This window comes from Thamnophis elegans, chromosome 12, assembly GCF_009769535.1.
Source record: "Thamnophis elegans isolate rThaEle1 chromosome 12, rThaEle1.pri, whole genome shotgun sequence".
NCBI lineage: Eukaryota > Metazoa > Chordata > Lepidosauria > Squamata > Colubridae > Thamnophis > Thamnophis elegans.
This window is the reverse complement of record NC_045552.1, coordinates 18053442-18121461: the sequence shown is the minus strand read 5'-3', so window position 1 is coordinate 18121461 and position 68020 is coordinate 18053442. Positions and strand designations below refer to the sequence as shown.

Here is a 68020-nt window from a genome sequence, read left to right as displayed (position 1 = left end):
GACCAAACTTTAGTATAAGCAAGAGTTAAGGTTAAGACCACACCTAGAGTACTGCATCCAGTTTTGGTCACCACACCATAAAAAAGACATTGAGACTCTAGAAAAAGTGCAGAGAAGAGCAACCAGAATGATTAGGGGACTGGAGGTTAAACATACAATGAACGGTTGCAGGAACTGGGCACGGCTAGTCTAGTGAAGAGAAGGACCAGGAGAGACATGATAGCAGTCTTCCAATATTTGAGGTGCAGCCATAGAGAGGAAGAGGTCAAGCTATTTTCCAAAGCACCTGAAGGCCAGACAAGGAATAATGGATAGAAACTGATCAAGAAAAGAGTCAACCTAGAAAGAAGGTGGAACTTTCGGACAGTGAGAACAATCAACCAATGGAACAGAAGTTGCCTTCAGAAGTTATGGAGCTTCATCACTTGAGATTTTCAAGAAGAGATTGGACTGCCATTTGTCAGAAATGGTGTAGGGTTTCCTGCTTGAGCGGGGGGTTGGACTAGATGACCTACAAGGTCCCTTAAAAAGGTCATATCTTATTACAATGCAAAATTTAAAATGATTATTGAATGAATGCCTTCTTAAATAGGGATGGTATTAGGTATTTGCCCAGTTCCAAAGACAGGGATTGTATCATTTGGATGCAACCATTCAGAATGCTTCTGTACTGTCCCCACCAATTGTCTCTCTCTGCCTCATTTGGGACACTGTGAGAAAATGATCTCCATAAACTATTCGAATGAGCCTAGGCTGCTGTAGGAGAATGTGGTCCCTATGGAATCCTGGAGCAACTCAGGGTTTCATATACTCAGTTTGTCAGACATGTGAAAACTGGAGCAGTCCCAAAGTGGGATGGGGTGGGGGTGGGGAGAATGCCATCTCTTCACCAGTAGATTGATGGTTGTTCAAATGTCACTCCAAAAATATTCACCTTCTCATCCCAGGCTTCATATTACCAGTGATCCTGGTCATTGAACGGGCAAATGTATTCCTGATGTTCAGTTATTTGCAGAAAAAATACATTGCAAGGCTGCTGTTTCGTAATCCCATCAAATGCATGCATCTTATTTACTGCGGCCTGAGTGGCAATGCTCCAAACATTTTAGCAATGTGTATGCTGATTTGTTGGATGGCGCAAAAATAAAAAAGGAGTGGGCAGATTCTTACCTGGGTCTTAGCCAGTTTAGTTTCCTACTCAAAGTATGTCTAGTGCCTACAATCACAAGGATAAAAATAAGTTCCTTCGTCACAGCCGCAATCCCTCTGTCTCTTGCACTCTCTGAGATCATTTAGAACAGTTCTTCAAAAGGTCTCGGTCAAAATCTCTTTTGAACCTGAGAAGGTTCCCTAGAGAAGGCAGGGATTGAATCAAGGGGCAAGCTGATCACATCCAGAACCAAAATGGGTTTTCTAGGCTTTTAATAGCTGGACATGTAAGAGAGGGGATCTGGTAAAGAGCAGCATTAGAGAGAGGCTAGCGAGTAAAGAAAGCTGCCAACGAAGTTTGGCCAGAGTGAAAAAAGAAATGTTGCATAAACTCTATGGAATTTGCTTTTGTTCCAATTACGGATGAGTAAATCTATCCGTTTTGGGTTCTCTTAGGCTTTTCATTTCTGTAAATCTGTCAATTAATTCCTCCTCACTCAGCTTTCCATTCTTGACAAATTTGTTCAAACTTTTGTTGCTTTGGTCAACTTTTGAGAAATGGAGCACTGAACTCTTATTTTTATATACATTGGTGATTGAGCAGCATGGTAGTCTATTAGTGAAGATGCTCACCTCCCACTGGAAAGGTTGAGAGTCCAGTCCTAGGTAACGGCAGGCGTTTCTCTCTTAGGGTGCAAAGAAAAAAAAAACCTATTGTGAACGCCATGTGACATCAGGAAGGGCAGCCAGTCAGTAAATGCTCAGCTCCATCCAGGCACCCTGACTGTACCCCAATTTAAGGGATTATGAGATGGTAAAAAATAGAGTTTTATAATATAATAATGATTAGGAAAAAGTCTGTATATACACCTATAGATTTGTGAAAATACAAAGTGCATATCTACAAACATATTTTTGTCTGCAATGGGGAATTAAGTAATTCTGAAGATCCCCAAATCCTAAACCATAAGGTACATTAAAAGAGAGAAGCAACACTTGAATTATAGATGGAAGCAAACTGATAACCAGTGCAGCTCCTGAAGTGTTAAAAGGTGAACCAGTCTGGATCTGTAACTTCCTGTTGATGCTGCATTCTGGATAAGTAGAAGCTTCTGAGTAATCTTCAAGGGACGCTCCCAACGCTGGTGTGATCTGTTCTGGGTTGCCCGGCCTTGGGTCTTGCTTGAGTCCTGCTTTTCAGCTGCTCTTTCTCACAAGCTTGAAAGATTCAGCAAGTAACATGGAATTGTTGGGTTCTGGTGTTCCCATAACAGATCCATCAGGGTAGAATTAGTTTATGGAAGATAAGATCTTCTATAACGTTAAATCTGTTCAAGGGTGGGCTGCTGCAGGTTTGCATGGGTTCGGGCGACCCTCTTACCTAAGGAACTGCCCAATTCAGCGAACCTGCGAATCAGAGGTGGTTGCTCCCGGTTTGGTCGAACTGGTAGTGGCGGCGGGAACTCCCCCCCGGATGCTTCTTCCCTTGCACAGAAGCGTTGTGTGCATGAGCGCATGCGCAAGCACAAGCGACCGGGAGTGCTGGGATTTGAAATCCACCTCTACCACAAATCCCACTCCTGGCTGGCTCCTCCCACCCCACCTCCCACAGCCCCTCCCAGGAGTCTCCACGCGGCCCGTTTGGGATGCCAGGTAAGTACAGGGCCCAACCAGAGGCTCGGGGAGGGCAAAAAAGGGCTTCCCGGAAGACTGGAAACGGCCCCATTTCTGACCTCTGGAGGGCCTCCGGAGGCCATGGGAATACGTTTTCATCCTCCCAAAGACTCGAGGAAAGCCTTCAGAGCCCGGGGAGGGTGAAAACACCTCCCCCCGCACCATGGTGCAGGAGGCCAACTAGGCCACGCCCACCATGGCCACGCCCACTCAGCAACCGGGCAGAGAACCTGTTGCTAAAATTTTTGAAGCCCACCCCTTGCTCTGTTGGAACCTCAAAGTATTCTCCAGCAGGTTTTTAATATTGTGGCAGCCAGGGCCGGATTTTCCTATAGGCTAACTAGGTTTCAGCCTAGGGCCTCAAGATCAAGAGGGGCCTACATTCAAATTGTTAGCAAAATTAAAATTACACTATTCTAAAAAACAGTGAACACTAAAACACTGAAACCGAAAATAAGGAGAAATTCTACGCATATGACTAATAAACAAACATAAAAATGTATTGGTTAAGATCGTTCCAGCGCCGCGGCAGTTGGGGAGCCCGCCCACGTTCCTGGCACCGGCGGTCAGGCGAGAGGCGCGGCCGCTCCCAGTAGCCGCCCCGTCGACGCGGAGCCCACCAGCGGCCAGGCAGGTGAGGGCGAGGGGGCCGAGCCGGGCAGCTGAGCGCAGCAGGGGAGGCGGCTGGCCTCGCTGCCTTTGCCGCAGAGCAGAGCCGCCCTCCGTCGGGAGGCCAGCTATATATATTGATATATATCACAGTAATGATATATTTTATTGTCTCTCATGTAATTTACAAACTTAAAAATGGGAGGTGAAAGGGCCTCATAAGTGGAATAGCCTAGGGCCTCTTTTCATCTAAATCCGGCCCTGGTGGCAGCATACGAGGTACTCATCACTGACTCAGTCAATGTGTTGTGGAAATAGAGCTAACATGTTGCCTGCAAAGATAAATTCTTCTGACATTGCTGATTATTTCAGTGACAGCAAAACCTTGGGGGAAAGGAGGTAGATAGGAATGGTGACCTCCGAGCAAGCCAGCTACAAAGATCAATGCAAGAATACTATATGTTCTTGGCTGTTTTTTCTCCTTTTAAAAACCCACCAGTTTTCAGCCATCTGGAATTTGTCTTTATCTCTTGATAAGAAAAGCAAATGGAAATTCTCCCTAGCCTTGTACGTCTTGATAAAGGCCCACCATTTCTTTGGTGTGATATCAAATGGAAAAATCAGCAGCTCACCAAGGAAAGGAAACTTGATATTAACAATCAGGGGCTATTTATAACTGGGGTGGCAATGCTTTTCCTACCTTGCTGATAAAGGTAGGAAAGGTATGAAATAGCAGCTAATCTTGCATTATGAAATCTCAACAGCTTTGTTGGCTTTACGCAGAACTCTTCCCTCATCTTGTACATGAAAGAAAAGGCAAGAATAAAAGAAAAATGTAGTTAGAATGTGCAGAGATGAACAAATTTACAATAGAAATAAAGAAAAGGAGGAAACGGAATATTATATGGTATGGAACGAATGGTACAAATGGCCAGAGGACAGGTGTAAAGCTTAAGGAAAGACTACATGAAGAAGACACAGGAGTTAGAAATTAGCAATGGATAGGTGGAGATGAACAAACATGTATAAATGGAATGAAGGATTGTAAATTAAGGACTGTATATAATAGTATCCTATTTATAGACAAAGAGAAATTGAAATAAGGGGGAGAAGTGCATTTATAATGGATGGATGCATACCGAGGTGGAAATGTTGTACAGAAGGAAATTGCAAAAAAAATTGTCTTTTTTTTTTTAAAAAAAACCCAACTGTTTAATAAAAATATTTTTAAAAAAAGAAAAGGAAAATGTAGTCGTGTGAGGACGGACAGATGGTCATGATTGATATATTGACCCTATTGCCTACATTTTTTACCTTACAGGTGATCCTCGACTTATGACTACAGTTGACACTGGAATTTCCATCATACATTAAGTGCGAGGACCAATCAAAAGTATAACAGGCCCCCTTCCCCACAGGCCCCTAAGGCCACAGTGTTTTTCTTGTTGGTTTAAGACCACAGAGACTCTTATTCTAATCGCTTTGAGCTATCAGAGTTGAGATGGGATCTAAACAGGGGTCAAATGTCAGCAATGGGTTCTCTGCCTGGTTGATGGGTGGGGGTGGGCATGGTGGGCATGGCCTAGTCGGCCTCTTGCACCACGGCCGGGGAGGCATTTTTACCTTCCCCAGGCTGCGGAGGCTTTCCTCGAGCCTCTGGGAGGGCAAAAACTGCCTCCCCCAGGCTCCAAAGGCCCTCTGGCAGCATTTCCAGCCTTCCAGAACTTCCCAGAGGCCTGCTTTCCCCCCTCTCTGAGCATCCGCACGGGCCCTGCACTTACCTCTCATCCAAAACAGGCCGCGTGGAGACTCCTGGGAGGGGTGGGGTGGGGTGGGTGGGGCCAGCTAGGTGTGGGATTTGGAGGTTCTCCGAACCAGCCATAACGTTAGCTATGGGTTCTCTCAAACTCGGGGGAACCCGTAGCAGCCCGCAGCCCACCCCTGGATCTAGATACAATTGTGGTGGAATGCATTCAGGATTCCCAGGAGGGAGGGGCTATGTTCCAGAGGAGCAAGAGACAGTGAAGTTTAGACGGGAGGAAGAGGGTCAAGACAACTCCTCCCTTGAAATTCTCAGAGTATATCTGTAATGAGGCAAGTAGTTTGCTTTAGTTTGACAAGATTTCTGCCAATGGGTGAGGAATAGAAAAGGGAAGTGTTTAAAATAAACTCTACATGTCCTCCTTGGTCTTTGACAGCAACCAACCAACCAACCAACTGACCGACCGACCGACCAACAACCAACCAACCAACCAACCAACCAACCAACCAACCAACCAACCAACCAACCAACCAACCAACCAACACAATACACCATTACACAGTAAAATAGATAATATTTTCAAAAAAACTGCCTTAAATCTAAGGCAGTTTGACCAATATAATGTCTCCTTCTAAAGATCAGGTACCTACTGTATGTTTCATGATATGAAGGGAAAGCTCTAGTACTTTGATTAATTTAACGCACACATTTTATGTTGCTTTTGAAATAAGTGATAAACACATCTTCTTTTCCTAAATGAAGAATGCCTGGATTGATCTGACACCCAAAGGATAAATTCTTGACGTTGGACTAACATTCATTTTCTTCTCTGCTCAAGCTTTTGCAAGCTCAGCTTCTCTGGCGCAGGACAAAAGCTGGATCCATCCATTCACCCAAAGCTCTATTGTGCTATGAACAACTGCAAAACCAGTTGGCTTTCCCCGGGGAAAGGTTTTCTTTTGCCCTGACAAAGTCATAGGAAATGCATCATCAGTTAAATATTTATGCCTAAGCAAATCTCAGTGCTGGCTCTCCCATTAGGGCAGCCCCAGGAAGTAGATTGGGGGTGTCGTGAATGGACAGCAAGCGCTTACAAATTTAATTTGTTTTTATTGTATTTTAGCTGATGGTAGTAGGAGCAGGTGTTTGTGCGGTGCCTCATGTGCCAAAACAACTTGAGGATAGTCTTTGAGTCATAGGCAATTTTATGATGACCTCATGGTCACGTCCATGCCATTGTCTGGCAACAATAGGGATGTGATGTTCCATCATCCTCTCCTGAAGTACAGGTAGCCCTCACCGTACGACCACAATGGAGCCCGAAATTTCCATTGCCAAGTGAGACATTGGTTAGGTGAGCTTTGCCCCGTTTTATGACTTTTCTCGCCACATTTGTTAAGTGAATCACTGCAATTCTTAAATTAGTAACCCGGCTGTTAAGTGAATCGGGTTTCCCCATGGACTTTGCTTGTCAGAAGGTTGCAAAAGGGGATCACGTGACCCCAGGACACTGCAACTGTCATAAGTAGCAGTCAGTTGTTAAGCATCCAAATGTAAATCACATGACTACGGGGATGCTGCAACGGTCACAAGTGTGATAAATGGTGATGAGTGCCGCTGTAAGTTTGAATGGTCACTCAGTGAGCCTCTTGCCGGGTTCTCTGTATGGGGAGAACCAGTGGTGAAATTCAGTATTTTTTGCTACCGGTTCTGTGGGCATGGCTTGGTGGGCATGGCAGGGGAAGGATACTGCAAATTCTCCATTCCCACTCCACTCCAGGATCTCCATTCCCACTCCACTCCAGGGGAAGGATACTGCAAAATCTCCATTCCCTCCCCACTCTGGGGCCAGCCAGAGGTGGCATTTGCCGGTTCTCCCCTGGGGAGAACCCCCATCCATCTCAATGCATTCTACTCCCTATAGCAGGGGTGTCAAACTCAAGACCCAGGGGCTGGATCCGCCTGTGGGGCTTATATCTCACCTTTGGGGCCACTCTGGAAACAGCAAAGGACCAGCCCGCAATGCCTCTGCCAGTGAAAACAGAGCTCGGGAAGGCTGGGTGCGTCCCTCCCAAGGTCCATTTTCATTGGCAGAGGGTTGCAGGAGGCCATCCCAGATGAAAACGGAGCTTGAAAGCCCATTTTCATTGGCAGAGCACTCAGGCCACCACAGGCACTCCTGACACGAGTGACTTCGAGCTGCCACACCCACCGTGGCTACACCCACTCCGGTCCTCCAAGGTCAAACACAACCCTGATGAGGCCCTCAATGAAATCGAGTTTTACACCCCTGCCCTACAGCCTTATCTAGAAGAACCAATTTAGCATTCCTGGTGAGATCATTGCTCCCATAACCATCCCACCTGCAGAAATGACACACCTCTTTTCACCAAAGCATACAACATCTGACTTCATCTTGTAGTAGACCTACCTGTGTGTGTTTGCGTGTCTAACTAGGAAAGGAATGTTGAAGCATGATACTATGTGAAGTACTCTAGCCTGAAAGCAACATGAGAAATAGCGTTGGCATCTGTTTAGGGTTGAAGCCATGGAGTCCTGAGGTTTTCCATTCCTTCACACTTCATCAGAGTTCACGCTTGTCATGGGGCCACCTCATTTGTCATACCTTGGAATTTTGTCTTCTTAGCTCTGTTGTTTGGTGAGAGGATGACAGGTGCAACCTGCTCTTCAAACTAACCATTTTGTCAAAGAGGACGTATGCATCTCGGAATCCAATGGAGATCTCAGTTAAAGGGTGACTATCTCTTCAAGCAGCTCCTCAAAGCCAGCCGTGAAGTCAGCTAGAATCGCAAACTAAACAATAAGAGTCAGCCAGGAGTGTGCATTTTATGCAAATAGCAGTAGTGAGAGATTTTGTAAACAATTAAGGGTTGATTTTTTCAGTTGTAGCCCTGACCCGCAATATATCTCCAGACTGTTGACTTCTAAAGAAGAAGAAGAAAAAGAGGAAGAGGAGGAGGAGAAGAAGAAAGAGGAGGAGGAGGAAGAGGAGGAGATGAAGAAGGAGAAGAAGAAGAGGAGAAGATGGAGAAGAAGGAAGAAGAGGAAGAAGAGGAGGAGGAGGAGGAGCAGGAGGAATAGGAAGAGGAGGAGGAGAAGAAGGAGAAGCAGAAGCAGAAGGAGAAGACAACGACAGATTAGGGATAGATTACTGTGGAGAAAATCCTTTCCATTTTTCTTTCTTTCTTTTAATCTATATTATTATATCACTATGATATAACAACATATTATGATAACATATATGTCTGTATTATTTTTATATTATTGTAATTATAATTTTCAATAAAATTACACTACTTGAAAAAAAACACATTCTGCCTTAGGGCTGCCATGTATTCTGAACATCTGTGGTTTCACAATCTGAAAGGGAACCTTATTTTAGATTTATAATACACTGATTATCCAACATAAGGAGAAATGTTTCCCCTTTTGCATTTGAGCATGCAAGAAGGGACAGGAAAGGAGAAAGGAAAGAAAAAGAAGGGAAGATGGGAAGAGAGCAAGGAAGGAAAAATCAGTTCCCATCCATTATTCCTTGTCTGACCTTCAGGTGCTTTGGGAAATAGCTTGCTCCTCCCTCCTCTCTGTGGCAGCCCCTCAAATATTGGAAGGCTGCTATCGTGTCTCCCCTGGTTCTTCTCTTCACTAGCCTAGCCATGTCCAGTTCCTGCAACCGTTCATTGTATGTTTTAGCCTCCATCCCTCTAATCATCTTGGTTGCTCTTTTCTCCACTCTTTCTAGAGTCTCAACATCTTTTTAATAGTGTGATGACCAAAACTGGATGCCGTATTCTAGATGTGGTTTTACTAAGGCTATCATAAAGATATCCCAATCAGTTTGATATAAGGCCGTGAAGGTGAACCTATGGCACATGTGTCAAAGGGGGCACGCAGAGCCCTCTCTAGGGGCACAAATGCTGTTGCCAGTTGCTCTTTGGGTTTCCAGATCCTGCCAGCTGATCTCCAGACGTGCATGAGCCCAGGAAACCCAAAAACCAGCTGGCTGGTGCACATGTGCATGCCGGTCACCTGGTCTTTGGGTTTCTGGCGCTCCGGCATGCACGAAGACAAGGTGGCCGGCACGCACATGCGCACCGGCCAACGGGTCTTTGAGTTTCCTGGGCTCCGGCACACACATGCGTGTACACATGTTCCAGTTTGGGCACTCGGTGCCAAAAAGGTTTGCCATCACTGATATAAGGAGTTGTTAGTTCAGCTATAAATTTAGCAGTTCTGCTCATAACATAGGTAGCCCACTTTTTCTTTCCCCACTGGTGTGGGCATGTATTGTTTAAGAAACAAAAATTATTATTACCATTATCTTTTTTTTTTAATAATAATAATTATAGTCAAATGAAAATGGATATATGATGATGGTGACATGTATGAATATTTGAGTTAAAATGCTCGAGCTAACATGAACTATGTTTCTTGACTGTGGAAGAGATGCGCAAAAGTCTATTTGTAACCAACTGATACACTTTCTATAGCATGTAAAGAAGGATGTTGTATTTGTTTTAAATTAAAAATTAAAAAACTTTAATTAAAAAAAAACATAGGTAGCCCAGGAGAAATCTGCAATTTAGATCCCAGTGCGCTGTTCTTTCAAGTAGGATGTTAAAAATCTAAACCTAACAAGGCCATACATTGACTGCCAAGCAAACCTGAACAATATGTTCAATGACTATACATGCAAGTCTCTCATCACGATATGGCAGATGGTAGAAGTGCCCATATCTGCCCATGATGGACTTACTCTTCCCCAGGAATTTGGGCTACAGCTAAAGCGAGGAGCCCTTCTTCTTAGCAAGCCACGAGAAGGATGCAGTCAAAACTGCAGTGGTGGAAATGTGGTTTCCGTACTCACAGGTTGCAATGCTTTGCCTGGTTTTTTTTTTAGTGCTGGGTTGGGCATGGAGCCAGGAGGATTTTTCTTCTGTTCTGGGAATTTATCATGCGGTAACTAAGACCTTTAATTGTGAAATATTAAACCAGGCAAGTTGGCAATGATTTCTGAAAGCACACAAGATGTTTACCCCCCCCCCAAAAAAAAATAGGCCAACAGGGGGAGTATCTCAGAGGGCATCTCATTATGCGTTACTTTACACTGTGCATGACCCTTCTCTTGAAGCTCGTTGCCCTAAAGAGATGGGTGTCCAATGTTCTTGTCAGAAAAGAACAAGAAGAAATTACAGCTGACCTCTCCTGGATTCAGTTCACCAAATAAACCCAGAGGGTTTAATCATGTCAGCATAAGAGCTGAGTAGGAGACAGGACTTCTTCCCCTGACTATAGGTTGCAAGTTTGGAAAGAGCCTGAGTTACCTGATAGTTTTCTATAAATAAATGGTTCTATTTATTGCAGGATCCAATCTGAACCAGTCACTGAAATCAGAGATTTAGTCTTCCAAGCTTTCAGACTTGTGGTGGAGCCCATCCAGGGGTGGGCTTCAAAAATTTCAGCAATGGGTTCTCTGCCCGGTTGCTGGGTGGGTGCGGCCATGGTGAATGTGACCTAATCAGTCTCCTGCACCACGGTGGAGGGAGGGGGGAGTTTTTTGCCTTCCTCAAGCTCCGGAGGCTTTCCTCGAGCCTCTGGGAGGGCAAAAACTGCCTCTCCCGGGCTCCGGAGGCCTTCTGGGAGGCCTGTTTTTTGCCCATCCCCGAGCCTCCGTGAATTCTTCTGAAAGATTACGGAATGACCTCTCTAACTTTACAATAAGTGCTGTTGAGCAACTGTTGCCCTATCATCCTTTTAGTTAACTGGCCACTGACTGTGCAAACTTTTGACTGTTGGCCACTGGCCATTTCTCATTTTTGGCAATGAGCAAGGAAGAAACTCAGCGATACCGTAAGGCGTAAATTTGTAACTGAAGCGTGACGATGAAACCTTTCTTTGATGGGTCCCAACTCCTAGATTTGCTTGCTGGGAGATTTAGAGAAGAAACCAGAGTCCTAAACATGATGTCAGCGTTCCAAATATTTGGATCTGGATTGATGATGTCTCCTATCATGAATCGTTTATCTAAGACAGTGTTTCTCAACCTTGGCCACTTGAAGATGTCCGGATTCAACTCCCAGAATTCCCCAGCCAGCATTCGCTGGCTGGGCAATTCTGGCAGTTGAAGTCCGGACATCTTCAAGTGGCCAAGGTTGAGAAACACTGATCTAAGAGATCTAACATTTACCCAGCATAGCATGGGATTTCTCATGTTTTAGGACAGTGGTCACCAACTGGTGGTCTGCGAGAAAATTTTGGTAGCCCACAGAAAAAGTATTTGCATTTTTTATATTGCACTAAATCAGGAGTCCTCAAACTATGGCCCCTGGGTGGGATACGTGCAATGAACGCTTGTGTTGCTGTAGAGAGTCTCCCTCTTCTGGGTCTTTTTGTGTGGGTCGGAGTGGGGAAGAAATTCTGACTTGGGGGTCTGCTTCAGCCTTCTGGTGAGGGGTGAAGGCTGCAGGGAAGTGCCGCTGGTGGGGATGAGCCAGAGGACCTTGTTCCAGTGGGACTGTATCAGTGGTGGGATTCAGCCAGTTCGCACCTATTCGGGAGAACCGGTTGGTAACTTTCTAAGTAGTTCAGAGAACCGATTGTTGGAAGAAATCTCATTTTGTTTTTCCCCACTTTACAGAGGTATTCTTGTAAGGAAGGCAGGAAGGAAACATTCTAGTGTTGTTTCTAGCCTAATCTTTATTGACCTGCTTACAGAAACTGCCTCTCCGGTTAACCCTTATTACATTGTAACAGCTAAGGTGAAGCGTCCATCGACCTGAGTGACCTTGAGTTGGCCACGCCCACCCAGTCACATGACCACCGAGCCCCACCTACCCAGATGGTCATTAGGGCAGAGAACCGGTTGTTAAATTATTTGAATCCCACCACTGGGCTGTATCATGGCCTGGAAATGGCTGACCATCTCCAGGGGCCCGTACCTGACCTTGCACTCCCACAGGTTTTCTATCTGCTTGGAAAGCCTATGCTCATAGCCCTCAGTGAGGTGCTTCTGCTGAGCCTCCTTCTTTGTCAGATCCAATTTGAACTGAGCCAGCTGTTTTGCCAACTCTTTCTCATGGTGGCTTCTTAGCTCCAACAATTGCTCGTTGGAGCCCTAAGGAGCCCAGGTGGGCAGGGGAGGAATAGCTGGGGGGGAGGGGCGAATAGAGCCCGGCAAGGTGTCCCTCGACATGAGTGACATCAAGTTGGCCAAGCCCACCCAGTCACATGACCACCTAGCCACGCCCACCCAGTCAGTCATTAGGCAGATCATCTTAGTGGTCCACGGAATTTGAAATTATGAATTTAGCGGTCCCTGAGGTCCAAAAGCATTAGGACCCCTGTTTTAGAAGATTCAATTACCTGCTGTAGATCGGAGGATCCAACTTTGGGAATTTGAAGACTTGTGGGCTTCCACTCCCCAAAATTCACCAACCAAGCATGACTTGATGACTAATTAATTCGAGATTCATAGGAGTCTTAGAAATGTGCGTGGTTTATAGTTAGTAAGATAATGGATTAGTTAGTTGGTTTAAAGGGCATGCTGAACCCCAGTCTTAAATGTCTTCAGATAACCTTTTTTGACTGTCATTTTCTTTACTTTCTTTATCCAGCAGAAAATCCTGCAGGGAACTTGCCAGATTGATAGATCCAGTCTGTTTATTATTATTTTTTACACTAAATGTCAAGCAATGAATCCTAAACAGGGAAGGGAATTAAACTTGTCCATCAAGTTATCATGGCATAGAGACACTATTTTCAAGGACATGTTATGCAATGTAGAGGTACTAAGGCAACATTCCACTAAATACAGGTAGTCCTCGACTTATGATCAAAATTGAGCCTGACATTTCTGTGGCTAAGCAAAACAGTTGTTAAGTGAGTTTTTGCCTCATTTTACGACCTTTCTTGCCACCGTTGCTACGTGAATTCCTGTACCTCTGAGTGGCTTACAATCTACCCCTCAACCTGATTAAATGCACCCATAAATATATATTTCTCAGCAGATTTAATCAGAAAAGGCACATGACTAAATACATTTAATCTCAAAATAAGGATTTGAAATTCTTTTTCTTTTAGTTGATCACTGTTTTACCAGATTCAGAGAAGTCCAACTTCTAAAAGATCTACTCTGATCTGCATATAATTTTGGGCAGCGTAGCCCATCTCAGTTAGTAGCTGAAATCCTCTTAAGCAGGCATAATCACCTTGCCTTAAGTTGGTTAAGTTCAAATCAAATACATTAAGGTACAATTTAGGTAAGGTAAACATGTACATGTTCCTCATGAGTTCAGAACCGGAATCTTATTTCAGATTACCTTTCAAAATTAAACTATATTATCATCCTTTTTTTTTTCAGCTTAAAGGGGAAAGTCCTTTTTTTCCAGCTTCTGGTAATTGCTCTTAATTCAAATACCCAAAATTGAAAAAATGTCAACCGCTCATTTTAGATCTTTATCAAGAAAGAATAGGGATGTGGTGGCTCAGTGGCTAAGGCGCTGAGCTGGTCAATCGGAAAGGTCGGCAGTTTGGCGGTTTGAATCCCTAGCACCGCCTAATGGAGTGAGCTCCCGTTACTTTTCCCAGCTTCTGCCAACCTAGCAGTTTGAAAGGACGTAAAAAATGCAAGTAGAAAAATAGGAACCACCTTTGGTGGGAAGGTAACAGCGTTCCATGCACCTTCAGTGTTTAGTCATGCCAACCACATGACCACGGAGTCATCTTCAGACACCGCTGGCTCTTCGGCTTTGAAATGGAGACGAGCACCGTCCTCTAGAGTCGGGAACTACTAGCACATATGTGTGAGGGGAACTTTTACCCAAAGAAACAATTTGGCCAACAATAGACAACAACAGTTTAAACATGAAGCATCATTTCAAAAGCAATGGGAAATTAAAACGATGGCTTCAATATTTTTAAATGGGGTCCAGAACATGGTATCAACAGAGGATTCCCCAAAGTTTTAAAACTCCAATTCAAAGAGCCAATTGGATTGGAGTTTTAAAACTCCAATTCAATGCTGCTACTACAAGTCTCTTTAAACTTTGTTGAAGCTTGACCTAATCAATATTGTTTGGTTCACCAAAATAACTACCCTCGGTCAGATAACTCTTCGTTCTTCATAATTAGGTCAGTTTCATCTTTAAATGTGGTAAATTGTTAACAAGAAGTTTGGCCCTTAGATTTCAACATATTATGCTTTGCAACCACTGGAAGATCTAAAGATACTTTCTAGTCATTTTGTTTTTGGAATAGTTTAATAGTAATTTAACCTCAGCAAAATAGAGAAGTACAGGTAGTCCTCAACTTACAACAGTTCGCTTAGTGACTGCTCGAAGTTACGACACTGAAAAAATGACTTATGATCATTTTTCACACTTATGACCGTTGCACACCTCCATGGTCATGTGATTTACATTCAGGTGCTTGACAAATGACTCCCATTTATGATGGTTGCAGTGTCCCGGGGTCATGTGATCCCCTTTTGACTAGCAGAGTCAATGAGGAAACCAGATTCACTTAACAACCGCCTGACTAATTTAACTGCAGTGATTCACTTAACAAATGTGGCAAGAAAAGTCGTAAAATGGGCAAAACCTGCTTGACAAATTTCTCACTTAGCAACATACATTTTGGGCTCAATCGTGGTCGTACGTTGAAGACTATCTGCATTTACCGGGGGGAGGGGGAATTCACATTCTTGAAAATTTCAGAATTTTGACATCATTAACATGCAGCTTTAAAAAAAATCCATTTCCTCTACCTGTGCACCCAATGGTAGAAAGGTGAATTCAGCTTTTCTTTTCTAAAGTTGATATTTGAAACCAGGGGTGGATTCCTGCCCGTCCTAACCTCTTCTATAGAAGAAGTTCCACAAATTTACAGTGCCGTTTAGAACCGGTTCCAGCTCCCTCCCCCCGCACGTCCGCACATCATCAAGATGAGGAGCGAGAGGAGGAATTCTGGGAGTTGAAGTCCACAAGTCTTAAAGCTGTCAAGTTTGAACACCCCTAGAAGGTTTTTTCTAAAGGGTTAGGGGAACAAGGGTCTTGTAACTTGACAGCTTTAAGACTTGCGTGCTTCAAATGCCAGAGTTTCTGAGCCAACATTTTGGTTGCTAAGCAAGAGCGTTGCTAAGTGAGTTTCACCGCATTTCACAAGTTGGCCACGCCCACCCAGTCACATGACTGCCAAGCCACTCCCACCCAGTCACATGGCTGGCAAGCCACTCTCACAAAGTAGGCCACACCTACAGAAGACGTTCTAAAATTTTTTGAAACCCACCACTACTGCTTATGTTTTTTTTTAAAAAATGAAACAAATGAAGTATATGTCCAAGTACTACTCTTTTAGGAAGCGACACCACAGCATTCTGGGACTATAAGCATCTTCTGCTCCAAAAATTAATATAGGTAAGTCCTCGCCTTACAATGGTTCATTTAGTGACCATTCAAAGTTACAACGGCACTGAAAAAAGTGACTTATGACTGTTTTCCATACTTATGACCATTGCAGCATCCCCATGGTCACATGATCAAAATTTGGATGCTTGGCAACCGGTTCATATTTATGACCGATGCAGGGTCCCGGGATCATGTGATCCCCTTTTGCGATCTTCGGACAAGCAAAGTCAAGGGGGAAGCCAGAATCACTTAATACCTGTGTTACTCACTTTACAACTCCAGTGATTTAATACTTAACAGTGGTGGCGAAAATGTTGAAAGATGGGGCACTTAACCACATAAATATGGTTGGAAGAGTTGGAAGGGACCTTGGAGGTGTTCTAGTCCAACCCCCCTGTCTAGGCAGGAAACCCTATACCGTTTCAGACAAATGGCTATCCAACATCTTCTTAAAGACTTCCAGTGTTGGGGCATTCACAACTTCTGGAGGCAAGCTGTTCCACTGATCAATTGTTCTAACTATCAGGAAATTTCTCCTCGGTTCTAAGTTGCTTCTCTCCTTGATTAGTTTCCACCCATTGCTTCTTGTACTACCCTCAGGTGCCTTAGAGAATAGTTTGACTCCCTCTTCTTTGTGGCGACCCCTGAGATATTGGAACACTGCTATCATGTCTCCCCTAGTCCTTCTTTCTATTAAACTAGACATACCCAGTTCCTGCAACCGTTGTTCATATGCTTTAGCCTCCAGTCCCCTAATCATTTTTGCTGCTCTTCTCTGCACTCTTTCTAGAGTCTCCACATCTTTTCTACATCGTGGCGACCAAAACTGGGTGCAGTTTTCCAAGTGTGGCCTTACCAAGGCATTATAAAGTGGCATTAACACTTCACGTGATTTTGATTCTATCCCTCTGTTTATGTAGCCTAGAACTGTGTTGACATAAATTATGGGCTTGGTTGTGGTCATAAGTCGAGGACTAACCTGTAGATCAGACCAGAACAATTTTGTTTCATTGAAACTAAGTCATGTTTTTCCTCTATTGTCATGCTAGAAACACTAATTGGGTAACCGCTTCTGGAGGTCTCTGGAGGATGTAATCAAGATGAAGGCCTCGAGTTATGCATTTCTGCTCTATGACACATGATTATGACATTATGGTAAGACTTGAGTAGCTGCCATCAATTTAGATTGTTAGCCCGTGAGCAGGGATTTTCTTCTTTGGCTTAATTACTGTAAGCCCCTCTGGGATCCAGAGCAGAAATGTAGAATAAACAAACATCGTTTTTGCGGGGACCACACAGGGTGTAGCTGCAGATGAACGAAGTACTCGACAGTTACTAAGGAGGAAAAGCCTCCTTGCAGAAATTGTAATTATATCCTTTGCAAACTTCTAGGCTAGTCATTCGTGAGATTTTGTTCCCCCAGCATGAACCATCGGCCATTGTTGATATGGAAAAACTGGCTCAGCTTGTATTCCAATGACTAAAAGGAAAAAAAAAATCAACTTGGGAAGGGGATGGCAAAATGCATGTTAACATTCTGTTAATGAATTTAGTTAGCCTTCATTAGCAGACTGGTAGTTATATGAATCACCCTCAGCCTGGCAGAGTGAATGTCTAATTGCACCTTTGTAGGGCGATGCGGTAAAGGAAGTAAGGGGATGTTGCTAACTCCACTGCCTTGTATTTTGGGGGAAGAAGAGATAGGCGCGCGCGTCCTTCCAAGGACTCCTCCCTTGCATTAAGAAGCCAAATGTAGGGCATGCAGTAAACACCCCGTGCGGAATGCATTGAAGCTGCTTTGCCTTCGCTTTGAAGGCAGGGTGACACTGTTCTCACTGAAACTCCCTTTTGATAAATGGTGAAGATAAGGAAGGTAAACATGTACTGGTGGCAGTATGGGGGCAAGGATCAGTGCCTGAGAAGGGAACAGGGGATGAATGGACAGGGGTATTTCAGAGGTACCATGGAAGGGGTGTGTGTGTGTGTGTGTGTGTGTGTGTGTGTGTGGATTCCTGGGGGATAGCAATAGCACTTAGACTTATATACCGCTTCACAGTGCTTTTACAGTAATCTCTAAGCGGTTTACAGAGTCAGCATATTTCCCCCCAAAAATCTGGGTCTTCATTTTACCGATCTCAGAAGGATGGAAGGCTGAGTCAATCTTGAGGCAGTTATTTATCTATCTATCTATCTATCTATCTATCTATCTATCTATCTATCTATCTATCTATCTATCTATCTATCTATCTATCTATCTATCTATCTATTAGACTTATATACCGCTTCATAGGGCTTTCAGTCCTCTCTAAGCGGTTTACAGATTTTTTAGCAAATTGAGTCAGCAACTTGCCCCCACAGTCTGGGTCCTCCAGGCTGTGGGCAGAGTTTGCCTCCAACACTGCATTCTAACCACTGCACCACCAGGACCAAGGAAAGGAGGGGGGAAATAGCAATAGCACTTAGACTTATATACCAAGGTCAAACACAACCCTGATGCGGCCTTCAATGAAATTGAGTTTGACATCTGTGGTAGAGGATACAGACCTGAACACCACTCTGTTTTATGGACTCCTCATTTACTTTCGTCCCCTATATAGATCACAGATGATCATAGCCAGAGATAGCCAACCTTGGCAACTTTAAGACTTGTGGACTTCAGCATAGGTGACTGGGGAATTCTGGGAGTTGAAGTCCACAAGTCGTAAAGTTGCCAAGGTTGGAGACCCCTGCCATGGCTCTCCACAAATCCATTTGTGTCTTCCAGAATCATTCCATTCTACTGCTTTTTTATTTGGAGGAAAAGTTCAGAGGCAAAAGTGGTGCCTTAAATCTCATCAAAGCTTCAAACATCTTTCTCTCTTCTCTCTCACACACAACCCCAGTTAAAAATTTCATGAAATTGGACTGGGGTGCCTCATAGGTCAGTTTCGTCTTTTCAAACAACAGAATTTCTAAGTCCCCTTCTCGCTCCAGATATTTTTATGTGTTTTAGTGTTTGCAGAGTTGCATTTAACCCCTTTGGGATCTAAACTATGCCACTCTTTTTAGTGATATGTTGATTAGCAGGAAACATTTATTTCAATGTCTTAATAGCATTAGAACCTGGGTATCTATCACAGTGATGGTGAACCTTTTAGACACTGAGTGCCCAAACTGTGTGCATGTCCAAACTGAAAGGTGCACATGTGCAGGCATGCACAAACATGCACAGGCATGGGTGGATGCCCGGCAGAGAGCTGGCTGGCAGGAAGTGGGGCATCCCAATACCGGCAGCATGGAAAGAGATAAGATCTTTTTCTTTCATGAGCTTCTGTTTCGTTGTTTACAGGGAAACAGAAGCTCAAGAAAAAAACGCCATGGAGATCTGACCTGGGGCGACAGTGCATGCCAGCAGAGAGGGCTATGCGTGCCACCTCTGGCATGTGTGCTATAGGTTTGCCATCACAGATCTATCATATTAAAATAAATCACATCCAAGACATCAGAGGCATAGGCCAGGGGTCGGCAAACTTAAACACTCAGAGCCATTTGGACCCGTTTCCCACAGAAATGAAAACACCGGGAGCCACAAAGGTCCTAACCGGATGCCCCCTGTTCAGTTCTGGAGCTGACCGGAAGTTCAGTTTCCCCACCATAGAGTCTCCTCCAAGCACGGCATACTTTTTCCTCTACCTGTCCTAACCGAAAGCCCTATCAATTGTGGAGACAACTGGAAAACCCTCCCCTTGCCATAGTGTCTTCTCCTGGCGCACTGTGCATCTGTCCCCCCCCCGGAAGCTCCTCTCAAAATTGTGGCAGAGCCACAGCAGAGCCGCAGCAGAGGGAGGAAAGAGCCACATGCGGCTCCAGAGGTGCAGTTTGCTGACCCCTGCCATAGGCTATACAGTCGTACAACATTGTTTGATCTTGTTGCACCTAAATCTAACCATCACATTTTCAGTTTTACTTTTTCTTTAAAACTCCTCTTGTGAAGCAAGCAATTGACTAGTATTAATATGATAATCAAGCCTTTTCAGAAAATGGGGAAAAAATGAGTTTTTTATCTATTTCTCAGCTGGAAGTATTGGACCTAGAAAGCCTGTCTGCTTTACAAGAAACCACATTTTCATCTCACAAAGTCTGAGAGAAACCTGCCATCCTGTCTAAATGTTAAATTCTCCAAATGAGTTTTGTGTGGCTTTAAACAAATCTAATCGGAACCAGCAGCTGAACAACACCTTATGACAAGGACAACACAGTTGAGTTGTGCATTTGAGTTGCTTGTCACTGGACTTTGTTCAATAGATGGAAAGGCAGCAGAGGAAAACAGCTACTTTTCTTCATCGTCCAAGAAACAGTGTCAGATCAAGAGATATTACCCCAAATAATTCTTTTTTTTTTTTACTTTTTATTCTCATGGGATGTTTTTCCTTGAAGCCCTTACTCTAGGTTCCCAACTTTCCATACCATATTGTCAAAGAACAGGGGTTCCACCAGCATGGGGTAAAGGGGCCCAATAAAAATGTCTTTGTTTTCAGACATTCCCTTTTTATCGTTCTCATCTCAGCTAATTTTAACAATTAAAAACATGCAAAACTATTCTTATCAATATCTTTAGAACTATAAATAAAAGTCCAGTTTTCTTCTAGACCTCCACCTCTCTCCCCAAAATATCACCATATAATAAAAATTAACTAGTCGAATATTATTTAATTTTGGCTCCAAACCTCCAAAGCGTCTGCATTCCTGAAAGTACAGTACTGTATGGATTCTTTCTTAGGGGGCTTTGACATCTGGTTCTAGTTGATAAAACGTAGGCTCCATGGGAAGGGGAGGTGGGGAGAGAGAAGACCCCCAAAAATATATTCCTCCACGCCGAAAACTGTTCAATCTGTCTGGCTCACTGTTTAATTATTCCATAGACAACTAATCCCCCATAACAATAGCTTGTTGAGTTGTTTCCAGTGCTATTCTCTTCTGTATTCCATCTTACTCAATACTATTGGCTCAGCTGCTCTGACATTGCTGGGGGTGGAAATCATGGTGATACTTGGAAATACTCTGATGTCACTCAGGAGATATTCTTCGTTACTTTAGAGAAGACTAATTGAACAGGACAGGGAAACCTGAGGATTGGTGGGAAATAACTTGGGACTCACATGAAAGGGGAGCATGATCAGAACTGATGGGAGGAAAGGCTGCCTATTCTTTCACACAGAAAGCTACACAACTTTTCTTCTGGCCAAATGAGACTTAGATCTCTGTGCTCCCAAGCCTCTTCTTTCACACAGTCAATAGAGAGGCACATAAAATAGGCCTCCTATTATGGTCCTCTGGTTTTTGTTGGGTTGGTGTTGAGATCAGTTCAGGTCTGTTCCTCCTCTGTTTGCAGCAGTAGAAATGACACTGCAGATATTAACTGCACTGTACGACTCTCCCATCTGTGGCATTGCTCAGGACCCACTAGGTGTTTCCAGGTAAAACTCGAGATACATTATCCGTATCAATGTTCGCTGGATGTAAACATTATCTTCAGGGGACAGTGGAGGAATGATGTGGCCAGAAAGTGACATATGGTGTTTGTTGCTCATTCGGTGACATTGGCATGGCTTGGAGAACAGGCTAGATCAGGGCAAATAAATAGATTTGCACATCTTTATTATTCCAGGAAAAAGCACATCCTAAAAACGTATTAAAGGTTTGCACTGCAGCATAAACAACCAGGTCCAAGTCCAAATTCAGAGGTAAGAGGGACCTCTAATTTATTATATTGTTTGGTGAACTTTAAGCATCCAACCTTTCAACAGTCCTGCCCTAGTTAACTGGGAGCCAGACACGGTCACAAATTCACTAGCAAATTCACGTGACCCGACAAAAGGGCGAACGTCAAAACCGCGCCCAACTAAACCGTGTAGCTAAAACCGCGACGTCATCAACACGGCGATAACAGTGCAGAGACAACAGCGCGGAGACAGAAGGGCGCTTTACAATAGCGCGGAGACAGAAAGTCGATTTAACTTAAGGTAAGGGTTAGGTTTAGGGTTAGGTTTAGGTTAAGGGTTAGGTTTAGGGTTATGTTTAGGTTTAGGGTTAGGTTTAGGGTTAAGTTAAGGGTTAGGTTTAGGGTTAGGGTTAGGGTTAGGTTTAAGGTTAGGTTTAGGATTACGTTTAGCATTAGGAATTAGGTTTAGGTTTAGTTTTACAGCGCGCTTCTGTCCCGGTGCTGTTGTCGGTGCGATTCAGCGCCCATTCATCGGAGCACTTTAGAACACGTGGTTTTATCACTGCGGTTTAGTTGGGCACGGTTTTGTCATTTGCCCTTTTATCGGTGAACCCAAATTCACTCTTTCTATACAACCCTAATTCCCTTAGGAGAGACGTTGATCCATAGCTAAGATATTAACTATTTTCAAGATCAGGTGCTGGAAAGAATGAAACCCAAGTCCAACTTGGACTCTGGAAAGCAGCCACTAGATACCAAGTGATTAGGTTCAACTTTTGAGTGTGCTTTTTGATCTTATAGGAAGGTGTTCCATTAATCAATTTTCATTCATGGGGCTTATTAACACATTTCACTCCTTGCAGGCAGCTAGAAGGCACCTTTCAAGTTTTTTTTTCTGCGACCTGTAAATTAGGTGAGGCTACAATACTGAAGAGATTTGGAAGAAAACACAATGACACAACCTCAAATATACCATCCCAATAAATTTGAAAATAAGGTAAATGGTTAAGCAGCTCTTGGAAGGTGAGGGGAAACTATTGATGAGCAAGTTTTTGGGTTGTTATTTATCTAAGAATTTCCAAAGGTAGGAAAACATGCATATAGGATGCAGTCAAATAAGATAATTCAGCTTTAGTGGTAAAAAATAGTTTTCTGCTCATAGTGTTGTTCCTTCTCTGCTCTGTCCAGCAGAAAAAAAATGACTTCAGATCAGATATCATGTAGTTCAGTGATGGCAAACCTTTTAGAGACAGAGTGCCCAAACTGTGCATGTGCGCATGGCCAAACTGAAAGGTGCATATGTGCAGGCATGCATGGGCATGGGTGGGGCATCCCAACACCCAGAACACAGCAAGAGGTAAGATCTTTTTCTTTCGCAAGCTTCTGTTTCGTCGTTTGCAGGGAAACAGCAGCTCACAAAAGAAACGCCATGGAGATCTGACCTGGGGCGACAGCGCATGTGCCAGCAGAGAGGGCTCTGCGTGCCACCTCTGCCACAGGTGCCATAGGTTCGCCATCACAGATGTAGGTCTTACCTTAAGAAGAATAATATTCCTTTTGAGGCAATTGGTTTCCTTCAGATATATACAATTTGCAAAGTAATTAAAGAGTTTTTATTTTTACACCTTATCAACCAAGGCTTAGCAAGCACATGGACGATCAAAACTGCTATCCAACATTCAACACAGCTTCACACCAACATGCGAACTGAGAGGGAAGCTGTTTTGAATAGCGTCATACTAAGTTATGTTCCTCAATATTTATTGGCAGAAAGAACCTGTCCCATCACAAATGAGCCCATGCACAGGATTTAGCAATGGTTCCTTCCTTCTTCTGAGGTTTTTTTTTTTTAAAATTACACTTTAATTTAAATGCCTCACCCGTAAACAAGTCATAATCCAGTAACTTGGATGTGAAGAGCAATTTTGCATAAATGACGGAAGACAAATATGGGCTGGTTGACAAAGTTATAGAACCATAAAATTGGAAGGAGCAAGCATCCAAATTAAACTCTCAGCCACCAAGCCTCTTTGCCTGAACATATATTTTGCTCAAATTTGGCTCAGTATATTGGGCAGCCCTATTCCACCCATTGTGATTTATCCTGTGACTGTAGTTAAGTAAATCATGGCTCATTGGTGTACAAACTAGGTCATATTCTAGGTAAGATCATGACAAATAGGCTTCATGCCAGCACTATAGCACTGTAAGCAATTCATCAAATTTCCCAAAGCCATATCAAAGCCAAGAAAATAGAAATAATAACTATCGTATTTAATTTGCTCAGTGGCTGTCCCACCTATAATCTTCTAAATACACCTTTGCTATATTTTGACAATACTTTTTAAATTTATGGCTATGGTTATTATTAAACCAGTATTGGACTGTATGTAGAGTGTTCTTCCAATTTGTTAAGACTCAGATTAAAAATTCTCCCAACAATATGCTGAGCATGTATACACATTTAATACATCTGATGCTTACCAGACTGGACGTAAGGTTTTTATATTGACCATAGCCTTCATCATTTTGATATCGGCTTTTCTGTTCAATTAAAAATGACAGACCAACTTTTGAGAAAATAGATTTTTATTAGGTTTTTTTTTAAAGAGATCAAACACTCAAAACATTGAAAGCCCCCTTTCAGATCACAACTAGTGTTTTCTACAAGCATCCTTTTGTTTAGGAGTGATCTGCTCCAACAATAGAAAAAGCCAACCACATCAGGTGGTTTGTGCTGCTCTGGTCAGTTTCAGAGACAACCGCCAATTACAGGATTAGGACCAGGGTTTGTGCTATTGGAATGGCATAAGAGGTAAAAACTTGGCAAGACCCCCCACCCCAACCTACATCATATTATATTTAAAGGCCAAATTAATTTCACAATGGAAGGATGTATTGAGTAGTGTTCTGAACATAGCTAGTAAAGCTAAGAATGAAGACTATGGAAAGAGGCTAGAGAGATAAAATCAGAACCAGACTAGATCACCTGATGTCTTTCAGTAGCTTTAGATATTAACTTTCATTTACTTGCCTAGACAATAGCAAATGGTTTTTGGAATAGCAGTTTAAAGTATCTGGAAGATACACAGAGCCCGGCTATCCCCCCATGCAAGCATCCATTGTCACTAATTGGGCAATTCACAAGCCACGTTAAGATAATTCCTTATATACATAGGATACTTGGAAGTATAGCGTTCCAAACCTCAATGCAACACTCTCCATTTACTCCAGAAAGAAGAGCATAGTAAGCAGGTAACAGAGGCCTGGTAGTGAAGGCAAGGCATAAATCCCATGTGCCTAGGAGTCTCTTCTTTGCTCTCTCCACCTAGAACTGTTTTGAAAAGTGATTTAAATATATGCTGAAATACTATTGCATTAGGAAGATGTGAATCATTTTGTATCTTGCAGAAATGATGTGACTTCTGTGTAGCAATGTTCCCTATCCATTTTTTTTGGCACCCTAGAGTGGTAGCCCTCTGCCTCAGATCATACCATATATGAACTGGGACAAGTATCATCCAATCATCAGCAGAAGATGCAATCAGCAAAGTTACAGGGCAGAAGACTGCAGTGAAACTTCAGTATGGCGTTCCCTACTTTATTCCACCTACTCTGCAAAAGCCAATTATGCCCTTAGGAGGAGAAAGGATAGCCATTTGAAAGCCACCTTTATTCCTGGAGCCTTTTAATTTGGGTGGCCTAAAACAGCCTTTCCTTGTAGTCCAGTTTATCTAGAATGTACAGGTTGGGGAAGGCTAATTTGGATCCATTTTGTTTGAGGCCGAAGAGAGAATTGAGGATTAGAAACTAAAACTATGGTACCTTTGTTTGATTAAGTAAAGTAAATCCAACAGAGTTCAATACATTGTATTTATTTATGGTGACAGATTCTAAAGAATCCAAAGTTCGTATGTCAGGCTTATTGCATGACAGATTTGATAGCTGCAGAACACATTCAAACACAAGTCTAGAAGTGCCATTCATAGTGTCAAACTCTTCAGGATATTCTCATGCACACAAGGAAAACAGCAGTATCACAGCAGATATATCTGGTGCAGCCTCTACTTATATTTCACCACATATCCCCATACAGCAAAAAGTGCTTTAAAAAAAGCATCCAGGAAGCCCTTGATTACATGGGAGAACTTTTTTTCTCCAAACACAGCATTTATCTGTTTTTTTTTGCAGAGACAATTTTTACTATTTAAATTTTCACCCATCATTTTAGCTAAAAACATTGCTGTCAGCCAGCTGTGCGGTTCTAGTGCAAACCCATTTCTCTCCTTGTAAATGTGAATTATCAAATGGTTGTCAAAGGAGACAATCTGGAAAAGCAAAGCCTTCCTTTAAGTGGCAGAGGAAACCTAGGGCAGCCCTCTTAATCATCAGGCATTGCAGCCATGTTCATGGAAGTCTTCACCGGTATAGAGATGAGATCATCTAAAGCCACCTATATATACAAGAACTCTATTTACACAGCACTGAATTTATCAGAATTGTTAAGTTTCTCTTAGCTTGTACAACTTGTAGAAATATCAAAGTGGGTGAAGTTGTGGTAGGTATTGGTCAATAAGTCAACAGAAGTTAAAAACTGCCTTACCATCTCAACTCATTGTCTCTCAGGAAGAGGCAGAGTGTTTAGCTAGACAAAATCCAAGTATATTTTATTTTTGATTTTCCTTTCTTTTAGTCTGCTCCAACAAGGTACAGTTTTGATTGCAAAGAAAACAGATTAGCAAATAAGTCAACCTTCAAAGATACACCATGGAGCATTTTGTGTATCCCTTACAGAGCAGGTATGTCCAACAGACAAAGTATCTGCTGCCCCAGCTTCCTAAAAGGTATAAACTAATCTGAACTGATATGTTGTAAAATTTCTATGCAATCCAAAAAAATATACAGGAAGAATTATTGTGCTGGATAAATAATTATTTCAAAGCCTAATTTGACAAGACATCAACAATTTCCTGTGTACAGTTGTCTACAGCTCTCTCGTCTCGTTACTTATTCTACTGTAGCAAGCGCAAGACATGAGGAATTTTCTCTACATCAAAATTTTATAAGCAAAAACAAGGCAATGGACCTGTGCAAATCAGATCCGATCCAAATGTATTTTTTTTCTAAATCAGATTTGAATTTTCAGTTCAAACATGTGAATTGTGTTAATCCAATTTGTAAGTTCAATTCAAACAAAAGTCATCTAAATTGCATCACTTCATCTGATTCAACGCATCAAGCCTAGTCTTCAATTTGATGACTTGATTCAATACATCACTGATACCTTGTCAAATTAAGACTATAAAGTTTTGCACAGCCATAACAAGCAGTGTTAAAATGTTTCCTTAGTCTAACATGGAATCAAGTAGATAGTCACAGACACCCAACAGGAAGAGAAGCACAATTCTCAAGATACTGTAGTGGGCTATCAGACACAAAGTTGAGGGCTTCTGGGCCAAGGTCTAATTGGTTCTTTTTGTTAACCAGGACAAAGGCTATGCATGTACCTTTTTATGTTTTTGGTCCAGCTCATTTTTACTCTAATACCATTGACAGTCCTAGAGGCTATAAAAGCCTGGGAATAACTGCTCCTTGCATGAAAAAGATATATTGATCCACACAGCAAAATACTGATCTACAGGCTTTCCTTTAAGAGGAATTAAAATATTAGGGTTTTGGCACTGCACATTAAATTGAATAATAATTTAGGGTAGTTCCCATTTCCTCTGGTAGCCTTGGCAATGAGGGCACATAATCCATCACATTAAAAATTCTCTATCATTATAAATTGAACCCCCATTTAGTTCCCCATCCCAGCTCTGCTCCAACTGTTAATCAGTGCTGCTGGTCCATCAAACAGCAAGCCATGTTACAGTGGCTGCTGTGGAAAGCCTCTGCCTACCTCAGTTCCCTTGACATAAATTAATGTGTGATCCTAAAACCAAAAATTCCTCGCAAACATCCATAACTAAGCTGTCAATATAGATTTCTGCCACTACAAAAAAAATTACAGTGTTTCTTTTTTTTTTTTTTTGGGTTGCAGGCACTTGTATAAGATTTCTTTGGTCCCTTAAAAGGAATTAACGCTTTGAAATATGTTCAGAAAAAAATAGAGTCTGCACAGCCCATAATGCTTCTTGCACTAAGAAAGAAAGAAAAAAATCAGCTTGCATTTAAGGTAGTGCAGCTCTACTTTTAACCTAATCCTTTCCACCCACCTTATACATTAACTCAAGCATTTTCTTCCTGTAAACATTTCTGGTAATTAGACATATCACTGCACAATTTCCCACAATTAAGTAGACTTATAGTTCCAATGTAAGAGCAAGATACTCAGCGCAAGAGACCTATTTTTTCTTTTCTTTTCTTCTGAACACACAGCCTCTGCTCCTTGCGAAGACAAAGACTGGAGCTTTTTTCAGCATTCAGCTGCAAGGGAGCCACGTTGGGTAGGAGTGACTGCAAGGCAGAAGAGGTTGCATGTGGGTTACGTAATAGTTGACGTTTATTTCCCCCATGTATGGTGCTGGCTGATAATAACAAGTCACATTTGTGACAGTTGGAATTATGTTCCGCTCAGCCAGGACCCGGAGGGCCAACATGGCAATGAGGTTCAGCGTCTGTCGTCTTTCATGTCCCATCAGGCACACCGTACTCTCATTTACCACTCTGTGTAAAGTCATCAGGCAATCGTACCTTTTGCTTTCCATTCCTACAAAGTGGCTTTGGAGGTAAGACTCCAGCTTTCGTTGCTGTTCCCCGATGTCAGGAAAGTCTATAAAAAACCTTGAACACATGTACCTCTGCAAGGCTTTCATGTCAACTTCTGATTTTGCTTGAAATCCCCTCACCAGGAGGTTGCAGTACTTCAGAAGCCCACCTCCTCTGATTTCCTCTGGATTCCTAGTAGCTATAATTCGGTTCCTCAGGTGATCAATCGCCTCCTCAAAGTCCCCATACATACTCTCCCCAGTGACAGTAGGGTGGAAGTTTGCAGACATTGGATTCTCTGAGCACTCTCCAAAGAGCAATAGTGAGTCTAATATGATCTGGAAAGAATCAACGCTGAATTCGAACTGCCGCCGGAGAGAGTCTACAAATTTGAGTTCCACATTCTTCCCACTGTTGTTTGACAGTGATATAAGGCTCCAGCGGTCAGTTTCATTGCACACTTTCACCAACTTCTGCACATAGGCCTCTTTCAGAGTCATGGGAGTGATCTTATCTTTGTTTACCCCTTCTGGGAGGAAATCCAGGAGACAATCCATCACTACATCTTTTACCAGCTGGAAAATATCCTCGCTTTTCAGATCAACACCAAAAATGAGATCCAGATCTTTATACCCCAGACCGCTGTCCTGGTGCAACACGTGGCTAGCTGCTGAGCCATTCAACCTCACATTGTGGACAGTGATGCCCTGCTTTTCTAGACGACTACGAACCACCTGCAAAGCAAGGAGAGGCAAATTGGTACGAGTTGACAGCAACTAATGGTGTGGAAAGCAGTTCAAATGGGAAATGTAACAAACCACAAGCTAGGAAATTTGAAATATGGGAATATGTTTTTAGTGTCTTTAGGGACAATACAGAAAATCAAGCCAAAAAGCACAGTGTAATAGCCAAATGTGAGACATTCCTATGAGCCCAGCTGAATACTATGTCTGGAAATGATCAAATCTACTGTTGTATCACTGTTCCCACACTTGTCTTATGGGATAAATAGCAGCTCAGGTGAAGAATTTTTAAATAGGAATAGTATAGGAGAAAGGGATTAACAACTAGCTTTACCAATAATCTGTAGACCACCTTTGTACTAAATGTTTGGCATGACACCTAGATTAATCTTAAGTAGATTTCAGGTTTTGGTCCTGATTTCATTATGCATAGTTACAGATGAACAGTTCTTCCATATACCTTGTTGTTCTTCCATCTTAAGGAGGCATCTGCCCTGACAGGTTCAAAATAAATAATTGGTCTGTCTCTTATCATCTTTACTTTCAAAGTCAGGAATTCTCCTACAACTTTCTTTTAGCGCAAATGATAAGATATAAATTTGAGGTTGTAGTTTGAAATGTGAAATAAGTTTAATATTAGTTTAAAAACTGGTGAGTGATATTCCATATTGTCAAGATTTAAGGACAAAGAAAATGTGCTCCACTAGGGACCTACAACCATACAGCTTTAAACACCTTGTGAAAAATTTAAGTTCAACTATCATGCAGCTGCAAATTTGTTCACATTTTAATGCAACTTAGGTTGTAAGTACAAACGAAGTTATTATATAGGGTTGAGATTAACATCCACACAAACACCCACACACCAGTCTTTTAGTTCTCTTCCAAAATCAATTTCCATCACTTCAGTAGACATATACAAAAGATATATGAGATATTCAGATGGCTGTACTGTACTGATACACATAAGTGTTACCTTAGTAATCAGGACTAAGTCAGGCCACAATGTCGGAAGCAGGCTTCAGAGAGAGACAATTATAATGAAAGCATGTGTTATACCCAGTTAGGAAAAAATGTTAAGATACAGAATTTCAAACCACCAATACCAGAGCACGAGCATTTTATTTTACTAAAACTAGTCATTAGCTTTCTAGTAAAGTTGGAGGTTTTAATGGTGTTCAAAAAAGTGGATAAATATCAAGCTACCGGTACTATTTTTATTCTTATATATCTATCTGTGCAATCTGAAGAAAAACCAGATTATACAGCAACTATACACATTTAAGGGGAAAAGATGGTTTAAATGTCCTTTAGGAGGTTTTTTTCCTGTTTTACAACTAGCACATAATTGCAAGCTGGATAATTTAATTAATATTAGAAGAATAAAGCTTACAGAAGACGGCTGTTTATCAAGAATACTGGTCCATTTGTATAGCTACAGTGTATCATTAGCCATCTTGCAGAATAGGCACATTAAATATTCCTTACCTCTTTTGTTTTAGAGACAAGACACATCAGGCATTAGAACAGTAACTGCCTTTTTAGGTTACGTGCTCAAGACTGGTGAAATTATTTAGCACTGGCTAATATTTTCTGGTCAGAGTCAATCGTTTCTGTTTACAGTACAATGAACTGCTATGTGACATTTAGAATAGCCCTCATTTCCTTTTAAGAACACTTGTCCTTTTGCATGTTACAACAGCATTGTTCTGCAAAGTTGTGAGGTTTTTTGTAATAGGACTTGAAGCAAGGCATATTTCATCCAATTAATTGGAGAGATATTATGGGATGCGTTGGGAGGTTATCAATATTTAATATTTCTAATATTGCTGAAGTGATCAAGTTTATTTGTGCATAAATACCTGTGAACTACTCTAGCTAAATCAGAATGCAGATCCTGGCTAATTTGTCAGTGTCCTTGTGTAGTATAATTGAATAACTAAAACAGAATTAAACCAAGTCTATATGTTTTTGTAAAAACAACCTATTACTTTTACATATATTGTTTTATTAAACAACTCACTGAAAAAAGAAGAATGTGCTTCTCTGTCAGAATATTTCAATCTCACTGGTTAATGGGGATAACTTCCAAAAGTTATCTGATCAAGAATTTTTTTTTGAACTGCATTGCAGAATTTTATTTCAGTTGTACAGGGTGACCAAGCAGGTTATATACGTATGTCAGGAGGGCACAGAGTTCTTAATATTTGCATCCAGGGACTGAAGGAGGGGAAAAAGTGAATTATATCCTTCCTTTTTTATTGGTTTTAAAAAGCTACTTTGAGTACCATTGTTGCTATAGTCATTTGTTGTGAAAGCTATAACTTTACATACTGTACTAGTGTATATTCTTTTCAAGGCATCACATTTAAAATGGCAAAACTCCTAACCAGCATATATACAAAGACTGCACCATACTTTATTTGGACAGTGCTGTTTATGCTTGAGAGAGAAAATTAGAATCTATTAGCTGAAAACCTCAGTCCAATCTGTCACTGTTCAACATCTTACCTTCTAAAACCTCTTCATCAGCATCAATGCTATCTCCAACTGCTGTCCTACACCCTACAAAATTCAATTAATCACCAGCCAAACCCATATCCCACATGCTACCGCTTGTCCTCTGAAATACCTTCATGCCAAATCAGCATTTTTCCATGCTTTGCCAGCCAAGCCTTTTATACTGGCTGTTACATGTTCCATATCACACCCACCCTATAGTCATCGCTATATTCAACTATTTGAGCCCTGTACACACTTCTATATTATTCATAATTTACTGCCAATGGTATAATTTAGGAAAAAAAATAGCAGAGGCTGCTTAAACATCAGGTGCCGTTAGCTAGCCTTTACCCATCAAATATATTGCTCCATAATCCAAAGATAGTTCACCAGGTAATTTAACATGGAATGGCAGAAATGGGGCACCACCCAGTGCATGAGTAAGATTGACTACTCTGTTTAGCTAGTTAAATACAGCACTAAATGTGTGCAGGAATATGCCAGTCTTATTAATTTTTGCTTTAAGAAATTTTATAGCTGCACATTTCGGGAAATTACAATACAAATTTAAGTAATCTGTAAGGGAGCTGTAAATTAAAAATCTAGAAACAGAATGCTGTATTCTAAAAAATATGGAATGTTCTTTTTTCTTCCATATCATGTCAAACCTCCTCCTGGACAGAATGTCATATTAAAAAGGGATTCAGCCTGCTTTGGTGGTATCAAGAAGTTTCTGTCTCTAGATTGACATTTTTAAAAACATCTCTTAATTAGCTTGGCTTCTGTGTTCAGAGGATAAAGCGATAGGTATACTAGAATTGCCTGGCAGCCATCGTGACTCTCCTTTTCAGAATTTCAAGTTCTGCGGTGCCTATTTATTTATTCATCAGATTTCCACACTGCCCATTTCACCTAAGTGACTGGGCGGTTTACAATAAAAGGCAATGTCTAATTAATGACTGAAGCAAGTATAAAACTACTACAAAAACATTAACATGAATGTCTTTATATATTGCATTCCTAACTCATTTTCTCTCCAGAAGCTCAAGGCAACGCACATAGCTCTTCCTTGTGCAATTTTCCCCAAAACTACAACTAAGTAGGATTGACTGGACTAAGATACAGTGACTACTCTTGATATCAGCTAATAACTTCCCATGTTTAAGGATGGATTTAAATCTAGATATGCACAAATTTTACAGTTGGAGCATGTGATACAAAAGATAGAACCGGAAAATCTTTGTAAAAGAACGGCTCTAATTTAGAATTCTGAAATATAATTAGTACAAAATGGGTAATTTTCATATAATACATTATGTGAGTACAAACATGCACTCCCCATGGAAACACTTCAACTCCTGGCAATTACTGTAGTGAAAGGCAGCAAGTTTTGTTCAATCCTTTAAAAAAAATAGAACCCAATGTGCCTTGTTACATCTGAGTCATTGCAGAGGAATGAAGCCACCTCCCATATAAAATGAATATGCAAGCAGCTTTTTGGCACAACATTAGTGCCTACTAAGCACAGTGTTGCTACTTTATAGACAAACAAATCCTTAGTAATTTGTGGCAGTGATGACACACTGAGCCAAGCAGGCTATTTAAGGGCAAATGGACTGTACTGGAAGCAGTTGGGCCAGCTTCTCACTGGGCAGAGATTACAAGCATCAAGTATAAATTTGTGCATCCATGAAGGTCTACTTCCAATAAACTATACAAAGAGTATTCCAAAGTAATGTATATGTTAATGAACAGGGATTTGTATGATATCACTGTTATGTAATCTCTAGGTAAAGAAGTATCATCTGCAAGACCATGTAGTGTAATGGTTACAATGCTGGAATAAAATCAAAGAATCTTCAATTCATGCAACCACAAAGTTTGTTAAAATAAAATTTGGACCAGCTATTCATAGCTATATCTATATATGAATGAAATGACAGGCATTAAAGTGATGTCCAAATTATATATCTCTCAAGCCAAAGCAAAGCACAATGCTCAATCAATGATCCAAGGGTGATGAGGCTCACTTCCTGCCAAGACAGGATACACTTGAAGCAAATACTAAGGCTATAAATGGTTGGGTGTTCTAAAGTCAATGTAAAGGTTCAACTGAACTGTGATCAAGCAAACAATAATCTGCTCCAGGCTGTTCTCATCTCAGAGTACATTATACATTCCCAGTTCTAATAAGCATATTAAAATCCATCCTATCCTCAGCAATGATATTTACAATTTTACATTTCCAGAAAAGTCCAAGCTGGTGAATGAAATGGAGAACACATTGCTTTGAACTATTATGACTGTAACGTTTTTTCATTAACCCAGGAGTGACTGAAAAGGAACAAAAAGAAGCTGACATATGCTAGAGATGTTAAAAAAGGTGACAACTGACGTACAAATGGCTGCCATGTAATTTCCCTTTTATATTGACAGTTATATCAGTATAATTGTGAACAATACCTTCATTAAAGGTAGTCCTTGATTTACAACCAATTGTTTAGTAACTATTTGAAGTTACAATGACACTGAAAAAAATGACATAAATAGTCCTCACACTTACAACTGCTGCAGCGCCCCCAGTCAAGCAATCAAACACTGGGTGCTTGCCAACCTGCATGCATTTTCAACAGCTGCAGCATCCTGGGGGTCATGTGAATGTCATTTGCAACCTTCTCAGCCGTCTTCTGGCAAGAAGTCAATGGGAGAAGTGAGATTCACTTACTGACCATGTGATTCACTTAACAACTGCAATGATTAATTAATAATTGTGATGAAAAAGTCATAAGATCAGGAGCAACTTACTTAATAAGCACGTTGCTTAAAAATGGAAATCTGGTCCCAAAATGAGTACTATCTCATCAATCTCCCAAACCAGCTTTATGCTGTTCCGATCTTTTATAATATTTCTCATCTGCAAGTTAAGCAGCCCTCAGAAATGTAAATATAAATCTATGATATGATATTCAGCAAGGGGCTTTGGGAAAATAAGCATTAAACTAGGCTAAATTATCTGACATGATGATATTTATTCTTTAACTTACAAACACAATTGAGCCCAAAATTTTTGTTGCTAAGCAAGACAGTTGTTAAATGAATTGTGCCAATTTTACAATATTTTTGCCATAATTATTAAGTGAATTTGCAGTTAAGTGAATCAAATGGTCATTAAGCAAATCCAGCTTCCCCCATTGTCACCTTGCTTGTCAGGAAGCTAGTTGGAAGATCGCAAATAATGATCACATGAGATTAGGAAGATGCAACAATCAGAAATACATGCTGGTTGCAAAGCACCCGAATTTTGATTATGTGACCAGAGGGATGCAGCAATAGCTGTGTGAAAAAATTTCATGTCACTTTTTTTCAGTGCTGTTGTAACTTCAAATGGTTGTAAATCAAGGACTACCTGTACAGTACTATGATAGTCCATCAAAGTGGACCATACAGTAGGTTCAGTAGATGAGTCTTTCCCTTCTAGGAATTGTTAAAATTTTGAAAGGAAGTCTGCACATTTGCAGAATGCTCAGACTGGGGAAGGCTGCTACAGCATATTTTCTTATCTACCATTAATATCTCTGGATGTATATCATTATCCAGGTTTTTCTTACTTCCTCATCCTAGACATTCTTTTTCAGTTTTACAGGCATCACAGATTTACTGGCCAAACATTCCCTACTAAAGAAACAACATTTAGAAAGAAATTCCCTATATAAAATTTATCTAGTGTGTAATCATATATGCCAGCCATTAATGACCAGAGCAGCTTTCATTATTTCTTTTCATTTTATACTAAAACAGACTAACTTTTGCATCTAACTAGAGAATCCTAAACTCTAATGGCATTCAGCCAAGGTCAAAAGACCAGACACCACCTTCATCAGCAGATTTATTTTCTGCTAGCAGATTCCAAGCTCTAAATAAGCAGATTGCAGAATACCAAGTGAGAGGCCAACCACAATGCAAGTTAGTCAGGTCAGAATGCAACATACAACTTTAAATAGCTTCATCAAATGTATTAATTATGAACTCCCAAGAATGAGCTAATTTGTTTTCCATAGTATTTTACATTTGTGCCTCCCTGCCCAAAAGCTTGAATAGCCTCACAATATTTTTCGGGTGCAAAAATTGCACTGAGGTCTCAAATGAGATTTCTTACAAATTAAGATGGAAAGCTACAGCATAGCTCTACCTATGAGGAAAAGGAGAAAGATGAGCAAGAGCAGTACGGAAGAGGAAGAATGTAGTTAATATTCTGGGAATTGATTCTTGTAACTGGTTATATCTCTTATATAGCATGTTGCAAAAGGGTCAACATGTTCTCATTGTTAGAGACTTGTTTTACTCAGGTCCCACAAAAATCCAAATATTTGCCTTTCAGCATTTTTTCTCCTTTTGAAAACACAGCTGGTAGGGATTCCATCTTCCAATGCATCTGCAGCATTAGCTTTCACACATGAATTAGCACAGTATTGAGCTCTTTGGAATGAAAGGTGACCTGAAAATAGCTGACTACAAGAAAAGCAAGGCACACTTCTCTCCAAGGTCTGTGAAGCCCCTCCAAAAAGGTTAGAAGCTTTTGAACAGCTGATCTGTAGTGACAACTTAGAAAAGCTTAGGCTACCCTTTCCTTGGGCACAATTGATGGGCAGGATTTTAACTTTGATTGATTGCATTCCTGCTTTTATGTAATCCACAAGAAAGCCCTGTACTACTTTTAAGAGCAGGCATTCGTCTCTTTTTCATTCTTTTTTCCATGAGTAAAGAGTTTGCCAACATAGCATAAACAGACTGGTTTTTTTTAAAAAAAACTTGGGATTATTGCAGCCAAATGTGAGAACGCACTGTTCTCTTTCACTTTTGCTGAAAGGGAGAGAAAAGCTCTGTAGAATTATAGTGGGGAATCTAGTACAATCCTCACCTATGTCTAGCTGACTGTTGGAAAACAATGGCTCAGGCATGCTACAGAGTGGCTTCATTCACACATTCTAAAAAAAGAAATCATAGTTGACAAGCAGTAGTTATACAATATAAACCAAAAGAAATCACAAAATGGGGCTTAATAAAAATGGCAAGACTCACAAAACATGCTGAGATATGGTTTGATTTTGGTTTAGGCACTGTTGCTTGTTACTAATGAATTACCATGTCTATGAACTCCAGCAGTGTGAAAGGCAATACTCATTACTTCAAAACACCAATACATTAAAGAAATGTACTACACAACTCTATACAAAACTAAACCAGTGTTTACAGCAAGACTAGCTATAATAAAGATAAAAGCATATTATGCCTTATTAGAATACCATATTAGGCCATAATAAAACATGCCTTTCTTGGGAAAAAAATATGATTGTTAACAGTCATCACCAATTTGACAGCACATAATCCAACCAATCTTTTTGGGACAACATATGTGAACATAGCAACTTTAGTTCATTAACTATGGGTTATGGTTTAGAACTGTGTACAAACTCAGCCACTTACAAGCTTCAACATGAATACTCCTTTATGGAAATAAGTCTTTTTCTAAAAGAGAGATGCCCTTGGCAGAAACTAAAAACTTACACCATCTAGATTCCTCTCACTAAAGACCAATCAGTAATCATTATTAAAGCAGAGCTCTGTCCCAAGATGTAGTATGCCTCTTAGTTCCATACCTTTGACATTCTATTAGTTATCATTGACCCAAAAGTTTTATGTAGTTTAGAATTGGCATATAACCAGTGGGGGAACTGCAACCTACCAACCACAGCTTCCAGCAGCCCTAAACATAGCCAATGCAAAGGAATAAACTGACTTACTTAGCATCATATGTTTCCCTTGTAGCTTTTTCCCAAATTCAATTCTGAGAGACTGAAAATTCCTAGGCATTAATAGAATTGGAGCAAAAGTTGGCAACTTACATCTTCAAAATGTTCTGAGTGTAAGTTCTCACCAACACAGTTAATGCCAAGAAACTGTGAAACTTCAAAGCATGCATAGCCTTATATTGTCAACAAGGTTAAGAACAAGTTCCACCTGTCTTTAACATGAATTTGTATGTAAGTCAGAACTCATACTTACAAATGGGCTGCCTATTACTAAAAATGGTGGACAGCATTCTCCTTCCTAGAGATGATAAACTGAAGATGTGCTATGTTTTTATGAACCACTGAAAACAGTTTGTATATTAAAAACAGGCAACTTCAGTGGTTTGTCAGCTTAAGGAAAGAGAATACCATCTGCCATTTTTAGTAATAGGAAACCCATTCGTAAGTATGGGTTATCTGCAAGTCAGTTGTTTTTAATCCAGGGATTGTCTGTATACCTAAGTTAACTCTAACCATTTATGAAAGGCTTGGAACCAAGGAACTAAAGGGTCTATTCTCCAAAATGTTCAGTCCTTTATGTATAACCCACTTATACAAGTTCACAAACCCAATGCTTCATCTAAGAAATCTCATTGCATCTGGACACCAATTATTGGAACCTGCATATATTTAACTACACCCATTTAAATGCTGTACAGCTCTGTTTAGGTCAGGACTGTCTTCTAAATAGGGCACATAAAGATACCAGTGATTTCAACCCCTCAAAGTGAATGGAAACTGACTGTATTAAATCATTTCTATGCACTCTATGTATACTATATAATAGAAATGACTTCACCCTCTCCCAAACTAATTGCATTCATATATCTTTCTTCTTAAACGTCTTTATCAGGAGTTGCAGTCCTACTACTTCAGTAAATTCTTCACAAATCAACTGCTTGAGCAGGAGGTTGGACTAGATGATCCACAAGGTGCCTTCTAACTGTTAATCTGTTAAACACACCATTTTGCTCCAAATGTCTGATGTCTTGGGTAATCTATGTGCGATTAGCTACCTGGCAGCTAATTTATCTTGATGTCACTGTTGTGAACCAACCATAAGTCTTGTAGCATCTTAAAAGTCTACAAATAGTATGGCATAAACTGTTCTGAACTACAGGCTACTTCACATATTAAAAAACCATGATCTAAGAATATAACATAGAACTCTTTTTTGACACAGAGGACCTAAATTATTGCCCAACCCACGATAAATCTCAAAGATACCTTCCTCTAAATCCCATTTTGTTTGGGATTACAACCTTTTCCGCTTCATAATACAGCCACTACACAGCCATCCAGTGGGCAGTTTACTTTCATATTTATATTTCATACAGCTTTACCTTCCTAGGCAAAATAATGTTTAAATGAATGAATAGTTTAACTTTTAGCTGCATCTCAAGAACTTGAAAACTGCAGTTTAGGGGGATGTATCACACTGGTCTAACATAATTGAAAGCCTTTTATTGGATCATCTCATATTATTGCTAAACACAACAGTTATTATGGTTATCATTTTCTGCATTTTCACAATATAGTAAGCCAAAAATTAATCCAAGAGTTTGGATGCACAAAATTTATTGGCCAGAAATAAACTAGATCTTTGACCTGGATACACATATGAATAGTTACTGAGCATTAAACTATAGTCTGCCATCTACAGATGATCTAGTTAACCTACAACTGAGCTATTCGTTCAACAAAAAAGTGCACCCAAATTTACCCACAGAAGATTAAAGTTCATAGGAATGAGGATGTAGAGTTAATGCCAACTTAATTAATATAACTTTATAGGAAGTTTTATCAAGACCATTTAAAAAAAAAGACTGACCTTCTAAGCATGTACACTGTATCAAATTCTATGGGGGTGGGGTAGGGTAGACTGTGGCTAAATGTTCCTTTAAGTGCTCTGTAGCTACCCTGGTGGGCTTTTTTTACTATATTTTTAATCTTTCACTGCAGAGTTATCGGAATAAAATTTAAAAATACTATTAGAATGAAAAAATCTGGCACTGAATATTTTTTTAAAAAATACTATTAAAATAAAAGAATCTGGTACTGAATAAACTAAAATAAAAAAAGCTGGCACAGAGTGGGAAACATTTTTTTTTTAAAAAATGGCCAAAATTGTGACAGCAATTAACCCGTCATCTCATCTTGACACTATATAACTCTGGAGTTCTACCTGGGTTGATATCCTAAAACAGCTAAATAATTCCAAATAAATTCAAGGACAAATGGATTCAGCTGATGAGACTGCAGCTCTCACGGGAAGCTTCCAGGAGATGCCATCCCCTCTTCCTTATAAAGGGACTTAACCTCTAAGGTGTTTTTTTGTTTTAAATCAATTTAACAGTGTCCTATTCGACCCCTCCACCCCCACTTCCCCATAGGTAAGAGGGAAGCTTCCAGGAGATGCCATGCCCTCTTCCTTATAATGGACCTTACCTTCAAGTTTTTTTTTTTAAATCAATTTAACACAGTCCTATTCGATTTGACTCCCTGTGCTTCTCTCTGTCCTCCCTCCCCCCCACAATAGGCGAGAGGGAAGCCTCTAGGAGATGCTATCCCCTCTTCCTTATAAAGGGACCTCCAAGATGTTTTTTTTAATTTTAAATCAATTTAACAGCGTCCTATTCGATTTCACTCTCCATGCTTCTCTTCTCCCCACCTCCCTCGCTGCCGACCATAGGCGAGAGGGAAGCTACGCTGCTTTTAAACCCACATAAACCTCTAAGCTTGAGCAATTCCCACCCTGAACTTCACCGTCCAGGCCTTCCGCACAGCCTTGAAGAACTGGCTCACCCGTCAGGCCTGGGGATAAGGACCATTACCCCGCCCGAATGTTGTATGCATGTTGCTTATTATTTTATTATGTGTTGTCGTCTTAGTGCTGTATTCCCCCCTCCCTGGTTTTCTGTGAGCCGCCCTGAGTCCCCTCAGGGAAAAGGGCGGCCTACAAATAAAATCAATTCAATTCAATTCAATTCAACTTAAGCATCCTCCCAATAAAGGGGGCGGCTCCTCCGCTAAAAATACGCGCAGTGACTTTTCCAGCGGCAGATCCTGCCGTGCGGCGGGCGGCCCTTTAATTCCCGAGGAAGCCCGAATACCGACTATTAATTTTAGGAAGAGCCCTGGTATGTACGATGCGCATTCCGAACTACTGAGGCGTTTTTCCGCCGGCCTGGCCTTCTTCCACTCACCCCCACCCGCTTCCCCAGGCGATCCCACATCCCGGCCCCGAAGGATACGGAAGGTGTCCCGCCCCACCCCGTGTCAGTCAGTCATCCCGAAAAGCAGGCTGCGTTCCTGAGGTAAATCATCATCCCATCCGGCGGGATCTCCAAACGGCTCCCCCGCCTGCCTCGGGCTTCGACTCTCCACGCACCTGCACGATTCTGCGGGGCCGCACCGACAAGGTGGGGAAGTTGCCGCGGCCGTGGATGGGGACGGCTTCTTCCAGGATGTGGTCCAGCCGCTGCACCTGCTCCCAGCTGAGGACGCTGAAGCGCCCGTCCCCGTCAGCCGGCGTGGTCGGCGGCGCTTTCCCCGAGCTGGCGGTGGCCGTGCCAGCCGTCCCGGTCCCCGTGGCGCGCATTGTGAGGGGCTCTTCCCAAGGGAGACAAGAAAAGGGAGGGTGGGTGGCTGTGGAGGGAAGTAGAGAAGCGCCGGAGAAAGGCGGAGACACAAACCGAAATCAAACACAAAACGGGGTTGGAACGGCTGAGGAAACCGCTTCACCCCACCAAAAAAAACACAGAGGAAAATTCCAGAAGGTGAAGAAAGGCGGGAAAAAAAACACCCGAGGAAAGAAATCGTTCTGAGGGAAACCGGAGGGGGCGGGGAAAGGGAAGGCGTAACCTCGGCGCGTGCAAGAGCCAAGTTCCCTTCCTTCCACCCGTCCCCTCCTGTCTCTGCGCCTGCAACGCTTGAGCACTGCGGGGAGCGCAGCCCCAGCATTGCTTTATATACTACGGTGGCGGGGCGACGCGATTGGCTCGGGTTGGCGAACCAATCTTGGACGAGCTTTAGAAGTTCGGGGGGATGGCCATTGGGTGCGAGAGGAGGGCGTGGCGCGGAGTTGGGGACGGCGACCCACCCCCTGGGTTATTAGACTGGGGGTGGGCGGGGAAAGAGGAGGAGTTGGAGATGGAATGAAGGGAAGATGATGGGAGAAGGCGTTGGGCAGCTCAGACGTCAAAGGGAGTCCTGGCCGCGATTGGCTATCAGGGATTTGGAGCCTTGTGAAAGGCAGCCTTGTCTAAAAGGCAAGGAGATTTTGATCGATTCTTGTCCGTTGTGCTGGAGCTGATGAGGCATGAGATGTCCGTGTAATATATTTCATATGCAATGCTTTATTGGTATGTAAAAGAAGGGAGTGGACCAAAGCACGGAACAATACTGGACATACGTTTAAAGGAACTCCTGTCTTCATTTTTTTCAGAATTCAATCAGGTATTGAAAACGTAATATGGGAAACAAGCCATGAATTTAAATCAGATTGGTTTTGGGGCAGATTGGATGAGATAAAGTCTGTTGGTGAGACCTGGATAATTTCCCTGAAAATTTATGCAGCTTATTATTGTAAATAGAAAGAAAAAAAAACTGATTATGTAAATTAAAGTTGTATGGATATACTGCAGATGCAATATGAAATGTGAGGGAATACTGCAGCCCCCTGTTACATCTAATATTGTGCTGGTGAAGCTGTTAGAGAAACATTAAAAATGTAATCGTGATTTCTTAAATCAATTCTGATGAATTGAAACAATATTAATCATTCCATATCCTTTTCTTGTACCTACCAGACACAATCTGAGCTAAAGGTAAACATAGTTGATCTGATTAATCTCAGTAGATTTAATGCCTAATCTTCGGAAGACCAAGCAGCTGGGCTAGATCTGAAGATTTACTGTATTTAAAACTGGGTGAGGTTTCACTCACCCATTCAGAGCTGCAGATAATATGGAGGTCCACCTGAGCTTACTTGATTGGGAGGCAGATCAAGGCTACATCTTGCATCTCTTTCCAGATTAAGAGGTCTGGTCATAATCACTCACATCTTGGTTATTTTTCATTTTGATTCTGCAGTGTGCTGTACATGGAAGGGCCCTTGAAGATCATCCAGATGCTGCAACTAGTCCAGTGGCATTGAGTAGTAACGGGCATCTATGTAATACCACTATTCCATAAGCTCTACTGGCTCCATATAGACTTCCAGATGCAAGTCAAAGTATTTATCATTTATAATGCTTGCATGGCACAGACCTGTTTTATTTGGAAAACTGCCTATCTCTGGTTACTTTAGTCCATTCCATTAAATTGTACAGGGTGAGCATGCTCCAGTCCCTCAAGCAATATTATCTAATGAGACTCGATGTGCCTTTTCTGTTGCTACACCTGTACTTTGGAACAAGTCCACCCCACCCCACCCCACTGGAGTTTTGGGTGATCCCGACCCTATTAGGCTTTCGTGGAATCATGAAGACCTGGCATTTCTTCCAGGTACTGGGCCAGGACAATAATTATGCCCATTCTACTGGGAAAATAAGAGCTTGTTATATCCAGGCTTGGATATGTGTACCTTATAGGATATAACTTTGGCCTGTTATATTAGCTTTTTAATTTTTTGGGAGTGTTCTTGATGTTTATTGATACATGCTGCTGAGATATATAAATTATGAGTAGGAGGGCCTACTAAAATTCTCAAGTATAAAACTAAATGATTTTTTTAAAAAAAATATTGAAACCAAGTACTCGATGAGTAAATACTTTGAGACCATTGAAACGATGAGTTCAATTGGGCCGTTACAACTGCCGTTGTACATACAATTTAAAGCTTTTGAATCATGCATTGATTGGGCGTGCTATACAACATATAACATTAAGGTATAGGTGGTTTAGTCATTATTTATCAAATAAGTCACAACTTAGAATTCACACAACATTCGAAGCCACGAGTAGTAGTTAGTAATGCCGCAAGGATTGGTTTCATGCAGCATGCTGTGTCAAACCAAACAATCGACATTGTGAATTTTGGGTAATGCATAAAAATATGTCTGTATACCTGATTTTTCTGAGAAGAGCCATTGCTCTTTCATATCTCTTTAGGTTCACTCGTTTAGAATTATAGTTGAATGTGCTACATTGGCATGAACTCAACCTAATTGGCAATGGCATGATGCATTTCTCCATCTATCTTTTGACTTCCCTGTAGTGCTTCTATTTTTGTAATGCATTTGCCAAGGCTCTTTGTGCCTCTTTTTGTTCTGCTCTACTTTTACATGAATAGTTCTTCCTTGAATTCAATGGTTTTGTGGCAATCAGCCTGCTGCTCTGAACAGAGTTGTTGAAATCCTGTTGAACCGTTGTTGTTTGCTGAACTGCCAACATTAAGTGCTTGTAATTCTCCAGTTAGTACTAGTGTCCCGACAACCTGGAAGCTCCAAGTTCATGTTTCAGAAAAACACTCAAAAGCTGGACAACATGCAGTCACCGCCTCATTTGTAAAGTTTCTAGAGCATTCTCACACTGTACTGCCAAGATTTGGTGACAAAACTGCCAATTTTCCTTTGTATGATTTTTTTCCTGGTTTTACAGTAAACCAGGAAACCCTCCAAAAACACAAAGTACAAGCATTACAATCTGCAAAGATCTGAAAAGCCCAGAACTGTCTGAAAACATTACTCCCCCTCTTTGAGTTTATCACATCAGGCCTCAGTAGCCCTTGGGGGAAAAATGACATTTGCTTTTTTCTACCTAACTCATCGTATAGTTTAGTACAGTGGTGTCCAACCTTGGCAACTTTAAGACTTGTGGACTTCAACTCCCAGAATTCCTCAGCCAGCTTTGCTACAGTTTTGCTGGGAGTTGAAGTCCACAAGTCTTAAAAGTTGCCAAGGTTGGAGACCCCTGGTTTAGTATGTTGTGTGAACCAGTCCTTCTGAGGCACAGCCAGACCACTTGGCTTGTCCATGTACATGCTTAGTGTAGCAACCAGGGGTGAGTTCCTGCCAGTTCTAACCTCTTCTATAGAAGAGGTTCCACAAATCTACTGTGCCGTTTAGAACTGGTTCCAGCTCCCTCCCCCCGCCCGTCCGCACATCATCAAGATGAAGGAGGAATTCTGGGAGTTGAAGTCCACAAGTCTTAAAACTGTCAAGTTTGAACACCCCTGGGGTTTTTTTCTAAAGGGTTAGGGGTGCAAGGGTCTTTTAACTTGACAGCTTTAAGACTTGCACGCTTCAATGCCAGAGTTCCTGAGCCAACATGACTGGAGGAGGAATTCTGGGAGTTGAAGTCCACAAGTCTTAAAGTTGTCAAGTTTGAACACCTCTGGGTTTTTTTTTCTAAAGGGTTAGGGGTGCAAGGGTCTTGTAACTTGACAGCTTTAAGACTTGCGTGCTTCAAATGCCAGAGTTTCTGAGCCAACATTTTGGTTGCTAAACAAGAGCGTTGTTAAGTGAGTTTCTCCACATTTTATAAGTTGGCCACGCCCACCCAGTCACATGGCTGGCAAGCCACTCCTGCCTGATCACATGGCCGGCAAGCTACTCCCACAAAGCAGGCCACACCTACAGAAGAGGTTCTAAAAATTTTTGAAACCCACCACTGGTAGCAACCATATAAGTGATAATGAACATAAGAGCTAAGAGTGATGTTCTAGTGTTGCCTTCAAAGACAATACGGATCTTATTTTTGGTACTCTACATCCTATATGTCAAACAACTAAAGTATTATTATACAAGTATAATACAATATAGTACAAGTATTATATAAACAACTATACCATAAGGGGTCCTTGCTACTCTCTGAGTTTGGTTTCCTTTCCTTCTGATAGTTCATTACCCAAACTAGGTAACATCAGGGCTAGTACCTAGTTTGAGTAATGAAACATCTGCAAGAAAACCACCAACTCTCATTACATTATATTCTGCCCTACCTTTGTCCATTAATATGCAAATATTGTTACCTAGTTTGGATAATGAAGAATCTGCAAAAAAAATCCACCAAGCTCAGAGGGCACCAAGTACCCCTCATTTCAACCCTGAACTACAAATAATCTCCTTTATTGGTACTATATGTTGTAGATTTGGACAGTGAGGAGAATGGGGAGAAACCTGGGCCAGTCTTGGAGTCTAGGGAAGGCTCTGGTGAGGCCTCTGTATTGGATGCAGGGAGGAGGCCAGAGCCGTATGCCAATTATAAGCTGCCTTCAGAGTCAGACATCACTGAGGCAGACAAACAGCTGGAGCCTGTTCTCAGTGCGCGCATGCACAGAGCTGCCAGTTGAACGGAACAGCTAAAGAACAGGGTTCAACTTGGGAGTAAGGTCACAGGTGGACGATGAATGCCCCCTCCCAGAGGAAATAAAATAGGAACAAAAGGGGAGTGGAGCTTGCAGGAGATAATTAGTTTGCTTAATTGGTTTGTGACTTTCTGAGACTCCTTGCCAAGTTTTGCAGATATCTGCCTGGCAGCTCTCCAAGCCAGATAAGGTCTGTGACTGTAAATCCTCCCTTGAAAGACTTTACTATAGGAATGAGCAGAATTCACAGTAAATTAATAAAAAGGTTTTTGTGGGGACAAGGAGTTTGCTTCATGCTCTTGGGAAGCCTAGGTCAGAATACTGTATTTATCGTTTGGAATATAAATGTGAATTTAAGGTCTTTATAGACAACAAAAGAACAATCTTGGGAAACCAGTTGTTGTATTTTTCTTTTGGCAACTAAGGTGGCACAGGGACTGGGGAGTGATGTAGTGATTGCACTGGCAGAAATGGGACCTATTTGTCCCTGTTTGGACATTCAGCTGTGGGCCTAGAACAGTAAGGAGCACACTTAAAAGCATTAAATGCCTTCTTTTTATTGAAAATGAGCATTGCCAATGTCAATGCCAAGATTTGAGGGGACATGAACCCTTATATAGAAAATGTTCTCTAGTGTGGGAAGCACACTGATAAAAAGAGAGGGCATCTTGACATTTATTCTAACAGCAGAGAGCTGAGAAGGTTTGCTTTACAAGTGTCTGTAAGTCGGATTGAAGTGAAATAATGATGTAGTAAGAGAAACTGGGTTGAAAATGTGGCTTCTTCATCAGGCCCAGGATAAGTTATGATCTATCTCCCTTGGAAAACCAAGGTGATTTTTGTAATGGGCTTTGCTGTTTCTCTAATGCGGATTATATTATTTTTGATTTTTATTTTGGTGCCTTGTATATTTTAGGGACGCGGTGGCTCAGGGGCTAAGATGCTGAGCTTGAGGATCAGAAAGGTCAGCAGCTCAGCGATTCAATCCCTAGCGCCTCATAACGGAGTGAGCTCCCGTTACTTGTCCCAGCTTCTGACAACCTAGCAGTTTGAAAGCATGTAAAAAATGCAAATAGAAAAACAGGGACCATCTTTGGTGGGAAGGTAATAGGGTTCTGTATGCCTTCCGCATTTAGTCATGCAGCCGGCCACACGACCACGGAAACGTCTTCGGACAGCGCTGGATCTTCGGCTTTGAAACGGAGATGAGCACTGCCCCCTAGAGTCAGGAATGACTAGGACTCATGTGCGAGGGGAACCTTTACCTTTACCTATATTTAAGGAATTATAAAACTGCTTAGTTGCAGATTGTGACTAAAGCAGCCTGTAAGTTTGACTAACCAGTTTATTTTGGATGTTCCATTCTGTCTTGTTCCATTTCCTTTCCTCCATCCGAGAACTGACATTTTGTGGACATGGCACATCCTCAGTTTTGTTTTCTGGAGTCAGCCCTCATCATTTTTTATCCTAAAGAACTTTTGTATGTACGTGAACTGCATGATTCTCTAAACCACTCCTGCCTTGAACACAGCTGGTGCTATTCTTATTTTTCCATTGTTGTTAAGTGTGAAGCTTCCTAAATGTATATGGATTTCTTCAATTTCAATTTTTTTTTTTAAAAAGATGAGTTTTCAATTCAAGATGGGTTTTAAAGATAAAAAAGAAAAGAAATTTTAAGGAGGAATCTGTTCAATGTTTCATTTTCTTTTTCCCCTTTTCTATCCTCCAATGTGTTTGGGAAAAGGAATCACTGATCTGGAAGGGTCTTTTGATTGGGAGAAGATGAACCAGTTCTAGGCACAAACACACATTCAGGGTGGATAGCAGTGTTGTACCTCTTGTCCTTATTCACAACTAGCTGATAACCCGATGTTGCCTGGGTATTTATTTATAGGGGGGAAATATCCGGACCACACATAATTTCTAATATTGGATTTTCCCCCTTACTAGAGGGAGCCCCCTTGTGGAGTACTGTGATGTCGTTACCATGGCAACTCCACTGTGCTGCATAGTAGAAGCCATTTTACGGCAGTACAATAGAAGCCATTTTAAGGCACAACAGGCTGTGTCTTAAAAGAACACACACCCTGAGGGGTTTTCGGAGTGTCTTACTCCCACAGTGGTTTTTCTAGAGAGTTAAGTCATCTGTACACCAGAGAGAGAGAGATAAGTTTTTATATATAGAGATACTGGAAAATATTTGAATAAAAGGATCCTCCAAATGAAATTCTTTGGAAATATGCAAAATGGCAACTAAAAATGAGGAGGGGGGAATTGACCATGATATATATGTGTCAGGAGCTGTGCTACCTAGATAAATTTGAGATTCCTTCTAATCCTTTTATTCTAAGGGGGCAACTTATTTGTTTTTCATAATAATTACTTTGAGAATACAAGTAGTCCTCAATTTACAATAATTCACTCATTTGTTTGTTTGTTTGGTGTAAGAAGCGACTTACAACCGGTCCTCACACTTACAACCGTCAGAGCATACCCAGAGTCACAGAATCAAAACTTGGGCACCCCAGCAACCATCCCGAAGTCACATGATCACCATTTGCAACCTTCCCAGCTGACTTCAGACAAGCAAAGACTGTGGGGGAAGCCAGGTTTGCTTGATGACTGCAATGATTCACTTAAGAACTGCAATGATTCATTTAACAACAGTGAGAAAAAAATCATAAAATCAGGTGTAACTCTCTTAACAAGGGCCTTGCTTCGCAATGTAAATTCTAGCCCCAATTATGGATGCAATTCGAGGAATATTAGCAGTACTTACATAATGTGATTCCGAAGTATGCTGCTCTCCAATTGCTCATCAGATCACTCATGTCTACTAGTACAATTAATGGAAGATGATCAACACAGGTCCTACCTTGGATTTTCCATGTTGACTGAAGTTTGGTGGATGGAAGCAAGAGACTACACCTTTTTGTTGTGAAAGTGGAGACTGAGAGGAATTTTCAGAGAATAGGTAGCACAGTTTGACTAATTAACTGTTGACTTATAACAGTGATTAGGAAATCTAACTCCCTAAAGCAGGGATGTCAAACTTGATTTCATTGAGGACAGCATCAGGGTTGTGTTTGACCATGGGGGGTGGGGGTGGAGTGGGCGTGGCCAGCTTGACATTACTCAGCATTACTGCCAGCAAAAACGGGCTTCCAAGCTCCGTTTTTGACTTTGATGGCCTCCTGCAAACTTCTGCCAGAGAAAATGGAGCCTGGGAGGGCAGCCCTCCCGAGCTCTGTTTTCATTGGTAGAGGCACCACAGGCCAGTCCTTCACTGTTTCCAGGGTGGCCCCGCGGGCCTGATCTAAGCACCCCCCCCCCAAGGACTGGATCCGGCTCCCAGGCCTTGAGTTTGATACCCCTGCCCTGAAGCTTCAGTTAAATCGGCCAGTGATGAAGGATCTCAGAACATTCCTTGGATGTCCCATCTTTGATATTAGTGAGTTACTTTTTTTATTGTCAATGCACATGGTATAATGAAATTAAATGTCGCCTTCAGTGTACATTATAACTATAAAAATAAAAACACAAACATACATCTTTTGCATTCTATATAATTGAAATTGAAAACCCGATATTGCACTATACCATAGAATTCAATATGGTTACTGCCCTGGGATAGAAGCTGTTTTTCAGCCTACTTGTCCTTGTTTTTATTATCCTGTACCGTCTGCCAGATGGTAACAGTTCAAAAAAAAAAAAGGGTGCCAGGATGAGATGGATCTTTAAGAATGTTTTGAACTTTCTTAAGGCAGGAGAGCTATAAAGCTCTCTATAGCTGTAAAATGCCTTTGATATTGAAGACAGTGGGAGACATGTGGGTGCATTTAGCTTATCTGACAACTCTCTGTTGTTTTTATTAAACTCTTTTTGTGCAGATTACCAGTTCTCGAGCAATTCCTAGGTGTGCCAATGAAGTTGCAGCCCAAGTGTGAGATTCCAGAATCCCTTAACCGCAGTGTGAGGAAAAAAAAACTAACCTAGGCTTGAGAACAATTGAACAAAAAGATTGAAGAACAAAGAAATGTCCGCCGTAGTTAATTACTTAGCATTGGAGGGGTGTGAATAAGATATGCTGTGGAGAGGTTTGCTAATTCTGCAGAAAAACCTGTGTAGGCAGGTTTTTATAGTGGTGTGTTTGTAAAAGAACATAGCAAAACTTTGACCGTAATAGCTAGCAACCCAGGAAGTTCCTTTTTTAAACCTGTGGTTTCCAGGGATGTCATAATGATATGTTGCATTTTAGTGGAGTGATTTAAATACATTGTGCTGGCTGTTTACCACAGCTGCCTGCTGCGTAATGTCGAAGCCCTTCACACTGGTTTACATTTCTTTCTCTATATTTCTTCCTATTTTAGAATAGCTCCATATCTTACTTCGCAAAGAACAGCTCTGTCTTTGAAAAGATGCCCAGTCCGTATCCCTGTTAAAGAAGAATATCCCTCAGGGAGAACAGCATTGCCTTTGGTAGTATACTCACAATGAATGCCTGGATGACAAGCAGCGTAGCTCCATATTTTTCCTGGCACAGATTTCCCCCTTAGGGTGAGAGCATCTTTCTAATTTTAAATCGGGATCTGTCTGTATAAATCATCAGCCACCAATTTTACCCAATTTTCTCTTCCTCCTTTTATCCTCTTCTTTGCCCCCTAATATGCACACGGATAGTTCTCAATGTACTGTGGCGGCCCACCAGCTGCCTGTGGAACTGGCAGCCGATTTGGACAATGAAGAGGTTGGGGAGGAACATGGGCCAGTCCTGGAGTCTGGGAAAGGCTCTGATGAGGGCTCTGTGTTGGAGGCAGAGATGGGACCAGGGCCGTCTGACAGTTATCAGCTGCCTTCAGAGTCAGACATCAGTGAGGCAGACAAACAGCTGGAGCCTGTTCCCAGTGTGGGCATTGGTATTCATACACAATAATCGCAATATAAAACCAATATGGTAAAGATAAAAACTTCCCTTGATTTGAGAGGCGCTCCTGGGGTTTAAACTAGAGGTGGTATTCTACCGGTTTGGACTGGTTCACCTGAATTGGTAGCGGAAATCGGAGGTGGCCCTGCCCCCGCCCCGGCTCCATTTAGGCCCTTTTTTTCACCAAAAACGCATGTGCAGAAGGCTGTGCGCATGTGCGGAGATGGTGCGTGCAAGCAAAGCACGCGCACATGCTCATATTTGCGAACTGGTAGGGAAGGTAAGTGAATACCACTCCTGGTTTAGACAGAGTTAAGCCATAATGTAATTTAGTTTTGGCTCCCTGTGTTTTGTGAACTTTGCCTTTATGGTATTTTTTAGTACATTTTAAGTTTTGTCTAACAAACTAGAGGAGAAACACCCATGGCTTAGTACAAACCCAAGCTTTTCTGTAATATGCTCCTCATTTCTCCCAAATGGAAAAGGAAAGGCAAAATTACAAAGCATTGTTTCTTTGGGATGTGAGGCTAATTTTGGCTGATTTGTGACTTTGCTGCTCTGGCTTTATAATTAAATATAGAAGCAAGACACTTTGGAAAGCAGCTTTTGTCAACTCAAGTGCAACTACAAATTGTGGGTTAGATCTCCCAGAGGTAACAGCTGTATTTTAAGCTTCAGCCAATTTGCGTCCTTCATTCAAAATCTGCCTACCATAAAAACATCCCTTCCTGGACTGAGTTCGCATAATATACCTTATCGGGTGAGTTTATAAATCTGATAGTCCATTTACATCATATGATACTCTTATTTCAACCTGGGTTAGTACGTTTGCATTTATTTTAACTAAATTTGCTTTCTATAACCCGCATTTTGTCTCCTAAACCAGATTAAGATTAAGCAACAATGATCTAGTGGCAATCTATCTGGTTTTAAATGTTTGTTATCAGGTTCACCGACAAATGCGTGCCCGACAAATGCGCGCTGACAAAACTGCTGCGACAAAAAGGCGATGTTGAAAGCGCGCCCACTAAAGCACGTCAACAAATGCGCACCGACAAAAGCGCACCGACAAAAGCGCGCCATCGAAAACAATGTGAAAACAACTGTAACAACGTTAACAACCCTAACCCTAACCTAAAAACCCTAATCGTGCTTTTGTGGGAGCGCTTTAGTGGGCGCGCTTTTAACGTCGTTTTGTCACGGCAGTTTTGTCAGCGCGCATTTGTCGGGCACGTATTTGTCGGGTCACGTGTTATCACGCCTTTCATATTTGTATACATAGTTCTGTTTATTCCATGTTCCTTAACTACCTGAGTTACACATTTTACAAGTGCATTTGCTCTGCATGCTAAGCGTGGTTAGTTTTAATCTTTGTGGGGTTGGTTTTGTGACTTGGCAGGTAGTGGAATGGATCCAGGCAATTTGGTTAGATTGTAGGTCTGTGGCAAAATGACTAGGCCTGCTATGCCCGCCAAGCCATGCCCACCAAGCCACGCCCACCAAGCCACACCACGCCCAGCACGCAACACCCACAGAACCGGTAGTAAAAAAAATTGAAGCAAAAAGTATTAGATGAATTTAGCCTGTGAAAGGTTTAGCCATTCAGGAACTACTCTGATTATCTTCTGATCTTTCATTTCCTCCTGAGCTGCTTCTCTGTTAAAGAGTGGACTGAGCAAACAGAAAACAAAAACGAACAAACAGATAGGTGTGTTCAAACCAGGGGTGAAATCTAGCAGGTTCTGGAGAACTGGTAGCGGAAATTTTGAGTAGTTCAGAGAACCAGCAAATGCCACCTCTGGCTGGCCCCAGAGTGAGGTGGGAATGGAGATTTTGCAGTATCCTTCCCCTGCTATGCCCGCCAAGCCACGCCCACCAAGCCACACTACGCCCAGCACGCCACTCCCACAGAACCGGTAGTAAAAAAAATTGAATTTCACCACCGGTTCAAACCAAACCCTGGATTGTGGTTTACTATCGGGCCATGACCTGCTTGGAGCCAGACCGTGCACATGGTGGATGCATATGTGCATGTGCGCAAAGCTCCCCTCATGCGAGTGGTGGTTGTCTTGCATTTCCATGTGAAATTTCCCTCACACTAATGGCAGCCGCTTGCCCTCATGCACGAAGCCCCCCTCACTCAAGCGGTGGCCAGTTTGCGTGTGAAGCTTCCCTCGCGCAACCAGCAGTGGCTTTTGCTCACATACAAACCTCCCTTTGCACGAGCAGCGCATTCATGCACCCACTGCTCACACAATTGGAGCTGTGTAATGTCGTGCGGACCCCGCCTATCACTCACAAAGAACTACCCCGTGTCCACCCCTGCCGGGCCACCAAGCCAGAAAGGTTGGGGACCACTGATTTACATATACTGTCTCTACAGTGCTCCCTGATAGATTGTTCAATTAAGAGTTACTTATGTACCCTGTTTGCTCCTTTTGTCTTTTAAAAAATGCATGAAAATCAGAGGTGGAATTCAGCCAGTTCTAACAGATTCTGGAGAACCGGTAGTGGAAATTTTGAGTAGTTTGAAGAACCAGCAAATAGGCTGGCCCCGCCCCCATTGCCTCCCAGCCGATCTTCCTTTGTTGCCCTGAACAGGAGAATGGAGCTGGAAAGCAGGTTAGTGGGGTGGGGAGGGAATGGGGATTTTGCAGTAACCTTCCCCCAGGAGTGGGGAAGGAATGGGTATGTTGCAGTATCCTTCCCCTGGCGTGTCCACAAAACCACACCCACAAAACCACACCACACCCACAAGGCCATGCCAACAGAACCAGTAGTAAAAATTTTTGAATCCCATCACTGATGAGGATAATCAGTTGCAGTGATCTGATTCTTCCTCTTCAGCTCTTGACTTCTGGAACACATCCTCAACAGTCATTTCCACAGCATAGCAGCAACGTTGTAGAAGAAGAGAGGCAGAGGTGGGGAGGGCAGAGTTAAGCATGTCATCAGCTTAGAATCATTAGGTTCCTGCAAATGGTCCATGCCCAAGCCCTCTTGAATTCCTTATCTGGTGCCAAGTTAGAGTTGAGCTTTAGATGAGTAGGTTCTTGTGTATAGACTTGAATAAATCATCTGTACTGCAATCTAATGGATGGTCCTGGTTCTTTATGCCTGACAGATAACAATAGCATTTAGACTTATAAGCTGTTTCATAGTCCTTTAGTCCAGTTTACAAAGTCAGCATATTGCCCCCAACAAGTTGGGCCCTCATTTTACTGACCTCGGAAGGATGGAAGGCTGAGTTCAACCTTGAGTCTGGTGAGATTTGAACTACCCAATTGCAGTCAGTCAGCAGAAGTACTGCATCCTAACCACTACGTCACCACAGCTCTTGGGGCAAGTCACAGCAGGATTCATAATTCCTCCATTGTGCTTGCAAGAGTATTCTCCTCTCTCAAAGGTTTCCTCAAAGTGGAGCTATAAGCAGGATCCAGCAGCATAAGGAGAGTGGAGATTATGACACATGTGTGTATGATTAGCTTGAACTCATGTGGCTGTTTAAATCACTAGAAATCTGGTGACATCAAAGAAACCTTCTGGGGACATGTGACATCTGGAAGCATGCAGTAGGATTTCCAGCTATGAGGCTACTCAAAGAGAAGCCAATTAAGAGATACCCTAATCACATACTATAATTAACTGAAAAAGGGAAGATCAGAATAAGGTAGAAGCCACAAAGTAGGAGACGCGCCGGAGAAAAAGTGCCAGTCACCTTAAGCAGCCCATCTCAATCTTGCCAGACACATTCTGCTCTCTCTTATATTCCCACATTCTAAGACAATGCCCATCATCCCCAGCCAATACAGACATTCATCCTGTCAGTGAGAACAATTAATCTGTGGAAAGGCTTTCCTTCCTAAGTTGTGGGTGCTCCATCACTGGAGGTTTTTAAGAAGAGATTGGGCAGCCATTTGTCCATAATGGTTTAGGATCTCCTCCTTGGGCAAGGGGTTGGACTAGAAGATCTCCATGGCCCCTTCCATCTCCGTCATTTTGTATTCTGTAATACTTTGTTTATTCACGTTGAAAATCTTAGCATAAAATAGGGATGGACAACTTGTAGCCATAAGGTCCTATCCAGATCTTCATTCTTTTTTTGAGAGGTCTGTTGAGTTCAACTTTGCTGTTGACTTTGGCAAGGTGATTCTTAATGCTGGATGGTACAGCTTCCTGCCATTTTGAGACTGGAAACAATGAAAGCTATAGAGTTAGCAACAGGGGTGGGAGGAATTCCCTACAAAATGCACACACTCTGAATAAAAAGGAAAATTCCAGCCCCATCAACTTATATAAGGTGCTCCTGGGCAGTAACTTTTTCTTTTTGGTTTAAAACAAAAGAATAAGGCATAAGATAGGTTCATATAACAGATTAAGCCAAAATGCCATTATGGTTTGAAAAACAGAATGCTTGGTTTTAAGCAAACCCAGCCAAAACGGTGTTTTATGTAATAAACTGGGGTTAGGCAAATTGGTGCGTTTGTGTATTGTGTGAACAGTGAAGTCTTGCTCTTAAATTTATTTTATTGCATTTGTACACTCCAACTACATCCAACATGCAATATGTCATTAATTCTGCTCCCAGCCATGTTATCCTCACCCCAACCATCTGAGGGTGATCACAGTGTTGGTTTGCAGCTTGTCAATAACCTTTGTGACTATGCGTGATTTATAATCCCTACCTCCCAATCCAGTTCCCACACACTAATCCAACTCTATTGAACCTGGCGACCTCCAGATATTTTGGACAATTCTTTGTCAGCTTCATGCTGGGAATTAAAGTCTCAAGAATGGAGTGGTCACCAGATTCCTTGCGCTTTCACTGGCTCAGTGGATTTCCTCATAAAACCCATATCTTCTCTTCATTTAGTGCTTTTGAGAGAAGGATGAGCAGGATACACTGACCATATCAATGTCAACATCAGACTTGCACAAGGAGCTTCCTGTTACATGGAACCCTTAATTAGCTTCATCAAGATACGCACGCCATTTATACAGCCAGTGTTTGAAAGCGGACTACAACAATACCCGGCTACTCACTGCCTTCTGCAATAAAATTTGTATGTGTGGCAACGCAAAGGAGGGACGTTTCCAGCCTTGCAGAATATGCAGTCAAAAAAATCCCCAGATGTGCACATGCTGCAGTTTTAGCCACATTAAGGAATAGGTGTTTGGGGTGTAGCACAGCTTTGGTTCTTATATAGCTGAAGTAAGCAAGCACTGAGTTGAACAAGTGATAGGTACAGGTAGTCCTTGATTTACGACCACAATGAAGCCCCAAAATTTCTGTTGCTAATCAAGACATTTGTTGTGTGAGTTGTCTCCTTTTATGACCTTTTAAAAAACGTTTTATTTATTTTATTTATAATACTTTTCATCTCCATCAAACAGTGTGTGAACTGGGTACAATTATTTGAGAATTCATAGTCCACATATTTGTTGTTATATTCAGTAACATTGCTAATATAACTATATATCAAGATAATCAGTGGTGGGTTTCAAAAATTGTTCGAACCTACTATGTGGGTGTGGCCTCCTTTGTGGGAGTGGCTTGCTGCCCATGTGACCGGATGGGCATGGCTTGCCGCCCATGTGACCAGATATGAAGATGCTGACGACGCTTGTCAGAACCACCTTAAATTACCTCACACACAGCACTGGCCTGCATAAGAATATGATGTAAACTTGTTTTTTAAAAGGCATCTTTGGTTTGCGTTAAAACAACTTCAACACACGCAATGTTCTGATTGCACCACAAACACAGTAGTCATCCTTACCTTTCACAGAGGCACTGAGTTTTATAAATATGAGCATGATAGTGTAGAATAATCATATCCAAGGACCAGTGGTGGGTTTCAAAAATTTTTGGAACCTCTTCTGTAGGTGTGGCCTGCTTTCCGGGTCCACTGGTGGAACCTCTTCTAACCGGTTCGGTAGATTTGACGAACCGGTTCTACTGAATAGGTGCGAACTGGTAGGAACCCACCTCTGAAGATAATTACAATAATACATCATATCATGATAAACTTTTCTCCAGAGTAACATTTTCTCTTCTGGTACCTCCTCCTTCCTAACTTCTGTTTCTATTCTCTAGCCACTGATAAAATGCATCCCACATCACAAAATATTCAGTTTCTTCTCTATCCTTGATAATAAGTGTTAATCTGTCCATTTCTGCCATTCCATTATTTTCTGAATCACCCTCTTGAGTGATGGGATCTCCTCACTCTTCCACTATTGCGCAAATACAATCCTAGCAGCGGTCAGTACATGTAGAATCAAATATATAGTCTTTTTGTCGTATTTTTCTGGTAGGATGCCCAACAGAAATGTCTCTGGTCTCAGTTCAATATGCTACTTTGTCATTTTTTCCAACCAGGTATGTATTTTCAACCAGTATTTTTTAGTTTTGGGACATGTCCACCACATATGGTAATATGAACTCGGTGTCTGGTTACATTTCCAACACATTTGGCTGATCTATCTTTGTACATTCTAGCCAACCTTACCGGTGCAAAGTACCATCTATAAAACATTTTGCACAAGTTTAAATTAGCATTAAATTAGAAAGTGATCAGGTAAAGGAGACAATGATTGCTTGGGCTAAGAATGTTGGACACACAATAGGATTAGATAAATGGCAGACATTATGGGATAGGAATGTAAAAATGACAATATCGACTTTTATGACCTTTTTTCGCGACAGCGGTTAAATGAATCACGGTGGTTAAGTGAATCGTGCGATCATGAAGCCAATCTGCCATTGTCAGAAGCTGGCTGGGGAAGGTTACAAAAGGTGATCACATGATCCCAGGTCTCTGCAACTGTCATAAATACCTGCCAGTTGCCAAGCATTGAATTTTGATCATGTGACCTTGGGAATGCTTCAATGGTGATTACTGTAAAAAAAACAGTTATAAGTTTTCATTGCTGTTGCAACTTTGAATGGTCACTAAACAAATGGTTATAAGCAGAGGTGGTATTCAGCCGGTTCGGACCGGTTTGAGTGAACCGGTAGAGGAGCTCGTGGGTGGGCCTGCCCTCCCCCCTGTGTTATGTCGTTCTATTTAGTCATGTTTCTGAGTCGGGCACATGCGCGGACTGCCCATGCGGGTGGGGCGAACCAGTGGTAAGAATAAGTGAAACCCACCGCTGGTTATAAGTCATGGAGTATCTGTACCAGGGGTGGGTTTCGACCGGTTCGCACCGGTCCCTGCGATCCGGTTGGTCGCCGAACCCGGAAGTAAGTAACTTCCGGGAACAGCGAAGCCCCCCCCCCGCGCCCGCGCGCGCCCGCACACCCGCGCCCGCTCCTTACCCGGTTTTTTTGAATTTTGCGCTTTCCACGCATGCGCAGAACGCCTGCGCGATCCTCCAGGAGCAGCTGGAGCATCGCGCAGACGCTAGTATGCACACGCACGGCGCGTGCGTGCGCGAGGACGCCGCCGGCCTCGTTCCAACCGATCCGGTTGGAACGGGGCGAGAAACCCACCCCTGATCTGTACCACTAAAGCTAGATGAAATGTTTAATACTTCGCTGGTCACTGTTCTATCTAGGCATAGTGTGATTAGATTATACGATCAAAATTAAGCAATAAAAATGCTGAATATGACAACATGATTTCAGACTGCTTGGGGAACAAGATTGGGAGGGCTATTGCTCCCTTTCCCACCGATCTGAAAATAATTATTGTGCCCCTTCTTCTGATATCAAACCCTCAATAGATGGTCTACCACTCTCCAGGTGGTTGGGAGGCTGAATTGTGGATTCCCAACCTCCCAGATATTGTTCTCTCTAGATTAATGCGTTGTGCAAATATTTTTAAAAAGAGTGAACAAACTGGCACATATCCAGTGGTAGATTTGGGTAATATGAGTAGTTGTGTTTGCTCCATAGACCCAAGGAATTCCTATCCAAAGGCGACTCCAGCGATTTAAATAATCACAAGGATTTATACTTACCATCATTCATTACATGGAAATATTAAATGCCTTTTCATACTTCTTGGTTTCTCTAGAAACTCCCACTTCCTGGGCCATTTATTTCAAAAGGTAGGAAACAATAAAAGAAAGCAAATCATTTCAAGAATTGAAGTAAACATTTGGCTCCCAGGTTCACTGTCCTAAAAGGGGCTTGAAGCAGAAGACCTAAAGGTCCTGAGAATGGGGCCCTTTCTTTGAGGAATATTTGGACTACATTAAACATAGTCTGGAGATGAGAAGATCAGTGGGAGAGAGGGGTAGGGTTGTATGGTTTATTAAGAAAGCCACAGTTGGCAGAGCTCCTACATTTTAAACCATGGTTTACAACGGCTGAGTTCATAGAACCAAGCCAAAGAAATATTATGATATAATGCATGGGCGAATCCCACCTATTCATATGACTCTGAAATCATATCTTATATCCAAACCAGGCTTTTTAAAATTCATTGAGTCAGAAGGGATGGGTGCTCTCTTCTGTAAACTATGGTGACTTGATTCATATCACTGACTCAGCTGAGCTAAATAAAGCATGTTATGACTGGCTTCACACAAAACAAAGAAGCCATCATTTGAATAAATCCTACTGGCTGGGTTTGTATAGGATCTCAGTCACATAGGTACATACCATAAGCTAAGCTTGTGCATGCGCGCACACCATGCATCAAGCGCGCACACGAACGCACGCAGCGCGCTCATGAACAAATTTGCAGTAGTGCCTGCTGGAATCCACCCCTGTATCCAGTGATATGATGGAACCTTGGAAAGAATGAAGACAGTTAATTTACGAAGGGGCTGAAAGTCAGCTGTGACCAGACAGACTAAAGACCCCCAGTAGGAAAGGGCAGTAAATTGAATGGAGAATTAAGGTGTACAACCAATTCCTTGGGGAGTGTTTGGGTCTTGCATAAGATGTAGGTTGTTACCAGCTTCAGAAAGAAAGCCTGTTCTGTAGAAACCAAGCCAGTGATTAATATTTATTGAAGGCCATTATTTAAATGTATCAATGACAGCAGCAGCAGCATCAAGACACGCCAACATCAATTCATCAGAATTATTAATTGCAAGGCAGCCAGTGTGGTGCAACAGTTAAGGGACTAGCCTAGGAACCAGGAGACTGTGAGTTCTAGTCCTGCCTCAGGTACGGAAAGTGGCTGGATGACTTTGAGCCCATCACATCCCCAACCTGGGCTGTTTTATGGCATATGGACTTTTAATTCCCAGATTTCCCCAGCCAGCATGCTAGAAATGTAAAACGGCCAAGGTTGAGAAGCAATTGCTTCCAACCAATTGACCCCAATTGATCGTTTGATTTTGATTTAAGGAGAATAGGTAAACAAGCCATTATGTCTTATTCAGTAACCTCTCGTTGTGAGAAATGGTCTAATAAAATATATAAATCTAGCCATTTTGTGCATGTTTAATATAAAGCAACTAAAGCTGGGTTCAGTAGGACTTATTTCTGGATAACCATATGTAATGTTTAGCTTTATAATTTATTGTTTTTTTAGTACAAGGCAAGTAAAAAACCCCCCACTATATTATCACAATTTTGAGACCTGACACGATGGTGATGAACCGGGAGAAATAAAGTTTAGGCTTTCAATGAACTGACTTTTAATTAAGTCTACACTATATATTCTGAATTAATATATTTAATGCATCCAAATATTGATAGTGTTTAAAGAATGAAATAGAAATTTAGATTAATTGCATCTGTCTGGAATTCAGAAGAAACTCACTGTTTATACATTGTCAAGAATTCAGGTTGTTGTAGTGAAGTTTAGGATCACAATCATGCAACACTTTAGGATGGGGATACTTCTGAAAGTAAAGGTAGTACAGCTAGACCTCAACTTACAACCATTCTTTTAGTGACCAAAGCTACAACTGCATTGGAAAAAAAGATTTATGACCATTTTTCACGCTTACGACCATTACAGCATGCCTCGTGGTCATGTGATTGAAATATGTCTTTATGATGGCAGTGCGTATAGTCAAAGCTCTGGTTTTCCCAGTTGCAATGGATGGCTGTGAAAGTTGGACCATAAGAAAGGCTGAGTGCCAAAGAATGGAGGCCTTTGAACTCTGGTGCTGGAGAAGACTCCTGTGAGTCCCTTGGACTACAAGGCGATCAAACGGGTCAGTCCTAGAGGAGATCAACCCTGACTGCTCTTTAGAAGGCCAGATCCTGAAGATGAAACTCAAATACTTTGGCCACCTAATGAGAAGAAAGGACTCACTGGAGAAGAGCCTCATGCTGGGAAAAATGGAGGGCAAAAGAAGAAGGGGAGGACAGAGAATGAGGTGGCTGGATGGAGTCACCGAAGCAGTTGGCGTGAGATTAAATGGACTCCAGAGGATGGTAGAGGACAAGAAGGCCTGGAGGAACATTGTCCATGAAGTTGTGATGGGGCGTTGTACACGACTTCGCAACTAACAACTTTTATGATGGCTGCAGTGTCCCTCGGTTCTGTGATCACCTTTTGCGACCTTCTGAAAAACAAAGTCAATGGGGTAGCCAGATTCACTCTTACAACCATGTTGCTAACTTAACAACTGCAGGGATTCACTTAACAACATTGGCCAGAAAGGTTATAAAACAAAAATAACTTAACAATTGTCTCGCTTAACAGCAAAAATTTGGGGCTCAATTGCGGTCATAAGCTGAGGAGTATGTTTACTTGTTTATAACTCCTTAATGTTTGTGTCTTTTCCAGAGATTGTGCCCTTTGGAGCTGCTTTAAACAGTGGCAGACCACTGTTTTATTCAAAGCTTCCATGGTCTCTGAAGTACTTTGAGATTGAATCTAAAGTGATGCAGCTTCTAAAGTATTTATGAATCTAATCCCGACAGTTTCCCACGGGTTCCTACATCTTATTCTGCCTTTCCTATCTCCAACCTCAGTTGGTCACTTTGCCCTTCACGTGATGGACTGTGGCAGTCCATGTGATTTGGTTAATGGGCATCTGTCACCTCACCATCAAAAATTGCATAAGTCACCACAGGTGATTGGATTAAGTGGCAGTGAGAGCAAAAAAACCAAGGGCAGTGAGGGTGAAAAAAAGAGAGAAAGTATTAGAGAAAGAATCAGATCAGTGCAAACGTCTTCATCAGGAAGGTTGAAAACTAAAAAAAAGCTATTTGATATTCATAATGCAAAGAATGTGATCCTACCTCAACATGAGTCATGTATATAAAGAATAGATATAACTTGCTTAAATGTTTATGGAACGAACTAAAATAAGTTATATGATATCCATTCTTATATCCATATATATATATTATATGAATATATCCTTTCTTATAGCCGTATATGTTTGGTGTGTGTGTGTACCATTAGATCAGGGGTGTCAAACTCAAGGCCCGGGGACTGGATCTGGCCCACAAGGTGCTTCAATCTGGCCCGCAGGGCCACCCTAGAAACAGTGAGGGACTGTCCCGCAGTGCCTCTGCCACTGAAAACTGGCTCCCGAGCTCTGATTTCTGCTGTGACAGCCTCCGGTCTCATAGAGCTTTCGCTGGTAGAAGGCTGCAGGAGGCTATTGCAGCAGAAAACAGAGCTCAGGAGCCTGTTTTTTCTGGCAGAGCACTCAGGCCACCACAGGTGCCCCCAACACAAGTGACGTCAAGCTGGCCACACTCACCCTGGCCACGTTTCCCCCCCCAAGGTCAAACACAACCCTGATGCGGCCAAACTCAATGAAATTGAGTTTGACACCTCTGCGTTAGATGGATGGATGGATATATCCATATAATATATACATATGAATATAAGAATGGATATAACTTACCTTAGTTCATTCTGCAAAAGTTTAATATATATGTATGTGTGTATATATTCCTATCAAGTAAGAGGATGAAGCTAAAGACAGAATAACATCTTTGTAAGTGAAATTTTGTAGGTGACAATAAATGCTGAAGCATGCAGTTGAACAAAATATTTCAAATCTTTGCTTCATCTTGAATAACTTTTTTTCCTAGATACTTTAAGCTCTTAAAGACATGCTATAAAATTCTGATTACTTCTTCCTAGGGATATCAGACATTTAGAAGTATTTTCGTAATACTTCCAAAGAGATTTCTAAAAAAGGAAGGAAAGGAGGAAGGAAGGAAGGAAGGAAGGAAGGGAGGAAGGAAGGAAGGAAGGAAGAAGAGGAAGGGGGGAACAAAGGAAGGGGAAGAAGGAAGGGAGGAAGGAGAGGAAAGAAAAGAAGGAAGGGGAGGAAGGAGGGGAAGGAGAGGAAAGGAAAGAAGGAAGGGAAAGAAGGAAGGAGGAGGATAGAAGGGGAGGAAGGAAGGAAGGAAGGAGAGGAAGGGAAGGAAGTTCCTTGATACTTAATCATTCTGCACTCCTTGCTAAGCTTTCATCTTGTACGATTGTCTAATCATTCAATACAGGCCTATCCTGAATAACCTGATAAATTCCTGAAAATCTTGTCCACTATGCATGGGAACATTGCCTGCTTTGGTCATATATGTACAGGCAGTCCGTCCTTGACTTATAACCACAACTGAGCCCAATATTTCCATTAGTAAGCAAGACAGTTGTTAAGTGAATGTTTGCCCCATTTTGCAACTTTTCTAGCCACCTGTGAATTTGTTAAGTGATTCACTGCAGTTGTTAAGTTAGTAACACGGCTGTTAAGTTGGTTGGCTATAACACATGTCAAAGATATCTCTGGTCCAAGATGCTTCAATAGATCTCTTTGACGCTTTGCCCTTAGACATAAACCAGATAATTAAAAAAAAATATGTTAAAAAAATCATTTAACAAAAATTATTCTTTTTAAAAAGCCACTGTTCCTATAGGACAGTCAGGGTCCTATGGTGAACCTTTTTGGCACTGAATGCCCAAACTGGAATGCACGTGATGCCTATTTCTAGGGCTTATATTATTGCTTCCATGCCTTTTTTTTTGCCTCAAAATAGTAGGAAAGAATCACCCAATGTAGATGGCCATTCTGACAACATTTGGTGGTCATGCTGACATTTGCTTGATCTGCATCCTTGTCCTGTCTGCAAACAAGGGTGGGCTGCTGGGGATTTGCAGTGGTTTGGGAGAACCTCTAGCTAAGATTCTGTGCATTTTGGAGAACCCCCAAATCCCCTCCTGGCTGGCCCTGCCCACCCTGCCCCTCCCCATCCAGGAGTCCCCACATGGCCTGTTTTGGATGCAGGTAAGTGCAGGGCACGCACGGAGGCACGGGGAGGGCAAAAAACGGGCCTACCGGAAGTTTGGGAAGGCTGAAAACGGGTCCATTTCCGGCCTCCAGAGGGCGTCTGGAGCATGGGGAGGCCGTTTTTGCCCTCCTGGCGGCTCAAGAAAAGCCTCCAAAACCCAGGTAGGGCAAACACCCCTCCCACCGTGGTGCAGGCCAAATAAACCACGCCCATCATGGCCATGGCCACGGCCACACAGGCAGAGCACCTCTTGCTAAAATTTTTGAAGCCCATCCCTGTCTGCAAATCATTCATTTTGTCCAGTGGCAACTCTAGGAATGAAGATGAGGCTCCCGCTTCTTGCTCCTTTTTTCTTTTTTAAATGGGAGGTGCCAAGAAACAGGATTCTGTTCTATGGAACCAGTGTGTGTAAATACACAGTATTACATACCTAAACATCTTTTTAAATAAACAACAACAAACCTTCAAGAAAAGACATTGTTATTCCCGGTAATCGACTCCTCCTCTTACAGGAATTTTAAAATGTGGATGACCAAAAATGGTGTCTACGCTCTCTATAGTGTTCATTATTGGCACAATAAAATAATAGCATCTTACCCTGCAGTGTAATTCTACTGCCTGTATTTTCTGGCATCAGAGGAAAGAAGTTAGCATTTATATCCGAGATCAGATAGGAAACTTTGCTGAGTGCACAGGACAAGAACTACATGGGAACAGTGTGTGGAGCCAGGAAATACCACCTGCCATTCTATCTAAGGTCATCCTGTCCTCAGAGAACCTATTTGAAATTCCGTTTCTAATTTTGGACAATGAACGCTTAAGGAATGTCGTGTCCAGCAGTGCTGAAAATGTAACTCCCACCAGGGCCTAAAATATATTGCTAAACTGTGATCAGGGACCATTCACTTGCGACTAGGGTTTTAAAATGAACTAGATTCTAGCTTTTTGCAAAACTGATCTTTTGAAATTGTCCGACTTGGGCAGCATGCTTGCTTCCTGGGGCTGCAGTTAAAACATGTTCAAATAGTAGTTGATTGCTTGATTGGAAGCCGGGGGTTCCCATGGCTTGCAAAACCCAGCCCTGTTAACAAAATACAATGGTTGAATTCACAGGTTCCACCACAAATGTGCGTACGAGAAAAGCGTGTGTGTCTAAAGCACGGTGACAAAACCGCGCCATCAAAACCGCAGAGACGAATGAGCGCTGAAGCGCGCCGACAACAGCGCGCTGACAGAAGCGCACTGTAACATAACCCTAAACCTAACCCTAAACCTAACCCTAAACCTAACCCTAAACCTAACCCTAAACCTAACCCTAAACCTAACCCTAAACCTAACCCTAACCCTAAACCTAACCCTAACCCTAAACCTAACCCTAAACCTAACCCTAAACCTTACCTTAACTTAAATCGTGCTTCTGTCGGCGCACTGTTGTCGGCACACTGTTGTCGGCGCGCTTTTGACATCGCGGTTTTAGCGCCGCGGTTTTGTCGGCGCGCTTTTGACGTTCGCGGTTATGTTGTGCCACAGAATTCACATGACGCTTTAGTCCTCCAACAAATAAATCATATTATAGCATAGGATAATGGTCTGATTCAAATACATACAAAAACAGTGGCTTCATTTCCCATAGTACCCACAAACCATCCTCTCCATTTTAACCTTATCTTGAATGTTGTATGGTTTATTTATTTACTTGTCAAACTTGTACAAGATAACAAGTATGCATTGCATTGGCATCCTTCAGTCTCAAAAGACAATGGTATCGTGCTCTGGAAAGAGGTCCTAATGCAGCATCTGGTGTGGCTAAAGAGTCAAATTCGGGAATGGGAATCCCTTCCACACTGAGGGCAGATACATTCTGTCCCCTGCCCAGCCCCCAGATTTCGCTGGTTCCAGGACTGCCTCTTTGCCTCAGTCTGCTGAACGAGTATTTTTCAATGCTGTAGGCAAAGCTGGAGTGTCCTCTCCAGAGCACGAAGCCTGGGTAGATTAATATGGAGGATAGACTGTTACCCAAGCAGCAGATCCCACATCTCCACATTGCTGAAATAGTCCAATGGAACGGCAAAGCCGATACGATTGGTTCCCAGAACATGATTGTACACAGTCACGAACTGCTTCCGGGACTTCGGATTTTGCCTCGAGGTTGACTCCTGAACAGTTTCCAGTAGTGGATATAGCCACAAGGCAGTGGGCAACGCCTCGCGTGCCCTAACAAATAGCTCCATGTGCCACCTGTGGCACAAGTGCCATACGTTTGCCATCACGGGTATAAGGTCTCCTGCCTTGAGCGGTTCTACCACAAACCCGCGGACGACAAAATCGCGGTCGACGAAAGCGCATATGTGACGTCATCACAGCGCGACGAAAAAGATCGAAAAAGATCGAAAAATGTAAAAATAAAGCTAAAACCTTCCCCTAACCCCCCCAAACCTAACCCTAAACCTAACCCTAAACCTAACCCTTAACCTAACCCTAAACCTAACCCTAAACCTAACCCTTAACGTAACGAAAAACCTAACGCTAACCCTTAACCTAACGCTAAACGTAACACTAACGCTCTAACCCTAACCCTAACCCTTAACCTAACCCTAACCCTAACCCTTAACCTAACCCTTACCTTTATGTGAATCGGCTTGCTGTAATTTAATTTTTATTTCAATTTTTCGATCTTTTTCGTCGCGTTGTGATGACGTCACATACGCGATTTCGTCGACCGCGCTTTTGTGGAACGCGCTTTTGACGGGTCACGCCTTGAGCAAAGGGTTGGACTAGAAGATCCCCAAGGTCCCTTCCAGCCCCATGATTCTGTGTTCTATGTTCTTTCAAACACAAGGTTGGTTGAACATGGTTGTGAACAGCAGTAGAATTCATTGTCAGAGTTGAAATATTCCATGGGTTTCTTGAGAAAGAAGAATTGACATCTAGTCCTGAGGTCAGTCATGCAACCAACACCAATTCCATAATTGGTGCCATCTGGACAATGAAGTTATGACACATGTAATATCATTGTGACATACACCCCCTATGATTATAGGCAATCATACGGGGGTGGATGGGAATTATATCTGACATAATTCCCAGGTCAAATATGGCGTATCACTGTAGTTTGGATCAGATGCCAAGACTAAATTCTAATATTTACATAAAAGGGGAAAAAAGGTCAACTCTGAAATAGAGGCTTCTTCTATTTTGTTATCCAAATTCTAGAACTTTCTCCCAAGATGCATTCACCTGATGAGGTCTTTGTTATATTTAAACACCAGGTAAAATTGTTTCTGGCTTCCAGGGAATTTGAGGCTCTTTCTTAATATTTTTTTCCCCAGACAATAGTTTTATTTTGCTTCTGACACCTTCGTTGATTTTGTGTTCTTTCATATTGTGGTTGAAGTTTATTTTGGAGTCACTCCCGCAGAGCTGATGACCACAGAAAATTGGTTCCCCATTCAGTAAATAAATAAGTGCCATTTGCAATTCAACATTGGTAACAGAGCAGAGGTGGGTTCCTAGAACTGGTAGAACTGGTTCGTCAAATCTACCGAACCGGTTAGAAGAGGTTCCACCAGTGGACCCGGAAAGCAGGCCACACCTACAGAAGAGGTTCCAAAATTTTTTGAAACCCACCACTGACACACACACACACAGAGAGACTCACACTGTATCAGAGGTGGTATTCAGCAGGTTCTGACAAGTTCTGGAGAACGGGTAGTGGAAATTCTGAGTAGTTCAGAGAGTCGGTAAATACCACCTCTGATTGGCTCGCTTTGCGAGTCCCAGCTGATCGGGAGGGAATGGGGATTTTGCAATAACCTTCCGCTGGAGTGGGGAGGGAATGGAGATTTCACAGTATCCTTCCCCTGCCATGCCCACAGAACAGGTAGTAAAAAAAATTGAATCCCACCACTAATTGGTAACTTTTTTCAAAGTTCAAATGAAGATATTGGAGGCTTGGTTTTTCACTGAAACAAATGGAGTTTTAAGTACCTTTAAATTCATTGAAGCCATCAACAATGTGGCTAATTGTTAACAATTAGAAATTTATCTAATGGCTACATTTGACTGGAACAATAAATTAGACTTTTTAATGCATAAAAAAGCCTCGGTTAAATCAGATCATTTCTGTGATATAAAAGATGATACTAAGTGAAGTAAGTTTCCCTTTCTATTTTTGTTAACGGTATATCATTCCTTTACTTTACTTATAATTAAAAAAATAAAAAATAAAATAAATAGAAAATAAAATCTATACATATAAAAATGACTGTGTGTGTATGTATGTGTGTGTGTATGTTCCAGCAAAACTCTGGAACGCCTTGAGCAATTTCAATCAAACTTGGGACACAGATGACTTACTCTCTGGAAAAAATATTGTGGGGGTAAGACACCCCTAAAACCCCTCCAGGTGTGTGTTCTGTTAAGATACCGCCTGCTGTGCCTAAAAATGTCTTCTACTGTACTGACTTCTACTGTACAGCACAGCGGAGTTGCCA

General features: G+C 41.9%; 1 protein-coding gene across 1 annotated transcript; it reads right to left on the bottom strand.

Annotated features, from left to right (window-relative positions):
- Nucleotides 1-24779: 24779 nt before the first annotated feature.
- On the bottom strand, nt 24780-41081 carry TENT5B (terminal nucleotidyltransferase 5B). The gene is made up of 2 exons (XM_032227540.1): nt 40516-41081; nt 24780-28764 (listed from the first exon to the last, which is right to left on the bottom strand). The coding sequence occupies exons 1-2, from the start codon at nt 40723-40725 to the stop codon at nt 27745-27747; spliced, it is 1230 nt and encodes a 409-aa protein (XP_032083431.1). The 5' UTR covers nt 40726-41081; the 3' UTR covers nt 24780-27744.
- Between the last annotated feature and the right edge of the window lie 26939 nt (nt 41082-68020).

Coding starts and splice junctions, on each gene's coding strand:
- TENT5B (XM_032227540.1), bottom strand. CDS start 40,725: ATGCGCGCCACGGGGACCGGGACGGCTGGCACGGCCACCGCCAGCTCG. Junction 28,765..40,515: donor GGCCCCGCAGAATCGTGCAG/GTGCGTGGAGAG, acceptor CTTGCTTTGCAG/GTGGTTCGTAGTCGTCTAGA.